Source organism: Nycticebus coucang, chromosome 5, assembly GCF_027406575.1.
Source record: "Nycticebus coucang isolate mNycCou1 chromosome 5, mNycCou1.pri, whole genome shotgun sequence".
NCBI classification, from domain to species: Eukaryota; Metazoa; Chordata; class Mammalia; order Primates; family Lorisidae; genus Nycticebus; species Nycticebus coucang.
This window is the reverse complement of record NC_069784.1, coordinates 40,651,467-40,723,555: the sequence shown is the minus strand read 5'-3', so window position 1 is coordinate 40,723,555 and position 72,089 is coordinate 40,651,467. Positions and strand designations below refer to the sequence as shown.

Sequence of the window (72,089 nt, the reverse complement as noted above, 5' to 3'; positions counted from 1 at the left end):
TGTTGGGGATTCATTGAGGGTACAATAAGCCAGTTACACTGATTGCAATTGTTAGGTAAAGTCCCTCTTGCAATCATGTCTTGCCCCCATAAAGTGTGACACACACCAAGGCCCCACCCTCCTCTGTTTTGTTTTGGTTTGTTTTTTGAGACAGGGTCTCATTATGTCGCCCTTGGTAGAGTACTGTGGCATCACATCTCACAACAACTTCATGCTTCAGCCTCCCAAGTAGCTGGAACTATAGGCACCTGCCACAATGCCCGGCTATTTTTTGGTTGTAGTTGTCATTGTTGTTTGGCAGGCCCAGGCTGGGTTTGAACCTTTCAGCTCCGGTGGATGTGGCTATCGCCCTAGCTGCTGAGCTACAGGCGTGGAGCCTTTTAAACAGTTTTTTAACTTCTTCTTTGCCTCCTACCTTAACAAACACTGATCTAATTTCTTTACCTATGGTTTTGTCTTTTCTAATATGTAAATGGATTATTTACATTTACGACTGTTATTGTAATTTGTAGCCTTTTGTGTCTCCTTTCTTTCACTTAGTATCATACTTTTGAGATTCATCCAAAAAGTTAGCTCCTTTTTATTGCTGAGATATATTCCATTATATGAATATGCCATAATTTATTTATCTATTCACAAGTTGATGGACATTTGGGTTGCTTCCAATTTGGGCTATTATGAAAAATAGTTGCTACAAATACTTGTGTATAGGTCTTTGTGTGGACTTAATATTTTTATTTCTCACAGGCAAATTCATAGGAGTGAGGTTGCTGGATAACATGGCAATTATATGTCTTAACTTAGTAATAAAATCCCTTAAAGGTATTTTAAGAAAAATATCTTTGAAATTTTTGATTACATGCCTGAGAATCATCGACTTAAAATATTTGAGATATTGGACCAGTTGCTTAAGATTTCTGAGCCTCAGGCCAGGCACGGTGGCTCATGCCTGTAATCCCGGGAGCATTCTGGGAGGCCACAGCAGGTGGATTGCCCGAGCTCACAGACTTGAGATCAGGCTGAGGAAGAGTGACACTCCTTCTCAAAAAAATAGCAGGGCATCTTGGTGGGTGCCTGTAGTTCCAGCTACTTGGGAGGCTGAAACAAGAGAATTACTTAAGCCCAAAAGTTTGAGGTGGCTGTGAGCTGTGATGACACAGCACTCTACCAAGGATGACAAGGTGAGACTCTGTCTTTAAAAAAAAAGAAAAAAAGATTTCTGAGCCTCGGTTTCCTCAAATGTAATGATAATATCTGCTGTATAGAGTGGGTAATGGACTGATAAGTAAAAAGTTAGTGAGCTAGTTGTCTTAACACAATAACTAAGAAAATGCCAGGAAGGTTATGTTGACCAGTTTGATGAGAATATTTCAAATTGTATATAAAACCAGTGCATGGTGCCCCATGATTGCATTAATGTACACAGCTGTGATTAAATAAAAAAAAAAAAGATTAAAAAGTTAACCATCTGGCAGCGCCTGTGGCTCAGTGAGTAGGGTGCCGGCCCCATATACCGAGGGTGGTGGGTTCAAACCCAACCCCAGCCAAACTGCAACAAAAAAATACCTGGGTGTGGTGGCGGGCACCTATAGTCCCAGCTACTTAGGAGGCTGAGGTAAGAGAATAGCCTAAACCCAGGAGGAGTTGGAGGTTGCTGTGAGCTGTGATGCTACAGCACTCTACCGAGGGTGACAAAGTGAGACTCTATCTCTAAAAAAAAAAAAAAAAGTTAACCATCTGTGCAATAAATAACACAATAGACACTCAAAAATGTTCACATACATATAATACAACTTTGATCCTCTATCTCCATCTTGTGGTAGCACATAAAAATTTTAGAAGCAGGTTCTACTAGAAGAGGTAAAATGCATTTGAGGAAGAAATCCTACAAACTACTTTCCAAGATTGTTGACTGACAATTTCTGCAAGTCCAGAGTGCTATATATAAAAAGCCTCTACCAATATTTGAGCCATCTTGTATCTGGAAAAAGAGAACATGTACCCCACATGCACACACTGATTCAGCCAACAGGAAAGAAATGACCCTTCTTGGGTCTTTTTGGAATATGGTTTTAAGAGATAAATTCTCTAGAAGTGAAAAAGAGAGAATAAAATAAAATATGACTTCCACTTCATAATGTATAGGTTTAGGGGCAGAACATCAAGAATTATCAGCAGCTAGGAGTGAGGGTGTGATATAGTTTAAGACCCATTCATTCATTCACTAAACAAATATTTTTTGAATACCACTTATTTAGGTTGGAAACTTGCTGGATGAATGGGCAACTGAGTACATAATGGGCCTGGAAGAAAACATCCAAAGTTTGGCTTCATAAGCATGATTCACATGTGAAGGTTAGGAAGAAATGACCTCAGAATCCCAGTCCCACGCTGACTGGGCAAATCACAGGGAGCCCATCTTCTGCTGCTGCTGCTTCTGCCAGACTTTCCTATTGCAATGCTCACAAATCAGGCTGTCCACTAGCCTGGTAGGATGTCAAACCCTATCTGATAATGATTTTAAGGAAGGCTGGTAGTTGAAGTCTAGAGGATGTCTTGGAGAAGTTTGGAGACTAGATATGTCTCAGACCATCAAGAACTGTGGACTGAGCCAGGCGCAGTAGCTCATGCCTGTGGTCCTAGCACTCTAGGAGGCCGAGGCTTGTGGATGGCTTGAGCTCAGGAGTTTGAGACCAGCTTGAACAAGACTGAGACCCTATCTCTACTAAAAATAGAAAAATTAGCCAGGCATCATGGCAAGTGCCTGTAATCCTAGCTACTTGGGAGGCTTGAGGTAAGAGGATCACTTGAGCCCAAAAATTTGAGGTTGCTGTGAGATATGATGATGCCATGGCACTATACCCAGGATGACAGAGTGAGACTCTTGTCTCAAAATAAAAAGAACACACACACACACACAAAAAAAGGACTAAGGACTGTGGACTGTGAGACACCTACTAGCCGTTGCCCAACTCTTATGATACTTCCCTTAAACCAACGGTCTCTGTCTTTTTGCAAAGGACAGAACTCATCACCACCACCACCACCACCACCACCACATACTTAGGTTCCATTTCTAGATGTTAAGGAAAACAAAAATCACAGGGGTAGCAATCATTTATAAATTATGCTGCCAAATTTTCTCCATGAAGCTCAAACAATCTATAAGAATGCCTATTTCTCTGGATCTTCACCAATATATATCAAGTTTTTTATCTATGTTTATATGAGAATCAAACTTAACATATCTTACTATATTTCAATTTTTTTTTTTTCCGAGAAAGAATCTCACTATGTTACCCCTGGTAGAGTGCCATGGCATCACAGCTCACAGCAACCTCAAATTCCTGGGCTTAAGTGATTCTATTGCCTCAGCCTCCCAAGTAGCTGGGAGTACAGGCACCCGCCACAACTCCCAGCTATTCTTTGTTGTTGTTGTTGCAGTTGTCATTGTTATTTAGCTGGCCCAGGACAGGTTCAAACCTGCCAGCCTCAGTGCATGTGGCCGGCGCTGTAACCACTGTGCTACAGATGCTGAGCCACTGTATTTTAGAATATTAATACTAAGAGAAAATATGGAATAGTGGTGGTGTTTGGGGTCAGGCTGCATGAGTTTGAATCCTCATTTTACCATCTACTAGCTAAATGTATTTGGGAAATAGTCTTAACTTCTCCATGGTTCAGTTTCCTCATTTATAAAAAGGAGATAACAAGGGGGCCTATTTCAATAAAGCTTTGTTGTGGGATTGTAAAGCACAGATCCTGGCACAAATAATGTATTTAATAAATGCTACTTATTATGAGTGGAATTCAGCATCTTTTAGATTTGTTCAACGACCATCTATTTCCTTTTCTGTTAACTTTTCAAAACTTACTTTACCCATTTTCTTCTGGTATCTTAATTTAGCTAGTCCCCAGGCTATGAATGAGATAGATTCTGTAAGCTTGTTCTGTTCTGTTTTGTTTTGTTTTGTGACAGAGTCTCACTGTCATCCTCAGTAGAATGCCATGGTGTCTCAGCTCAAGCAACCTCAAACTCTTTTCCTTTTTCTTTTTTTTTTTTGTTTTAATTGTCAATTAATTGAGGGTACACAGAACCAGGTTACATCAATTGCTTTTGCTAGATAAGGACCCTCTTATATTTGTGTCCCTCCCCCAAAAGGTGTACCACACCCCCTGACACTGCGTCCCTTCCTCCCTCCCTTTCACAGCTCTCCTACACTGTGTAGTAGGACCTTAAGTGCCCTCATATCAGAATTCAGTACAGAGGATTTTTTTATTTCTCCATTCTTGTGATGCTTTTTTTTTTTTTTTTTTTTTTTTTTGTAGAGACAGAGTCTTACTTTATGGCCCTCGGTAGAGTGCCATGGCCTCACACAGCTCACAGCAACCTCCAACTCCTGGGCTTAAGCAATTCTCTTTCCTCAGCCTCCCGAGTAGCAGGGACTACAGGCGCCCACCACAACACCCGCCTATCTTGCATTTTTTTTTTTTTAATCTCAAGGAGGGTTTTATAGTTTGGATTAAGCTCTCAAAGGTTCAGGTAAGGGAACAAAATTGTTTTTTTTTTTTTAATTGTTGGGGATTCATTGAGGGTACAATAAGCCAGGTTACACTGATTGCAATTGTTAGGTAAAGTCCCTCTTGCAATCATGTCTTGCCCCCATAAAGTGTGACACACACCAAGGCCCCACCCACCTCCCTCATTCCCTCTTTCTGTTTCCCCCCCCATAACCATAATTGTCATTAATTGTCCTCATATCAAAATTGAGTACATAGGATTCATGCTTCTCCATTCTTGTGATGCTTTACTAAGAATAATGTCTTCCACGTCCATCCAGGTTAATACGAAGGATGTAAAGTCTCCATTTTTTTTAATGGCTGAATAGTATTCCATGGTATACATATACCACAGCTTGTTAATCCATTCCTGGGTTGGTGGGCATTTAGGCTGTTTCCACATTTTGGCGATTGTCAATTGAGCTGCAATAAACAGTCTAGTACAAGTGTCCTTATGATAAAAAGATTTCTTTCCTTCTGGGTAGATGCCCAGTAATGGGATTGCAGGATCAAATGGGAGGTCTAGCTTGAGTGCTTTGAGGTTTCTCCATACTTCCTTCCAGAAAGGTTGTACTAGTTTGCAGTCCCACCAGCAGTGTAAAAGTGTTCCCTTCTCTCCACATCCAAGCCAGCATATGCAGTTTTGAGATTTTGTGATGTGGGCCATTCTCACTGGGTTTAGATGATATCTCAGGGTTGTTTTGATTTGCATTTCTCTAATATATAGAGATGATAAACATTTTTTCATGTGTTTGTTAGCCATTCGTCTGTCATCTTTAGAAAAAGTTCTGTTCATGTCCCTTGCCCATTGATATAAGGGATTGTTGGCTTTTTTCATGTGGATTAATTTGAGTTCTCTATAGATCTAGTTATCAAGCTTTTGTCTGATTGAAAATATGCAAATATCCTTTCCCATTGTGTAGGTTGTCTCTTGGCTTTGGTTATTGTCTCCTTAGCTGTACAGAAGCTTTTCAGTTTAATGAAGTCCCATTTGTTTATTTTTGTTGTTGTTGCAATTGCCATGGTAGTCTTCTTCATGAAGTCTTTCCCCAGGCCAATATCTTCCAGTGTTTTTCCTACGCTTTCTTGGAGGCTTTTTATTGTTTCATGCCTTAAATTTAAGTCCTTTATCCATCTGGAATCAATTTTTGTGAGTGGGGAAAGGTGAGGGTCCAGTTTTAGTCTTTTACATGTAGACATCCAGGTCTCCCAACACCATTTATTGAATAGGGAGTCTTTCCCCCAAGGTATGTTCTTGTTTGGTTTATCGAAGATTAGGTGATTGTAAAATGTTAGTTTCATTTCTTGGTTTTCAATTCGATTCCAAGTGTCTATGTCTCTGTTTTTGTGCCAGTACCATGCTGTCTTGAGCACTATGGCTTTGTAGTACAGACTAAAATCTGGTATGCTGATGCCCCCAGCTTTATTTTTGTTACAGAGAACTGCCTTAGCAATACGGGGTTTTTTCCGGTTCCATACAAAACGCAGAATCATTTTTTCCAAATCTTGAAAGTACGATGTTGGTATTTTGATAGGAATGGCATTGAATAGGTAGATTGCTTTGGGAAATATAGACATTTTAACAATGTTGATTCTTCCCATCCATGAGCATGGTATGTTCTTCCATTTGTTAATATCCTCAGCTATTTCCTTTCTGAGGATTTCATAGTTTTCTTTATAGAGGTCCTTCACCTCCTTCGTTAGGTATATTCCTAGGTATTTCATTTTCTTTGAGACTATGGTGAAGGGAGTTGTGTCCTTAATTAGCTTCTCATCTTGACTGTTATTGGTGTACACAAAGGCTACTGACTTGTGGACATTGATTTTATATCCTGAAACATTACTGTATTTTTTGATGACTTCTAGGAGTCTTGTGGTTGAGTCTTTGGGGTTCTCTAAGTATAAGATCATGTCGTCAGCAAAGAGGGAGAGTTTGACCTCCTCTGCTCCCATTTGGATTCCCTTGATCTCCTTGTCTTGCCTAATTGTATTGGCTAGAACTTCCAGCACTATGTTGAATAGTAAAGGTGACAGAGGACAACCTTGTCTGGTTCCAGTTCTAAGAGGAAAAGCTTTCAGTTTTACTCCATTCAGTAAAATATTGGCTGTGGGTTTGTCATTGTCTGTCTTCAATCAGTTTTAGAAATGTGCCACCTATGCCTATACTCTTCAGTGTTCTAATTAGAAAAGGATGCTGGATTTTATCAAATGCTTTTTCTGCATCTATTGAGAGGATCATGTGATCTTTATTTTTGCCTCTGTTAATATGGTGGATAACGTTTATAGACTTGTGTATGTTTTTTTTTTGTTTTTTTTTTTTTTTTTTTGTAGAGACAGAGTCTCACTGTACCGCCCTCGGGTAGAGTGCCGTGGCGTCACACGGCTCACAGCAACCTCTAACTCTAGGGCTTACGCGATTCTCTTGCCTCAGCCTCCCGAGCAGCTGGGACTACAGGCGCCCGCCACAACGCCCGGCTATTTTTTTGTTGTAGTTTGGCCGGGGCTGGGTTTGAACCCGCCACCCTCGGCATATGGGGCCGGCGCCCTGCTCACTGAGCCACAGGCGCCGCCCTAGACTTGTGTATGTTAAACCAGGCTTGCATCCCTGGGATGAAGCCTACTTGATCATGATGAATGACTTTTTTGATGATAAGCTGTAATCTATTGGCTAGGATTTTGTTGAGAATTTTTGCGTCTATGTTCATGAGTGAGATTGGTCTGAAATTCTCCTTTTTGTTTGGGTCTTTTCTTGGTTTTGGCATCAGGGTGATGTTTGCTTCATAGAATGTGTTGGGGAAGATTCCTTCTTCCTCAATTTTTTGGAATAATTTCTGCAGTACAGGAATAAGCTCTTCCTTGAAGGTTTGATAGAATTCTGGAGTGAAGCCATCTGGACCAGGGCATTTTTTGGTTGGAAGATTTTTTATTGTTTCTTTGATCTCAGTGCTTGAAATTGGTCTGTTCAGGAGCTCTATTTCTTCCTGGCTGAGTCTAGGGAGAGAGTGTGATTCCAAATATTGATCCATTTCTTTCACATTGTCAAATTTCTGGGCATAGAGTTTCTGGTAGTATTCAGAGATGATCTCTTGTATCTCTGTGGGATCAGTTGTTATTTCCCCTTTATCATTTCTGATTGAGGTTACTAGAGATTTTACTTTTCTATTCCTCGTTAGTCTGGCCAATGGTTTATCTATTTGATTTATTTTTTCAAAAAACCAACTCCTTGTTTCATTAATTTTCTGAATGATTCTTTTGTTTTCAATTTCATTGATCTCTGATTTGATTTTGGATATTTCTTTTCTTCTACTGAGTTTAGGCTTAGATTGTTCTTCTTTTTCCAATTCCATAAGATCTCTTGTGAGATTGTTGATGTGCTCTCTTTCTGTTTTTCAAATGTAGGCATCTAAAGCGATGAATTTTCCTCTCAAAACTGCTTTTGCAGTATCCCATAGGTTTTGGTAGCTTGTGTCTTCATTGTTGTTATGCTCAAGGAAGTTAATGATTTCCTGTTTTATTTCTTCCTGCACCCATCTGTTATTCAACAGAAGATTGTTTAATTTCCATGCCTTTGGGTGGGCTTGAGCATTTTTGTTAGAGTTGAGTTCCACCTTTAGTGCCTTATGGTCTGAGAAGATACAAGGTAAAATTTCAATTCTTTTGATTCTGTTGATATTTGTTTTGTGTCCCAGGATATGATCAATTTTGGAGAATGTTCCATGGGGTGATCAGAAGAATGTATATTCTTTATCTTTGGGATGGAGTGTTCTATATGCGTCTATTAAGCACAGTTGTTCTAGGGTCTCATTTAAGTCTCTTATATCCTTGTTTAATTTCTGTTTAGAGGATCTGTCCAGCTCTGTAAGAGGAGTGTTAAGGTCCCCTGTTATTATGGTATTATCAGATATCGTATTGCTCAGACTGAGTAAGGTCTGTTTCAAGAATCTGGGAGCATTTAAATTGGGTGCATAGATATTTAGAATTGAAATGTCTTCTTGTTGTATTTTTCCCTTGACCAATATAAAGTGACCATCTTTGTCTTTTTGACTTTAGTTGTTTTAAATCCACATGTATCTGAAAATAAGATTGCAACTCCTCTTTTCTTCTGAATTCCATTTGCCTGAAAAATTGTCTTCCAACCCTTGACTCGGAGCTTTAATTTGTCTTTTGAAGCCAGGTGTGTTTCTTGCAGACAGCAGATGGATGGCTTGTGTTTTTTAATCCAGTCAACCAATCTATGTCTCTTCAGTGGGGAATTCAAGCCATTAACATTTATTGAGATAATTGATAAGTGTGGTAGTATTCTATTCGTCTTATTTGGTGAGAGTCCATTGCTTAGTTTTATATTTTGCATCAGTGTGGAGGTTTGGTTCTGACCTTTAATTTCTGAGTTTTTACTTTGCTGCTGATCCATTGTGGTGGTCAGTGTGCAGAACAGGTTGAAGTATTTCCTGTAGAGCTGGTCTTGTTGTGGCGAATTTCCTCAATGTTTGTATATCTGTAAATGATTTGATTTCTCCGTCAATTTTGAAGCTTAGCTTAGCAGGGTACAGAATTCTGGGCTGGAAATTGTTCTGTTTAAGTAGATTAAAGGTAGATGACCATTGTCTTCTTGCTTGGAAAGTTTCATTAGAGAAGTCTGTGGTCAATCTGATGGATTTGCCCCTGTAGGTCAACTGGCGCTTACTCCTGGCAGCTTGCAGAATCTTTTCTTTTGTCTTGACTTTGGACAGGTTCATCACAATGTGTCTTGGAGAAGCTCGGTTAGAGTTGAGGCGACCTGGGGTCCGATAGCCCTCTGAAAGCAGTGTGTCAGAATCTTTGGTGATATTTGGGAAATTTTCTTTTATAATATTCTCTAGTATGGCTTCCATTCCTCTGGGGTATTCTTCTTCCCCTTCTGGAATTCCTATAACTCGTATGTTGGAACGCTTCATAAAGTCCCATAATTCTGACAGTGAACGTTCTGCTTTCTCTCTCTTCTTTTCTGCCTCTTTTACTATCTGAGTTATCTCAAAAACTTTGTCTTCTACCTCTGAAATTCTTTCTTCTGCATGGTCTAATCTGTTGCTGATACTTTCCATTGCATCTTTAAGTTCCCTGATTGACTGTTTCATTTCCTTCAGCTCTGCTATATCCTTTTTATATTCTTCATATCGTTCATCTCTTATTTGATTCTGGTTTTGGATTTCCTTTTTGGTTATTTTCCACTTTATTAGCAGTTTCCTTCATTGTTTCCATCATTTCTTTCATTGTTTTCAACATGTTTATTCTAAATTCCCTTTCTGTCATTCCTAACATTTTTGTATAGGTGGAATCCTCTGCAGTAGCTACCTCATGGTCCCTTGGCGGGGTTGTTCTGGACTGGTTCTTCATGTTGCCTGGAGTTTTCTGCTGATTCTTCCTCATGGGTGATTTCTTTTATCTGTTTCCTTGCCCTAATTTTCCTTTCACTTCCTCTTGCTCTTTAAGTTCTCGTGCCTGTGGACGAAGGGTTACAGGACCAGAAGGGTGAGAATGTTGAAGAGTAAAAAAGGGATGAAAGAAAAGAGGACCGAGTGATAAGAAAAAAAAAGAAAAGTAGAGAAAGGAGAGGGGGTGGGTAAAAGGAATATTGACAAAAAGAAGAGAGGCATAGAAAGAGGGAGACAGAGCAATATAGGTGTACAGTAGGGTACTTTGATACAACCTTAAGAAAAAAACCACCTTCTGGGGGTGCCCAGTTGGGTGGTTCCCTTGAGGTCAGCAGCTCTTTGCTAACCTGATCAGACACAGTACCCCACCTCCACCAAGTAGAGAGGAAAGACAAAAATGCTATAAATCAAACCAAAACAAGCAAACAGAAAACTTTACAGGATAAAATTGGCTGGAAAAACCAAATAATAGCGGTAGAAACACTAACAAAAATGAAGTTCTAATTATTGAAATAGGCAGCAATGGGAAATTATAATTAAACTAGAAAAATTGAGAAAGAAAAAGGATCTGTATGGAAAAGGTTGAACTTAAAAAACAAAAGAACAATCAACAGCATCAAAATAAACAAAAAAAAAACAACCAAACCAAAAAAAAAAAAACACAACCAAAAACAAAGCAGTATGTATATGTTATTGAATATTGTCTGGGCAACACGTGGTCTTCTGGGGTATGAGATGTTAATCACAGTTCTGATACGACTGGAGGCTGCTAGTTTCTCAAACCCCAGCAGGTAGACACCCTAAATCTCTCTTCAGCCCACTTAAAAGGCACTTTGAACTTGTTCACTTACTGAGCAGAAGCTTTCTCAGGGAAGTGCTTGTCGCTGGAATCACTGCTGAAGTGGCTATCCACTTGCCCTGTGTGTCAAAACTGGTCTCCCTCTGTCCCCGAGGGTTAGGGGTGCAAGGTGGCTCAGACCCCGCCCTTAGGCTACTTGGTCGCTGGGTTACCTGCTCCCACCCAATTCTAGCTCTGCGACCCTGAGGGCGGAGCTTGCCGGGGCAGATTGCTCACAGTGGCTGCCTGTGACCCAGAGCCAAACACTATTAGCTCCGTCTGGCTCAGCGGCTCAGACTGGGGCCCTAAACAAAGGCCAAAGTTCTCCGCACTCCCGCTCAGGCTCTCCCCAAGGCAGTTCAGCTGAGTGCCAAGTCCAAAGACACCAAAACAGTTCACAGGTAAGGCCTTTCTGGTTTGCAGTCTCGCTGCTACTGAACTTACAGTTGCAGGTGGGTTTAGATGGATTGAACACACGCAACCACTTGCCGTTTTTCCACTGTTTTAGTCCTCCTCTTGGGGTCCAGAGTCTCTCGCTGACTCCCTGTATCCTCTCAGGGGTGATGATAGGCAGATCCCACCAGCCAGAGATGCCTGGAGTCCTATATCCCCAGACTCTCGGTGCCCAGATGCAGGGAAGCTGTTACTCGGCTGCCATCTTGCTCCACCTCCCAACACCCGCCTATCTTGTGATGCTTTTTTAAGAATAATGTGTTCCACCTCCATCCAGGTTAATACAAAGGATGTGAAATCTCTGTCTTTTTTAGTGGCTGAGTAGTATTCCATGGAATACATATACCATAGCTTGTTAATCCATTCCTGGGTTGGTGGGCATTTAGGCTGTTTCCACATTTTGGTGATTGTAAATTGAACTGCAATAAACAGTCCAGTGCAAGTGTCCTTGTGGTAAAAGGATTTTTTTTCTTCTGGATAGATGCCCAGCAATGGGATGGCAGGATCAAATGGGAGGTCTAGCTTGAGTTCTTTAAGGGTTCTCCATACTGCCTTCCAAAAAGGTTGTATTAGTTTGCAGTCACAACAGCAGTGTAAGAGTGTTCCCTTCTTGGGCTTAAGCGATTCTCTTGCCTCAGCCTCTCAAGTAGCTGGAACTACAGGTGCCCACCACAATGCCTGGCTATTTTGTTGCTGTTGTTGTTTAGCAGGCCCAGGCCAGGTTTGAACGCACCAGCCCCAGTGTATGTGGCCAGCGCCTTAACCACTGAGCACAGGCACGGAGCCAAGTTTGTTCTTAAGTTGAATTTGTATGTAAATTGGAACAGGTATACCTATTATCTGAAATAGCCTCTGTTCATAAGTGCAAATTGTTTATCAGTGGGATGTTTGCAATCTCACTCTGTTGTCCCACGCTAGAGTGCTACAGCATCAGAGCTCATAACAACCTTAATAGCCTCCATTTGTATGAGTTGTAATGCAAATTGGATATTTGTAACTCAGGGACAGCTTGTATTAAAAATTAGCCCTTTGTATATGCTATGAATTCAAATATATTTTCCAAACTGGTAATTTATCTGACTTTGTTTTGGTGCATTTATTTTATGTCCTCTGGTTTTGAATTATAGTTTGAAAGTCCTAACATTCTGAGATTATAAAAAAAAAATCCTGTTTTTTTCATCAGATGTATGACAATACTTCTCATTCTATTTTCTTTGTCTCTTCTTTTTCTTTTCCATATTTTCATCTCTGCTTGCTGCATATGAGTCATTTCTTTAACAGTAGCTTCCAGTAATATTGTCTTCATTACTTCTATTAATTTGGGGTTTGGCTTGTTCTTGTTTTTCTAATTCCTTAAGATGTATTATTAAGTTATTTGAAATATTTTTACTGTTTTATTCTTTTTTCTGTTAGGGAAGGAACCTGGGACCAAATCTTTTTACTTTTTTTGTGTGTGTTTTTTTGTTTGTTTGTTTGTTTTGAGACAGAATCTCACTCTGTTGTCCCACGCTAGAGTGCTACAGCATCAGAGCTCATAACAACCCCAAACTCCAAGGCTCAATTGATCTGCTTGCCTCAGCCTCCCTGGTAGCTGAGTCTACAGGCACCCACCAACACCTGGGTGACTTTTTCTATTTTTAGTAGAGATGGGGTCTTGCTCTTGCTCAGGCAGGTCTCAAACTCCTAAGCCTAAACAATCCACCCACCTTGGCCTCCCAGAATGCTAGGATTATAGGCATGAGCCACTGCGCCCAGCCATAATAATGTGACTTCAGACAAGTTAACGTCTTGTTTCATTATCTAGGGATAATTCTAGCACTTACTTCATAGGGTTACTGTGAACTTTAAACGAGGCAAAGTTGTGATCACTATGCAAAAGTGGGATGGACCTCCACTCAAAATCTGGTTCAGATACTGAGACTAATGATGTCTTATCTAAACTGAGAGGGTATGAAAAGGTTCATTACTCACATAGTAAGGCTTTCTGGGGAGAGCACAGCGACTCCAAGCAGGTTAAAAAATGTCATGGTAGGCTCTGCGCCTGTGGCTCAAGCAGCTAAGGCGCCAGCCACATACACCTGAGCTGGTGGGTTCAAATCCAGCACAGGGCCACCAAACAACAATGATGGCTGCAACCAAAAAAATGTCACTGTAGTTTGGAGGTAAGGCTGGTGTGAGGGTCTATGACTCTTACTTAAAGACAACACACAGCATGGTGCATGCTTACAATATCATAGGCTCTCAATAAATGCTGATTGTCATAATAGTGTTGTTATCATAGTTTAGGAGTAATTTTATAACCTTGGTAAAGTCATTTCTTTCTATTACCCTTCTCATTTTGCACTCTAGCCATGATTCAATGTTTTCAGATTCTTTTTTTTTTTTTTTTTTTTTTTGCTTACTTCATGCCAATTAATGTGCTAGGCCAAAGATTCTCAATTTTTATTCAGGAGAGAGAGTGCCCAGATTTTACGGTACTTTTCAGAATACCGTGAAAAAATAGACTAGTTAATTACATGAATTGTGGTCATTCTTCATAACAGGAATTTTGAGCATACTTGTCTGGGAATTAAAGTTACCACACCAACTTCATCCAAGGGTTCTCTCTATGATATTTATTGCTTTTTATTTTTATTTTATTTTTTTTTACTTTTTTTTTTTATTAAATCATAACTGTATACAATGATATGATTATGGGGCATCATACACTGACTTCATAAACCATTTGACACATTTTTATCACAGTGGTTAGCATAGCCTTTCCGGCGTTATCTCAGTTACTGTGCCAAAACATATAACTTTGTCTCACACCTTGTTTCCTTTATCTGTAAGAATTTCCATCCTACCCCATTTATTGGGCTAATTCTCACTCTCCTTTCAGGCTTTAACCCAAGTGGCATTTCTTCCAAGAGGTCTTTCCTGAATCCTCAACAAGTTTACACTCCCACATCTGCTCCCCTATACACATATATTACGATTTCTTCATTAATATTTTTCTATTTATTTTGTAAGCTTTATAGTGATTTGATCTCTCATACCTAGCACAGTGCTTTACACATAACAGGTGTTCAATAAATATTTGTTGAATGATGAGGTTATCTCATTTAATCTTCCTAATATTGTAAGTCAGATATTATCTTTTGCAGACGGAAAAATGTAAGTTCAGAGAAGTTAGGTAATCACCCAGCACCCACACAGATATTAAATATGTCAGAAATTCAAACCCAGATTTTCTGACCCTTCTTTTTACTAAACAATGTATCTTTCATCTCTTATTGGCTCATTATAATCAAGATAGATGAATTAGAGATAAAATAGATTCCAACCTAAATAGTATCTGATAGATTCAGGAAGTCTTCTTTTCAACCTGCACCCTCATCTAGAACTAATACCAATATTTTAGCTTAGAAATATATTCATTAGTTCACATTATCCTGTATGAGCCCTTTGGTAAAGGGAATACAATGATTACTCCCAGTTAAAAGCATTTCCAAAATTTTTCATTCATCCTCAGCCTGACTCCCCAAACCTTGCACACTTTCTCTCCAACCTCCCTGTGCAGCTGTGTCTCCAGACAGTCTGCCACTTGCCTCCTTCATTGCTCACTGCCCTTTCCCACCTCTGTGTCTTTGAACTCACCCTTCTCTTTGCCTGCTTTTTTCTTCTACTATCTTTAATAAGTCATGATTTAAGAAAACAGGTCAAACAGTCTCTCATGTATGAAAAATTCTCTAATTCCCTGGGGAAAAGTTGACTTAATTTCTACTCTTCCAGGTATTTATTTGACTTCATAGACAACACTGTTTATAAAACAACAGAGCCATACCCACCACATTGAACTTATCAGTTCACAAATCATTTTCCCTTAGCAGAAGATGAGTCCCTCAAAGTCAAGGATTATAACTTGCTCACTTTTGTGCATGAAAGGTTCTGGACCCAAGGATAAAATCATTCCAAGATGCGAGACGAAAGGAAAACAGATATCCAATTCATGCAATTAAGTGGCTTTTATTCCACCTAGAGTGCAAGTGGGGTAAGATTCCTGACTAGGGAGAAATCCACACGTGGGCTATGGTGGACAGGGATTTAAAGGGTTAGGGCCGCCAGGATTGGTGGCATTCCTATTTCCTGGGAGGGAAAGGAACCTGACCCTGCCTGGGTGGGGCAAGTTTATTTGGGCAGGTACCTGATTCTATCAGTGTCCTAATAAAAAGACAGTAGGTAATAAATATTTATTGAAAGAGTAAGTGAATGAAGAAATATGTCCAAGTGAGTTTTCATAAAGGAAAAAGAATATGAGAATACTAGGGTCCAGAAGTTTAATGAGAATTGTTTATGAAAACAATTGTCTTGCTGCTATTGGATGTATTCCAGAAGAAGAATTCTTTTTTTGTTTGTTTGTTTGTTTTTTTTGCTTTTGGAAAGTGGTGGTGTGACATTAGAGACATTATGATTCCTGGACCTGTCATAGCCACCATGTGACCACTAGGGGACAGCACGGGAAAGTAGATGGAACAAGCCTGAATTCTTTTGGGTGGCATCAATCAGCTGCTGAATTAATCAACATCAGATTAATGTGAAATTATGAATCCTCTTTTTAAATCATTTTAAATTAGGTTTTCTCTTCCTTTCAACCCAAAGTATCCCAATATAGAAGGGAAAGAATGTTTGTCTTGAAAGGAGGAAGCCTGGATTTTACCCCATGTCTGCAGAACAATAATGGACAAGTGAAAACATCCTTCAGTTTTTATTCTTTGGTGTTTTTTGTATAGCTGTATTTCCTTCTCTTAGGATTGTGGCGGTGATAAAAGTTAGATAATACACATAAAAGTTTAGTGAGTCAAATCACTATACAAGAGTACAGGACTTCCCAACCTTGATAAACTAACCCTTACTAAAAATATTTATTTCATGCTCAGCTCCTGTCATCTACAAATGACTCACCTAAAAACCAATCCCACAATTCTAGGCTCATTAACAATCTCTATTAAATAGTCACAAAAATAGTGCACCACCATGAATCTGGGATCCCCATAAACCAGGGCAATGTATCCAGCCTCTTGGTTACTGCCTAGTTAGGGCCACTAATTTCAAAACCATGTATGGATTCCACTAATTACTTTGAAACCTGAATTTAACAAACAAAAACATCTCTCTGGCGGAGGCTGTGAATCTCTTACATGGCCGATTTCCTTTCTTCCTTATTGCCTCGGAGAATATCTATATTCTTATTGCCTAGGAGAATATCTATAACCTATTCACGCAGAAGACAGCAATTACTGGAAATGCCAAGACAATAATTAAAATGAGCTTATAAACAACACAGTTTTCTTCTTGGAGAATTATCCTTAACTGTATGTCCATCTGGATAACTTTTGATGGGGAAGAAGGTACCGCTCTTCTCTGGCCAGAGAAGGAAGATGTAAATCCTATTAGCCACTGGGATTCCATCTTTGTTTGTTTGTTTATTTTATTTTTGAGACAGAGTCTCACTTTGTTGCCTCTGGTAGAGTGCCATGGCATCATAGCTCACAGCAATCTCAGACTTTTGGGGGTCAAGCGATTCTCTTGCCTCAGCCTCCCAAGTAGCTGGGACTACAGACGCCAGCCACAAGGCCTGGCTATTTTTAAAGGTGGGGGAGTCTCACTCTTGTTCTGGCTGGTCTCAAACCTGTGAGGGTATCCACTTGCCTTGGCCTTCCACAGTGTTAAGATTATGGGCATTAGCCACCCCTTTTTGTGTCTTCATTACCAGCCTTTTGCTTTCAGGTAAAAGTTACCCTGTGCTAATCAGAGGAAAACAACTGAACTTCTCTGTATCACCACATGAGGGCCAAAGAGTCAAACCAGACAGAAGCAGCAGAGAGGAAAAGGAGGCCAAGAGAACAGTGAACACTGCTTGGGGCTGGAGGATCCACAAGCTCACACAGACTGCTCTGTTTGTCCTTGTCTGTCAAGGTTGGGCAATGAGTCCTCCACACTGATTCTCAGCTAAGATATACTTCTCTGGGTTGGGGTTTTCTTGTAAAAGGATGAGATATTGTCTAGTTGCTTATGGAAAAGCAGAAAAGGCCTAACTTCCTTCTAAGATTGTCTAGTCTAAAGTAACAGCTGTAGTTATCTGTGGGCTATCTTGTCTCTTTTTTAATGCTAAAGAGACTCAAGGCATTATAACGAAATGGTTAGGAGCCCAGAGTCAGAAGCCAGATTGCCTGGGTTCAAATTCCAGTTCTATCACTTACTGGTTTGGGTGACCCCGAACAAATTACTTAACCTCTCTATGCATTGGTTTCTTCTGCAAAATGGCAGTGATAGTGGTACCTTCCTCCTTGGGAAGCTCTGAGGTCTAAAAGCACTCAGTTCGACAGCTGTCAGGAACATAAAATTCATCTGCTATTATTATGTCATTCTCCCCCAAAATGTACTTGGAATTCCCTACTCCTATCCTGGTGGAGAGCTGTTGGTCCAGAATGGGCAGCCTGAGGAGTTTTTTTATTCCTCTTATCTTACGCCTTCTCTTTCTTTTGACCTGGAAAGACAGCACAGCATGGTGGTTAAGCGACTGGACACTGAAGACATCCCCTCTGTGACCTTGGGAAAGTTATTTAGTCTTTGGTGCCTCAACTTCCTTATGTGTGAAATGAGAATGGTAGTAACAATTATGCCTCACGGGGATATTGTGACTATTACATAAGATAATACGTGGAAAGTCCTTATAAGAGTGCCTGGCATGTGGTAATCGCTCATTAAATACTAGCTGTTATTTTTTCCCATTCTACATCCCACAAGCATTTACTGTGTACTGACCAAACACAAAGCACTTTTAGATACTAATCACCATTAAAACAAGCTTTATTCTCAAGAAGTTGAGGAGTTTCCAAGAAACTTTACAAGAATGGAAAAACAAGAAACCTATGTACTCAATACTAAGTTGAAACTGTATATTAACAACATGCACACATGAGGTAAAAACTCAATTAAATTTAAGAACGGGAGGTTCCGGAAAGTACCCAGGGACAATGTACAGGTAAATGGCACTTCCTGGGTGAAGGTCACAACTACAACTAGGACTTTATCTTACAAATGTAAACAGTGTAACCTAATCATATGTAACCCCACAGTAACCCAAATTTTTAGAAAAGTTTCAAAGTTAAGATTTGTCAACTCTTGATTGGGAGCCATTGTTTTTCTGACCTATTTGGAAAGACAGGTGCTCAGAGCTGGTTTTAGAATGTCCACTCGGGGGGGGAGGAGACAAGATGGCTGACTGAAGCCAGCTTTCCACAGAGGCTCCCATTCAGAAGGAGAGTTAAAGGACAAAAATTCAGCAAGTAACCTGGTGGATTTGAGCTGCACTAAGAGAGAAGGTTGTAGAACGCACGTCAACCCCGCTGAGGCGAGCTGCGACCACAAGGATACAAACAAAAGGTACAAAATCCATCACCAAGTGGACGGGAGTCCCCTCCCCCATGAGAACAGCTCAGAGTGCCCAACAAACAACCGGGCAGAGTTCAAAGGTCCTCCCACTACACTCCATGGGAGAGACCCTCTAAAAACTGGACCTACCTCCCCTGCTAGGGTGCCACGGCGTCCTCCTGCCAGGCATAAAACTGTAAAAACTGTATATAGTCTCTACCTGGAATTCTGAGCTCCCAGCTCTCCCCTTCGCTCACACTGGGGTCTGGAGGCCAGTCCTGGTTGGTCGGCGGAGCGGGGACTGCACCAGAGTGGCAGTTCCCTGAGGCACAGTGCGACAGCTGTCTTTTGGTGACAATACGGCCAGGCATAAAACTGTGTAAAGCTGTGTGTGTTCTCTGCCCGCAACCCCAGGCTTCCAGAGCTCCCCGCACTCCCCTCTGCTCTCACTCCAAGGTCTGGAGGCCTGTCCCCCAGGGGTCCAGACTCTTGGGCAATTGCTCGAGGGGTGTAGACAGTGCTGGGCTGCAGCCTGTCGGTGCATACTCTGGGATACAGGAGCGGAGAGAGGACGGTTGGCCGGAGGGGAGCTATACCGGAGCAACGGTTGCCTGAGCCATGAGGCAGCAGCCCTCTTTTGCTAGCAATACGGCTCACTACAGAATATTCTGAAGCCACATCTCCTGTCTCCCTGGGCAACTAGAGACTCTGAGTTTGCCTGAGGCAACTCCAATTTGCAAATCAGGGAAACTCCCAGGGTGGGGCTGACCCAGAGGTCCGCTTTACTAAACCTAAGATGCACCTGGCCCTCAGGGGATCGTCAAACTATAGACAATACAAGAGCAAAGACAAGCTGATTTGGAACTCAATTCAGCTTCTCTTCTGCAGGGGAAACACAGAGTTGTTCTGTTCTGTTCTGTCAGTAACATTAATCAGGGGCGAGACTGGACCTGAGTGAAAACCCCTCAACCTTCATCTAGCACCCGAGGTTGTCAGGCCTCACCTCCTCCTGCTGGAGAGAGGCAGAGCACAGCGGCCTGGCAGACTTCCTTGTGATTCAGGCAGGTACAAACTCCTGGAGTACCGATTCACTACAGGCAACTGGGTCAGCCAACTGCAGGGCTATCAGTGACTGGGTGTGAAGTGGAGCAAGGTGGGGAAGGAGGCAGCAACCTTCCCAGACTGATTTATAGGCTGGGTGGCTTCTCCTGACTCCACACAGCACTGGAGCAAGCCACACCAGAGTAGTCACCAGACCCCTGTGATCCAGTTCCCAGAGACCTCTTAAACTCTCTCAACCGAGACAGGTGCAGACTGAGACAATTGATTTGGACCTTTTTGAACTGAACCAATCACCTGAGGACAAATCAGGTGATGCCCTAGGTGCACGGTGGTAGGAAGGTTTGATTTTTCTTTTCCAATTGTTTGCCGGTGGGGGGCGGGGTGACTTAATTGCTGATATTTCTCCACAGCTGAGACTTCAATCCAAAGTATCTGTTTCACTAGGGTGGAACAGAAACCAGCTGAAAACAAGGCATAACCATTTAGCCCCACCACACCAGACAGGGCCCCAGTTTCTCAGACCACAACACTGTATGGGCCCTCGACAAAGCCCCAGGGGAAAAAATCAGAGGGAGTAAAACAACCATGGGGCAGAATCAGCGGAAAAACTCTGGTAACATGAATAACCAGAATAGATCAACCCCCCCCAAGGAAAGATATGGCAGATGCAATTGAAGATCCCATTCATAAACAACTGGCTGAGATGTCAGAAATCGAATACAGAATTTGGATTGCAGACAAGATTAACAAAGTGGAATTAGGAATTCAAGGAGAAATTCAAAAGTTGTCTCAAGAATTTAATGAATTTAAAGACAAAACCACCAAAGACTTAGACACACTGAAGCAAGAATTTGCAGCCCTCAAAGATATGAAAAATACAGTAGAATCCCTCAGTAACAGAATGGAGCAAGCAGAAGAAAGGATTTCTGACATCGAAGATAAAACCTTTGAACGCTCCCAAACTCTCAAAGAGGAAGAGAAATGGAGAGCAAAAATGGATCACTCTCTCAGAGAGCTCTGGGATAATTCAAAGAAGGCGAATATCTGAATCATAGGAGTTCCAGAAACAGATGAAGTGGCCTCGCTGGGCACAGAGGCCCTTCTGCATGAAATTATGAAAGAGAATTTTCCAGACATGCCTAGAGATTCTGAAATTCAGATAGCGGACAGCTTCAGAACCCCAGCACGACTCAACCCCAATAAGACATCCCCAAGGCATATCATAATTAACTTCACTAAAGTTAATATGAAGGAGAAAATCCTCAAAGCTGCCAGGAGAAAGAAAACCATTACCTTCAAAGGGAAGAATATTAGAATGACTGCAGATCTCTCTGCTGAAACTTTTCAAGCCAGAAGAGGGTGGTCACCGACTTTTAATCTCCTAAAGCAAAATAACTTTCAACCCCGGATCTTGCAGCTAAACTGAGTTTCATTTATGATGGAGAAATTAAATACTTTAATGACATTCATATGTTGAAGAAATTTGCCATAACCAAACCAGCTCTTCAGGATATTCTCAGACCTATCCTCCATAATGACCAACCCAATCCTATACCACAAAAGTAAACTCACTCAGAAACTTTAGATCAAACTCCAATTTCCACACTGGCGAAAGGATTAAAAATGGCCACTGGACTTTTGAAAAACTCAATACCCAAAACTTCACCAGACTTATCAATATTCTCCATTAATGTGAATGGCTTAAACTGTCCTCTAAAGAGGCATAGGTTAGCTGACTGGATACAAAAACTCAGGCCAGATATCTGTTGTATACAAGAGTCACATCTTAACCTAAAAGACAAATACAAACTCAGGGTGAAAGGATGGTCGTCCATATTTCAGGCAAATGGTAATCAGAAAAAAGCAGGTGTTGCAATTTTATTTGCAGATACAATAGGCTTTAAACCAACAAAAGTAAGGAAGGACAAGAATGGTCACTTCATATTTGTTAAGGGTAATACTCACTATGATGAGATCTCAATTATTAATATCTATGCACCCAATCAAAATGCACCTCAATTTATAAGAGAAACTCTAACAGACATGAGCAACTTGATTTCCTCCAGCTCCATAATCGTCAGAGATTTCAACACTCCTTTGGCAGTGTTCGATTGATCCTCCAACAAGAAGCTGAGCAAAGAAATCTTAGATTTAAACCTAACCATCCAACATTTGGATTTAGCAGACATCTACAGAACATTTCATCCCAACAAAACTGAATACACATACTTCTCATCAGCCCATGGAACTTACTCCAAAATCGATCACATCTTAGGTCACAAGTCTAACCTCAGTAAATTTAAAGGAATAGAAATTATTCCATGCATCTTCTTGGACCACCATGGAATAAAACTTGAGCTGAGTAACAACAGGAATCTGCATACTCATACAAAAACATGGAAGTTAAATAACCTTATGCTGAATGATAGCTGGGTCAGAGATGAGATCAAGAAGGAAATTGCCAAATTTCTGGAACAAAACGACAATGAAGACACGAACTATCAGAACCTCTGGGACACCACAAAGGCAGTTCTAAGAGGGAAATTTATAGCACTGCAAGCCTTCCTCAAGAGAACGGAAAGAGAGGAAGTTAACAACTTAATGGGACATCTCAAGCAACTGGAAAAGGAAGAATATTCCAACCCCAAACCCAGTAGAAAAAGAGAAATAACCAAAATTAGAGCAGAATTAAATGAAATTGAAAACAAAAGAATAATACAACAGATCAATAAATCAAAAAGCTGGTTTTTTGAAAAGGTCAATAAAATAGATAAACCTTTGGCCAACCTAATCAGGAAAAAAAGAGTAAAATCTCTAATCTCATCAATCAGAAACAACAAAGACGAAATAACAACAGACTCCTCAGAAATCAAAAAAATCCTTAATGAATATTACAAGAAACTTTATTCTCAGAAATATGAAAATCTGAAGGAAATTGACCAATACTTGGAAGCACGTCACCTTCCAAGACTTAGCCAGAATCAAATGGAAATGTTGAACAGGCCCATATCAAGTTTGGAAATAGCATCAACCATACAAAACCTCCCTAAAAAGAAAAGCCCGGGACCAGGCTGAATTCTACCAAACCTTTAAAGAGGAATTAGTACCTATATTAACCTGTTCCAAAAGTTAGAAAAAGAAGGAAGACTACCCAACACGTTCTATGAAGCAAACATCACCCTGATCCCCAAACCAGGGAAAGACCCAACAAGAAAAGAAACTTACAGACCGATATCACTAATGAATATAGATGCAAAAATATTCAACAAGATCCTAACAAACAGAATCCAGCAACACATCAAACAAATTATACATCATGACCAAGTTGGTTTTATCCCAGGATCTCAAGGCTGGTTTAATATACGTAAATCTATAAATGTAATCCAGCACATAAACAAATTAAAAAACAAAGACCATATGATTCTCTCAATCGATGCAGAAAAAGCTTTTGATAATATCCAGCATCCCTTTATGATCAGAACACTTAAGAAAATCGGTATAGAAGGGACGTTTCTTAAACTGATAGAGACCATCTACAGCAAACCCACAGCCAATATCATATTGAATGGAGTTAAATTGGAATCATTTCCACTTAGATCAGGAACCAGACAAGGCTGCCCATTGTCTCCATTGCTTTTTAACATTGTAATGGAAGTTTTAGCCACTGCAATTAGGGAAGAAAAGGTGATCAAGGGTATCCATATAGGGTCAGAAGAGATCAAACTTTCACTCTTCGCAGATGATATGATAGTATATCTGGAAAACACTAGGGAGTCTACTACAAAACTCTTAGAAGTGATCAAGGAATACAGCAGTGTCTCATGTTACAAAATCAACATTCACAAATCAGTAGCCTTTATATATACCAACAACAGTCAAGTTGAAAAAACAGTTAAGGACTCTATCCCATTCACAGTAGTGCCAAAGAAGATGAAATATTTGGGAATTTATCTAACAAAGGACGTGAAAGATCTCTATAAAGAGAACTATGAAACTCTAAGAAAAGAAATAGCCGAAAATATTAACAAATGGAAAAACATACCATGCTCATGGCTGGGAAGAATCAACATAGTTAAAATGTCTATACTACCCAAAGCAATATATAATTTCAATGCAATCCCTATTAAAGCTCCACTTTCATACTTTAAAGATCTGGAAAAAACAATACTTCGTTTTATATGGAATCAGAAAAAACCTCGAATAGCCAAGACATTACTCAGAAATAAAAACAAAGCAGGAGGAATTACGCTAGCAGACCTCAGACTATACTACAAATCGATAGTGATCAAAACAGCATGGTATTGGCACAAAAACAGAGAGGTAGATGTCTGGAATAGAATAGAGAATCAAGAGATGAATCCAGCTACTTACCGTTATTTAATCTTTGCAAGCCAATTAAAAACATTCAGTGGGGAAAAGATTCCCTATTTAACAAATGGTGCTGGGTGAACTGGCTGGCAACCTGTAAAAGACTGAAAGTGGACCCACATCTTTCACCATTAACTAAGATAGACTCTCACTGGATCAAAGATTTAAACTTAAGACATGAAACTATAAAAATACTAGAGGAGAGTGCAGGGAAAACCCTTGAAGAGATAGGGATGGGCGAGTATTTTATGAGGAGGACCCCCCAGGCAATTGAAGCAGCTTCAAAAATACACTACTGGGACTTGATCAAACTAAAAAGTTTCTGCAAAGCCAAGAACACAGTAAGTAAAGCAAGCAAACAGCCCTCAGAATGGGAGAAGATATTTGCAGGGTATGTCTCCGACAAAGGTTTAATAACCAGAATCCACAGAGAACTCAAACGCATTAGCAAGAATAGAACAAGGGATCCCATCGCAGGCTGGGCAAGGGATTTGAAGAGAAACTTCTCTGAAGAAGACAGGCATGCGGCCTTCAGACATATGAAAAAATGCTCATCATCTTTAATCATCAGAGAAATGCAAATCAAAACTACTTTGAGATACCATCTAACTCCAGTGAGACTAGCCTATATCACAAAATCCCAAGACCAGAGATGTTGGCGCGGATGTGGAGAAAAGGGAACACTTTTGCACTGCTGGTGGGAATGCAAATTAATACATTCCTTTTGGAAAGAGATATGGAGAACACATAGAGATCTAAAAATAGATCTGCCATTCAATCCTGTAATTCCTCTACTGGGTATATACCCAGAAGACCAAAAATCACATCATAACAAAGATATTTGTACCAGAATGTTTATTGCAGCCCAATTCATAATTGCTAAGTCATGGAAGAAGCCCAGGTGCCCATTGATCCACGAATGGATTAATAAATTGTGGTATATGTACACCATGGAATATTATGCAGCCTTAAAGAAAGATGGAGACTTTACCTCTTTCATGTTTACATGGATGGAGCTGGAACATATTCTTCTTAGTAAAGTATCTCAAGAATGGAAGAGAAAGTACCCAATGTACTCAGCCCTACTATGAGACTAATTTAGGGTTTTCACATGAAAGCTATAACCCAGTTACAACCTAAGAATAGGGGGAAGGGGGAAAGGGAGGGGAGGGAGGAGGGAGGTAGGTAGAGGGAAGGGGATTGGTGGGATTACACCAGCGGTGCATCTTACAAGGGTATATGTGAAACTTGGTAAACGGTCTGTGAAGCTAGTGAATGATGCCCCATGATCATATCAATGTACACAGCTATGATTTAATTAAAAAAAAATAGAATGTCCACTCGGTCCTGGACTTCTTACTCTGTGGAATCCAGGAATCCTATCATTTTTCCAGTTAGCCAGCCTCTAACTCTAATCACCTGTCTGCATCTGGGCTCTCCACCCCCACTGATCTACCATTATAAGTCAGGAGAAGGAGTACAAGCAGGATAGTTGAGTAGTAAAGAGATGTTCCGGGTTCAACTGTACCAGATCTGCTGTGTCTACACGTCAAGCTATTTCACCTCTCTGAACCTGTTTTCTCATCAGAAAAATGGAGTAAAACAGAACCTGCCTCTTTAAGACTGTTAAAGTCTTAAAGCATGTGAGCATGAAATGAGTAAACACAGAGTGAGCACTACAGAATAATTTGCTGTTATGAATATATATTTTTAATCAATAAGTAAAAATTGTGTACTTTTCTGGTATACAATGTGCTGTATTGACATACATTGTGGAATGGCTAAATCAAGCCATTTGCCATTACTTCACACAGCATTTCTGTGGTGAGAACACTTTAAATCTTCTCTCTTAGCAATTTTCAAGTATGCAAAATCTTGTTATTAACTTTAGTCACAATGCTATGCAGTAGAACTCTTGAACTTGTCCCTCCTATCTAACTGAAATTTTGTGTTCACTGACCAACATCTCCCATAATCATAATTATGGTTATTATTAATTTTAAATACGGTATATCATAGCATGGAATCTACCTGACCAACCTAGAGTACTCCCCTACCAAGTGTGGCTAGTCATCATAGTCTTCCAGTCCACTAACAGTCTTCTCTGACACAGTCTTGACAAGTTCTAGTCTTAGGAGAGAACAGAACAGAAATTTAAAAGACCAAAGGCTGGAGTAAAGTAGAAAAACAGGGGTGACATAAACACCATTACCCAGCCCTTCATAGCACCGCAAGTTAGATGAGACCATTTCTTTCGCGAAAGATGGAAGTTGTTTATACAATTGCAAAGCTGGGCATCCAGGTGCCTCGTCCAGCAGGGTCTCACTCTGTTGCCCAAGCTGGAGTGCAATGGCCTGGGGCTCACTGCATGCTCAAACTCCTGGCTCCGGAAATCCCCCTACCTCGGCATCCCCAGTACCTGGTACAACAGGCACATACCCACTGATAATTTTTCTTATTATTATTTTACTTTTGGAGATGGAGTCTTGCTATGTTGCCCAGGCTGATCTCAAACTCCTGGCCTCAAGTGATGCTCCTACCTTCGTCTCTTAAGAGAGCCACCGTGTCCAGCTCCAGGGTTCTTTTCTCACCATCTCCCTGTAAACTCCTTCTCTTCTCCCTGTTCTCAGTAAATTAGTGGGAATGGTACCCTTTTCTGAAGGATTTCAAGGTAACACAGTTCAAGGTTTGGGGCTGAAGTCCCAGATGCTCTTGGAAAACATGATCATTTCTACCATCCACCACCAGAGAGCAGAGCATCACCACGGGAAATCTTGAGGCAGCAAACCAGCTCTCACCAAGCGTTCTGGGAAAATCCTTCAGAAAGCCTAGTTGCAGCTTGTTGTTTCAGTTTCCCTGTGGTCTGACCCAGGAGCGTAGATAGCACTTTATATAATTAAAGACATTCTGCCTGCTCTGGCCGCTCCTCCAGGGCTGTGCCCATACAGGTGCACCCATCTTGACATTGCTTTCCCTGATGTTCAGACACTTCTGTTGCCTGACAAGGAAAAAAGCAGAACAGGCACAAGGGAGGAGAGAGACAGAGTGTTCAGCTAGGCATCCTCCCAGGCAGGAGAGTCTCACTCCCTGCTGTGCTGGATATTGAGCACCTCCATTTGATTTGAAGGAAGGAAAAGAAGAACAAATGAAGGTGAGAAGCTAATTTGCTCCTCTTTGTCACTGCTAGAGCCTCACAGTTTGGACACCCTTAAAACACTGACCCAAGTTGAAGGCCCTCTTCCAGGAGGGTTTAGTTAGAAAGCATTTGGACATACTTCATTAGCTGGCATACGGTGGCATAATTTCTAAAATTGCATCCCAATAGCCCCAATCTTCCTCTCTTAATTTATCTCTTAAGTCATGTTGATCATAGGAACAAAGATCAGAGGGGGACAGGGTAGGAGGTGACAGAAGTCTTTCCAGTGCCTCTGTAGGGAATTAATAGGCGAGTTATCCATATCCATGCAGAGAAGGCCCTAAGTGGTCCCCACACACCTGACGTAATTTTCTGGCTTCACCATCACTTTTATTTAGCACAACACCTTTACCCTATACAGGTATAGTAAAGAGTCGCAGAGAACTAGGGTGTCAGCCTCAGTTCTGCCCTTGTTTTGCAGCTCTATTCTGGGGACACTCTAGCTTCTCAAATTTGAAAATAAAGATTCCTCTTGAAAGGCAGTCCCTGCTAGGAAGCTAGGAAAGAGAGTTTCTCTCTCTCTCTCTTTCTTAAATCTGGGATTTGTCTATATCATTTCTTTTTTTTCTTTTCTTTCTTTCTTTTTTTTTTTTGTAGAGACAGCAGAGTCTCACTCTATCACCCTTGGTAAAGTGCCATGGTGTCACACAGCTCACAGCAACCTCCAACTCCTGGGCTTAGGCGATTCTCTTGCCTCAGCCTCCAGAGTAGCTGGGACTACAGGGCCCTCCACAACACCCAGCTATTTTTTTGTTGCAGTTTGGCCAGGGCCGGGTTTGAACCCACCACCTTGGTATATGGGGATGGTGCCCTACCCAATGAGCCACAGGCACCGCCCGTCTATATCATTTCTAAATAGTGCCTGCTCAAGCCTTGGGAATGAATGAAGAATGAGAAATCAAGATTGGCTGAATAGAGGTCATCTGCCAAGGTCATGGGAAGAGTGTAAAATGTCAGATTACTCTAATTCTGCCCTCTGCTCGCAGACACACACACACACACACACACACACACACGCACACACACACACACATACACACTTCCCATCCCGGGAGTTAATTAGTTTTCTTCTGGCACAGGAAACATAGTACATCTGGAGTATTGTTGACTGCTCTGTGAATACTGCACATTTAGTATATATATATATATATTTTTTTTTTTTTGTAGAGACAGAGTCTCACTTTATGGCCCTCGGTAGAGTGCCGTGGCCTCACACAGCTCACAGCAACCTCCAACTCCTGGGCTTAAGCGATTCTCTTGCCTCAGCCTCCCGAGTAGCTGGGACTACAGGCGCCCGCCACAACGCCCGGCTAACATTTAGTATATTATTAACCTGCTGTGCAGCTCCTCATGTTGTGAAATCACCTTCAGAAAGGTCTCACCAAGGAATCTCTGGCAGTCAGTCTCAAGGCAATGTTCTCACTAAATTCATGGCAACTGTACCCCCAAAAAACACTTTGGGGTCATTTTTTTCCCCATATGACCTTGGGCAAATCGCTCATGCTCTGTGGTCATTACGTCATTTGCAAAATTTTTAAATTGCAACTCAGAACAAAGTGATATTCTTCCCCTTGCTTCCCCTCTCGATACCCTCTCCCTTCTTTCTCCTCCCCTCCACGTTCCCCCAAACACATTCTGAAACACTTGTCTTCCTCAATGCAGCCATTCTTTCTTGCCCATAACACATACAATATCAGCTACTTTTATTTTTATTTTTGAGACAGAATCTCGCTTTCTTGCCCCGGTAGAGTGCCATGGTGTCGTAGGTCCCAGCAACCTCAAACTTTTGGGCTCAAGCAATTCTCTTGCCTCAGCCTCCCAAGTAGCTGGGATGACAGGTGCCCGACACAACATCTGACTATTTTTTAGGGACAAGGTTTCGCTCTTGCTCAGGCTGATCTTGAACTAGTAAGCTCAGGCAATCTACATGCCTCGGTCTCCCAATTGCTGGAATTACAGGCGTGAGCCACTGCACCCACCCTCAATATCCTCTACTTGTAATTATTTCCCAACTAATTCTACTAACCTGCATGACTCAGCTTCTCCATCATCTTCTCCAGGAAGGCTTCCCTGCCAATTCCTACCACCTCTTTGTGTATTCCTGATCGACGCTCCCATCACACCTGTACTTCCTCCACCAGAGACTCCAGTTGTCTGACCTTTGTCTTTCTCTCTGGACCCTCAGCCTCCAATTCATGTTTACACAACCAGCACCAAGCACAGCACTCTGGTCTTCATCACACTGTCTTTCTTCCTGAGTGTAATATTTTTTAAAATCAGTTTTTATTTTATTTCATTTTATTTATTTATTCCTCTTTTTGAGACAGACTTTCACTATGTCACCCTCGGTAGAGTGCTGTGATGTCACAGCTCACAGCAACCTCAAACTCTTGGGCTTAAGCGATTCTCTTGCCTCAGCCTCCCAGGTAGCTTGCAGGTGCCCACCACAATGCCCAGCTATTTCTTGTTGTAGTTGTCATTGTTGGCAGGCCGATGCTGCTGTATGTAGGCAGCATCCTAGCTGCTGAGCTGTGGGCACCAAGCCATGGGTGTGATTTTTGGTGTACACTTATACGCTCCTCACCCAATCTCTGCTCTTGATATCAAGTACAAAATGATGGCTGTGCTCTCAGATACCCCTGCCCTAGGGTAGGACTATGCTCTTGAGAAGCAAAGATTTTAGTCTCCTTCCCAAAGGCTGGAGGTATTTGTAAATGGTTTCTGTTGAGCACCAGACATTTCCCAAGAAGAGGAAGACCATAGCCATCTCATAGGACTTGACAGTGTGCCATTTAATATTCCAAACTAGCCTCAGGTAAAATTATCTTCATTGATAAATTAGGAAATGGAGGCCCCAAGAAGGACTGACTCAGTGCTCCAGAGACAAGGAGAAGGGAAGCTCTGATTGGAAGTCTGGAGGCTTCTCTTCCTGGACTTCAAACCTGAGAGAAAATTATTCCCCACTCTTCCCCCTCCTCCTACCTACTTCAGACAACAGTGTCCATACTTTGCTTGCAGAAGTCCCAGGAAGAGTCACAAAGGCAGACGATTGGAGCAGATAGCTCTGCAAGGACCTGCCTTTTGTGGACTTGGGGAAGAACGCTGTGTACTCTTCCCCTCTGCATCTCAGCAGTACATCGATCCCGCACTTGGAAAAATCAATGTTGGCAAGGACAGGAGAAAGATTAGTTCAGATACATTTGTCATTTGAGGTGCCTTTAGACATATTCACACAGCACATAGCCCATCAATCCTGCTCCCCATCGCAGCCACTTACCCAAACAAGAGCAACAGCAACGGTCAGGGCTGAGTGTGGAATCAGAACATGGAGTGTCAGGGTCGCAGGGATCTTAGAGCCCCCTGGTCCAACTCCCCACTGCAAAGTTGCTTCCTATGAAGCCAAAAGGTAAGTGACCTGCCTTTTGTTACACATCTGGGTGGTGACAGGGCCAGGACATGAATTCAGTATCTGGCTGCCATTCCCATGCCCTCAACCCTGGATCTCATTATGCAGGTGTGATTCAGTTCTAACAGGCCTCCTTTCCCTCCACCAGATGCTGGTGCCCTGCACACTTCTACTGGAGTTCAGTGCTCTCAGTGGTTAAGAACACAGGCTGAGAGTCAGATGGACCTGCCTTTATAAACAGTTCCTACAGAAAATTGTTTAACTTATCTGTCTTTGTAGTTTCTTTATCTGTTACAAGGGCTGTTTTAATTACATGTATTAGCACCTAAAGTCATAAAAACCCATGAGGCTGGCACTATTACCTATGCTTACATCAGGCACAGACAGATTCTGAAGCTTGCCCAAGGTCATATAGCCAGGAAAGGGCACAGTGGGTACTGAACCCTGGCAGCACAGCTCTGGAGTCCGTGCTTTAACTATTGTGCTGCCATACTGCACACGAAGTGCCCTGCACTCCTGCCCACCCAACCTCGCAAGCGTAAGCACCTGCCTGCAGATGACAAGACACTTAGATTCTGTCTACCTAGCTGTGTGCCAGGCAGTTCATCAGTTTCTCCCATTGTTGAGTTATCCTGTCACCTTAAATAATCCTGTAACAATTTCTGGTGATGCTGACACTTGAGCAGAGAAAGAAGGAAGACAGTGAGTCAACTTGGTTTCTTCAAGGGGCCCAGACTGTGTTGCTGTGTTTCTCCATAAATGTAAATTTCCAAGACATTCTTTGATCACAGTCTGATTGAGTTGGGGCTGGCTTATTTCTGAAAGTGAAGGACACAGTGGCATTTGGGCATATCCAGTAAAGGCCTGGCAAACAGAAGGCTGCTTTTGACCCCAAAGAATTCCACAGTAATTCAGTTTCACAGCAAGGATGGCCCAGACTAGGCACTTTCAAACATCTCTCCACCCAGCGTATTAATTATTCATAATGTCCTTAAATACTCTTCTATGATGAAATGTTAAGTGACACATTAAATATTCATCACGATGCACCTACAGCAGAGCCAATGGTAGAATTAAGCAGAACAAATGTGATTTCTGATTACATCTCTTTAATTCTAGGCACTGAACACCCCCAGACAACTAGGATTCCCATCTTTTTCTGAGAGAAAGCCAGGAAAGTATATTCCACAACATCCCTTCATATGCTGCCAAACTGTCTTTAGACTCTTGGCAAGAAGTTCTTTCCTTTTTCTTTCTTTTTTTTTTTTTAACTTTCAAAATTAAAATGTAAGTTATATGCATATAGCCATGCACCCACATAACCAACACTTAGACCAAGATATAGAACATTTCTAGAGGCCCAGAAGTTTCTGCCATGCTTCTTCCCAGTCAATACACACACACACACACACATTTACACAAGAAATCCCTATTTCGCCAAAAAAGGGGTTTTACATTTAATATAGATCCTTCCTTCTGTGATGGTTGTTTGCTTACTATCATTTCAAATTTGAAGGCAAAGGCCAGGGAGCCCATTGATTTGCACTCTGTAAAGTGGAGGGCTAGAGAACAAGAGGCTCTTAGGGCAGTTCAGGGAGATGTGGTGACAGTGGCCTGGTCTGGAGCATCTGGGGGAAAGATGGAAGACAGACTTGAGAGATGTATTTTAGAGGTAGAGGTGACAGGATTGGATATGTGACAGTGAATGAAAGAATGGAGTCAGACATGACTGACATTGGTTTTGACATGAGTTTCTTGGTGGAAGGGTTCTCATTTGTTGGAACAGGGAGGACAGCGGAGGAGCAGGTTGGGGTAGGATGATGTCAAGAGCTCTCTTTGAACTTGTTAACTTGAGATACCTATTAGGCATCCACATGTAGAGCCAACTCATTCGGTGCTCAGAGGGATGGCAGGCCTGGAGAAAGATGTGTACTGGGGAGTTATCTGCCTGCAGACATGTTTTAAAGCCTGAAGATGGCACAGAATCACCAAGAATAGACAGAGCATAGAACAGGACCCAAGACAGAGCCCTAGTATCATTTCTAGGGATGCTGACACTTGGCCTTCAACAAGCTCTAATATTGTCTAGTAGACAATTCATTTTCAAGATTTGACAAGTTTACCTTCAGCTTAAGACAAAAAGTCATTTTAAAATGTTCTGCAGCCTCTCATGATGATGCAAGGGAATTCTGCTTCTCACTTTTGGCCAGTGCAGCCCTCCCTTTTGGATTCCAACGGTCCCCAGCCCAGGGAACACTGACCTCCAGATGATCTCACGAGCCCTTTTCATTATTTCAAAAAGCTAGACTGCAATTGCATTTTCATCTGCCATAAAGATGTATAAACTCATCACAACATCAAGTATTTCTGCTTTGACTAGAATTATAGCACTTGGCAACACTGGATATCTTACAACAATCAGAAGCTTTGTTTAATAGTAACACCCCTTCAATTCAATTGTAGAATAAGAAAATGTACAAGCACCTAATCAATGCATGTATTAAGGAACAGTTCTTCCAAAGATTCAGTTTTCAGTTTATTCATCTGTCAAAATGGAAATAATAAGACTGCCTGTCTCTTTGAGTTATCCTGCCACGTTAAATGAGGTAATGTACATGAAGGGCACATTGTAAATACTCAGTACTTATAATGGTGATTGTTTTGAGACTATTCCTTTTTTCTTTTTTTTTTTTTTTTGAGACAGAGTCTCACTGCGTTGCCCTCAGTAGAATGCTGTGGTGTCAAATATCCCAGCAACCTCAAACTCTTAGGCTTAAGGGATTATCTTGCCTCAGCCTCCCAAGTAGCTGGGACTACAGGCACCTGCCACAATGCCCTGCTACTTTTTGTTGTAGTTGTCATTGTTGTGTAGCTGGCCCGGACTGGGTTCAAAGACACCACCCTTGGTGCATGTGGCCAGTGCCTTAACCACTATGCTATGGGCACTGAGCCAAGAATATTCTTGATATACTGTAGAGTTCAAAAGGAACAAGTAGTAAAAGGTATCCTTTGTGTGAAAGGTGTGGAGATCATGTTGACATTCTATTCTAAGACATATCACTGGTGCCAGTCATCACAACCCATTGCACAGACCTGGTTAATGGTTCATATATTCCTTTTCATGTTCAATGACATGGCCCCATCCGTACTCAAGAATCTTTCTTCAAGAACACTGGACAAAAAAAAAAAAAGAACACTGGACAGTTGGTCTGACTCCCTCTCAACTGGACTCCCACACTGTAGAAGCAGCTGTAATACTTAAAAAGATAATTTCAGTCTTTCCTGAACTGGCTCACATGATAAGCCAGAAAGAGAAATAGGCTCCAGAAATCTGGCCTATTAAAGTCCAGTTCAAATTCCTAGCACAAATGGAAATCTTCCTTATGAAGTCTGATAAATGAAGTGGTGGCGTTTAGTTATGAAACAGCTAGATGGGAGGCAAGTGTGTCTAGCCCCAAGGTAAAAGGAACAGCATTTTAACAAGAATATCCAATTAACGCTTTAAACTTTTTAAACAATTTCTCCTTTGATCTTTCAAATGGCCTTGGAAGACCAATAGGATCATACTCTTTCAGAGATGGGGCTTATGATGGTTAGAGAAATTAAGAAACTTGTCCAAAAGCTGAAGGCAGGACTTAAATCCTGCCTCTGTTCCCATCAACTATTCTTTATGGAAAATCTCTTCAATGATCCAGCAGACTAAGGATCTACCTGGCTCCATCAGTCATGGGTTTGCGGGGTCTGGATCTATCCTAGCCACAGGAGTGGTTCCACAATCAAAATAGGGGTGGGGGCCCTGGATAATTATTGAAGCCACACTTTCAACATTTTTTTTTTAAAGACAGAGTCTCACTTTGTCGCCCTCTATAGAGTGCTGTGGAGGTTACAGTTCACAGCAACCTCCAGCTCTTAGGCTTAGGTGATTCTCTTGCCTCACCCTCCCAAGTAGCTGGGACCACAGGGGCCTGCCACAACACCCGGCTATTTTGTTGCAGTTTGGCCAGGGCTGGGTTTGAATCCGCCACCCTCAGTATATGGGGCTGACGCACTATCGCTGAGCCACAGGCGGTGCCCCACTTTCAACATTTTTAAAGATTTATTTTGTTAATGAAAACATTCAGGCTCAGCACCCTGAACAGTGGTTATGGCACTGGCCACATACACCAGGGCTGGTGGGTTCAAACCCAGCCCAGGCCAGCTAAGCAACAATGACAACTGCAACAGAAAAATAGCTGGGCATTGTGGCAGGTGCCTGTTGTCCCAGCTACTTGGAAGACTGAGAATCACTTAAGCCCAAGAGTTTGAAGTTGCTGTGAGCTGAGATGCCAGAGCACTCTACCCAGGGCGACATAATGAAACTCTGTCTCAAGAAAAAAAAAAAAATTCAGACATTTAGATATTTTATTGTAGCTGGACTCAATTACCTGGGTAAAATTTTTATTATTTTATTTATTTATTTTTTTATTTTTATTTTATTTCGTTGCTTATTTTTTATTTCTTTACTTTTTTTTGTTGTTGTTGTTGTTGAGACAGGGTCCCACCCTATGCCCCTGAGCAGAGTGCAGTGGCGTGGTAGCTCACCACAACCTCAGACTTGGGCTGCGGGCACCCCGCTGCCTCAGCCTCCGGAAGCCGCTGGGATTACAGGCGATCGCCGCGGCGCCCAGCTGGGTTTTTCTATTTTTTTCACGAGTCGGAGTCTCACTGTCGCTCAGGCGAGTCTCGAACTCCTGAGCTCAAGTGATTCTCCCTCCTCAGCCTCCCACAGTGCTGGGATTATAGGCGTGAGCCACCGCGCCCGGCTATTATTTTATTTTTATTACAATAAAATATATCTATATATGCATCTCCATTTTTCTTCTTTTTTCTTTTTCTTTTCTTTTTTTTTTTTTTAAGAGACAGAGACTCACTTTATCACCCTTGGTAGAGTGCTGTGCCATCACAGCTCACAGCAACCTCCAATTCCTGGGCTTAGGTGATTCTCTTGCCTCAGCCTCCTGGGTAGCTGGGACTACAGGTGCCAGCCACAATGCCTGGCTATTTTTAGTTTGGCCAGGGCCGGGCTTGAATCTGCCACCCTCGGTATAAGGTGCCGGTGCCCTACCCACTGAGCCACAGGCGCTACCCTTTTCTTCTTTTTTCTTTTAAATATTTTTTCTGGATAAAACTGGAATAATTCATAGAATCAACGTTTTTTTCTTAGAAACATAAAATATAGAAAAATTGTGACTATTCATAGACTTTGATTTGAATTTCTGTGTGATGCAGGGCACTTCACTTAACTCTCAGCCTTTGTGGTCCAATAGAACCTTCTGGAAATGTTCTGGAACTGCACTGCCCAATACAAAAGCCCATAGTCATGAGTCTATTGATAATTTAAAAGGGAAGGAGGGAGGGGGGTGGGGCCTTGGTGTGTGCCACACCTTCTGGGGGCAAGACATGATTGCAAGAGGGACTTTACCTAACAAATGCAATCAGTGTAACCTGGCTTATTGTACCCTCAATGAATCCCCAACAATAAAAAAAATAATAATAAATAAAAATAAAAATAAAATAAAATAAAATATGATTAATATGACTCAGAAACTAACTTTTAAATCTTAATTAATTCAAATTTAAATAGCCACATGTAACTATAGGCCTATATCCTCATCTATAAAATTAAGTGTTTATGCTAGAATCAATCTCTAAGCTTCCTGCCATAGTTCCTAGCATAGTAGGTCTTATTAAGTACTAAATAATTATTTGCTGAATAGATATTTGCAGAAATGTCTATTTCTGCAAATAAAGAAAGAATAGCCAAATGGCTCAGCGCCTGTAGTTCAGCGGCTAGGGTGCCAGCCACATACACCAGAGCTGGCGGGTTTGAATCCACCCCATGTCTGCCAAACAACAATGACATCTACCACCAAAAAATAGCCTGGCATTGTGGTAGGCACCTGTAGCCCCAGCTACTTGGGAGGGTGAGGCAAGAGAATCGCTTAAGCCCAAGAGTTTGAGGTTGCTGTGAGCTATGATGTCATGGCACTCTACCCAGGGTGACAGTTTGCGACCCTGTCTCAAAAAAAAAAAGAAGGAAAGAAAGAATAGCCAAATGAATAAAGATATGAACAAATAAATGAATGTATCTCCAGGGAATATCATAAATAGAATTACTTTAGGATGACTTCCTGGAAAACCTAGAATTTTGAAGGATGAAGAGAAACACTGGCCTTGGCTACAGTAGGGCAGGAACTCTTGGCAGCTGTTCACATGAGAACAGAACCAGGTACAATCCAGATCACACTTGTCTTTCCACTCTTTCCATACTTGGAAAAGCAACTTCCTCTCTGGGAGTATTTTCATAACCTAGGTCTCCCAGTGAGAAGGGCTCTTGGTGCTGGACAGGTGGGAAGAGCATCAGGAAAGAGGGTACAATTTTTAGGAAGCTACAGTGACAGCTGCTAAAGACTTGCATTCCAACGCACAGGAAAGACTTCCTTCAGAAACACCTCAAAATAACCACTGCCCCTAAATTTGCTGGTTAAAATAAATGGGTGAATCACAATCACCCTTCTTTGCTCTGACTCCGCCCCCTCTCCACCTCTCTCTGGAGGAGTGCCTCCCTCCCAGCATGAGGCCTATGCCTGGGCCCACTTCCTCATCTCAACGTGACTTTTGGCACGTTCCTGAGCATTTCCCAGAGGAGATGTCCAACTCAGAGGGCACGTTCCCTCTTTGCTAAAAGACCAGCTGAAAATCTTGCCTTTGCCAGGGACATGAACTTGACAGGCCAGTGAGAGCAGGGTCATCACGTTCATTACTCTCCATCTCTGTGAAGGAGCACTATGTCGCACCACGAGCACTTCCGTTCAGAGCCAGAGCTTGCCAGGCTTACCCAAGGTTTCTCTCTCTCTCTCTCAATTGACTGTATGTTCCTCTAATCTATGAGCTCTTTTATTTTTAGGTTTTGGGGGTATGTTTTATTCTGGTAAGATATACATAGCAAAATTTACCATTTTCGTGATTTTTAAGTGTGTAATTCCAAAGCATTAAGTACATTTCCAGTGTTGTGCAACCATCACCACCATCTATCTTCAGAACTTTATCATATTCCAAAGTGAAACTGTATACCCATGACATAGTAACTCTCCATTTCTTCCTCACTCCCACCCTGTTAACCACCATTCTATTTTTGGTAACTATGACTTTCACTCTTCTAGGTACTCATATAAGTAGAGGGACCTATAAAGGATTTGTCTTTCTGTGACTATTTTGTCTCACTTAGCATAATGTTTCCAAGGTTCATGTGTGTTAAGCACATGTCAGAATTTTCGTCATTTTTAAGGCAGAATAGTGTACTCCATTTTTTGTATGTACCACTTTTTGTTTATCTTCATTTTGGGTTCCAGGGACAGGTTAGATATACTCTAGTTTAGAGTGAAGGTATGGAGCCAGACAGATATGATTTCTCACTGGGAGAGAGGGATAAATTATATTATGATAAAATCAGCAATAATAGTAGGTAGCAATTATTAAACATTTAACCTGTGGCAAACCTGCTTCCAACCTTGTTGTATGAATGACCACATGTAATCCTCAAAAGCACATATATTAATTTTATTGCCATTTTACAGATTGGGGAATAGAAGAAGAGAGAGTTTATGTAACATGCCCAGAGTCTCACAGCTGGGAAGCAAGGCAGCCAAGCTGCAAATCCAGGCTCTGGCTCCAGAGCATTTGCCCTTCCTGCTTTGCTTCTTTGCCAGAAGGCCAAGGAAATGTGTCCTCTCTTGAAACATGGTCAACTGAGATTCTACTGAAGGGATTCTTGTATATTAGATTTTCTGAGGGTTTTAAGGTCTGTTGCTAAAGGGTCTTAAATGCCCAAGTCAAGAAACTAAAATCTCTCCAGGGGTATTGAAAAGGCAGAAGCAGTACTTTTAGTGTGCAGATCCCTCCAACTGGATCTAGAATACAGTCTAACACATGCTTTAAAAGGTCAGCCCTTTGTCCCCCTCAACATGTCTACAGGAACCTTTCAGTTTAAAATTTTCTTTTTTAAATTTTAGGGGTTTAGGCCATTTATTTCTGAGGCTTTCACGAAGAAAAAGAAATTCTCATATCAGCTGTGGTGGATGAGCCGCCCTTATCTCAGTCGACCTCTGCTCTATAGCATGGGGGACAGAAGGTCTTTCTCTTGGCCTTGACTGATTTTTCAGACAGGATGAAGGAGGTCTGTCTGCCTTAACATTCACACTGCCCTGGCAGCTCAGACATTCGGTTTGATGATTATCTGTATTTATTCTCCAGGCTCAAATAACACCTCTAAAGACCTGAACACCAGGACTGGCAGTGATTCCAATGAGCCCTCATTTCAAGCTTTTAGAGAATGAGTGGATTCCCTTGGACAATTCCTTCAGAGATAGATTTATTAATCTAAATGGGAAAAAACGTTTGCCAAATTAACTTTCCTTAGGATACATTTGTACTAAATAGTAGTACATGGAATAAACCCCAGGAGAACTTTGCTTGTATTTTTATCTAAATTTCTATTATATATTCTGAATGGCCATTTTTGCTGTGGTCTGAGCAAAAAGTATCCTTACTTATCTTTGCTTACATTCTCTGGAAGATATCTGGATTCATGATGATGCTGGTGGAGGTTAGGGGCCTGAAAATAAAATGATAAAATAAAATGATTGGGTTTTTTAGCCTTATTAGAGCAGTTCCTATCAAAGAATCTTTTAGGCCTTGTGTGCCTGAAAGGAGAGGTTTGTCCTCTTATCTCTTTTAAACGGAATTCCATTACTTTAAAATGATTTTATTCACACTCTATTCTAGCAAATATAGGGTTTACCCTCCTGGTGCCTTACTTGACAAAGAAGAAATATGTAAAGCAGAAATCAGAAGAGGCCATCCAGGAATTTTTCAAGTGTATTTGTCATAGATTTTTTATTGCAAAAAAACCCCCCACAAATCTCGAGGCCACAGAAGAGGATCTAAGTATGTATGGTATAGCCTCTGTGGACAGGAATTGGTTTTGACAAAGAAATGTATGATCTTGATATTGGCCACTGGGTTTGTTTTTTTTTAATTTTTATTTCAGACTGATACAAGGGTACAAATGATTAAGTTACATTGTTTGCATTTGTTAGACAAAATCCAAGTTGTAGTTGAGCCCTTCACAACACAAGGGAACGTGCCATAAACCCTACATTGTGCCCATTAGGTGAGAGCTTGCTTACCAAACCCCCTTCCTCCTCCCTCACACCCCTCCCCGTTTGATGCATCCATCTGAATGCAGTTGTGTTTTTTTCTCACGTGGGCACATAGTTATTCATCTACTGATTTCTCATTAGTATTGAGTACATTGTATGCTTGCTTTTCCATTCTTCTGATACTTAGAGAATGTTTTCCAAATCCTTCTAGGCAAATACTAAAGATGTAAAGTCTCCATCTTTTCATGGCTGAATAGTATTCCATAGTATACATATACCATAATTTATTTATCTATTCGTGAGTTGAAGGGCACTTGGGTTATTTCCATGTCTTGGCAATGGTGAATTGAGCTGTGATAAATATTCTAGTGTAAATGTTCTTATGATAAAATGATTTCTTTTCTTCTGGGTAGAAGCCTAGTAATGGATTATAGGATCAAATGGAAGGTCTACTTTTAGCTCCTACTTCTTTCCCAAAAGGTTGTATTAGTTTACAATCCCACCAACAATGTACAAGTATTCCCTTCTCTCCACACCCACATCCACATGTGCAGCTTTGGGATTTTGTGATATGTGACCCCTGGTTGTTGATGCTTGTCCAGAGCATACCTTCCACTGACCAAAGAGTTGAGGAATTGAAATGTGATGTACATATATTAGCACCATTCAAGTGCAGTGAGACAAACAGGGATATGTCTAGAACTTTTTTAAAAATGTAAACAAATGACAGCACAGGTGATAATCACAGGTGGCAAAAAGATGTCACCTCACTAATAATCAAAAGCCCAATGTGATACCGCTTCACAACCACTAGGATGATTGCTATCAAATCAAAACAAAACAAAACAAGGCAAGTGGTGGCAAGCATATAAAGAAATTCAAACCCTTTTTCTCTGTTGATGGGAATGCAAAATGGTGCTATGGAAAACAGTATGATCATTCCTCAAAAATTTAAAAATATAACTACCCATGAAATAGTAATTCCACTTCTGAGTGTTTATCTAGAAGAACAGAAATTAGAAGGCTCAAACAGAAACTTGTACATCTGTGTTCATAACAGCAATGTTTACAATCGCCAACAGGTAGAATAAATGTAGGTGTCCCTCAATGAATGAGTGAATAAACAAAATGTGGTGTATAGATATATAGTGGAATATTATTCAGCCTTAAAAAGGAAGAAAATTCTGACATATGCTGGATGAGCTTTGAAGACCTTATGCTAAGTGCAATAAGCCAGTCACAAAAAGACAACAGGAACTTCATGGTTACACTTACGTGAGGAACATAGAGTTGTCCATTTACAGAGACAAAAAGTAGAAAGGTGATTTCCAAGGGCTGAGCACAGGGGGATCTGGGAGTTATTGATTAATGGGTACAGGTTTTTCAAGATGAGAAGAGTTCTGGAGATGGACAGTTGATGACAGTTGCATGACGATGTGAACATACTGAATACTGCTGGACTGTACACTTAAACACGGCTAAGATGTTAAGTTTTATGTTACATTATTTTGCTATGATAAAAAATGTTAATACAGTATTAATGCCCTGAATTAGAAATAGCTTAATAAATCATTGTTCCTATTATGTAATTATAGATTTAAGGAAGAGATATAGATCACCTATTCTGTAACTAAAGTCACTGGTTTTGACAGGAATCCTCTAGCTTGTAACTGCATCTAGTTAACAGCCATATGTGGCCAGTTAATTTTTCAGTTACTGAGACATATGTGTTGTAATGAGTTTACTTGGAAGGGTACACCAAGAAGGGTACACTGCTCACAATTAAATGTTCTGTAAGTGCCCTACTGAGAATTGTTATGGCTGAGCTTAGAGTTTCACCTGCTTTAGTTTTTTCTTGCTAAATTTGTTGTGGCTGTGCTCAGAGACTTTGAATCGTCAATCACCCAGCCGGTGGTGGACCCCAAATTTCTCGTTAGGAATGTGGGAGTGTTGTAGCCATCCCCACAGCATTTCCCTTGGTTTATCTACAGCCTGCTATTCCCACACCCATCTGGGAAAACTGTTCACTTTCATGACAGGATGCCAATCTTGCTTCCAGCATAGTTCACTGTCTAACCGGTCCAGAAGATGCTTCTCAGAGAAGATGACATTTAAGCTGAAACTTGAAGAAAGGGGAAAGATTGCCAAGAAGACAAGAGGAAAAGGACATGTTAGGCGAAAAGAAGAAAGTGACACAGGCATTGAATTTTTAAAGTACTTAGAGGCTTTAAAATAGCAAGTGACCCACTGTGGTCAGCTGGGTCAGTTCAGATTCAGCCTGTTCAGAAGTTCTTAAGTATACGTCATCCCTAAGAGCATTAATCTTCACTGTCCCCTACATACCACTGTTAGTCCCTCTGAGAAAGAGAGCAATAACAAGTAAGAAAGAGAAAGGGAACCAGAGAGTCAGAGATAGAGCCACAAAGAAAGAGAACAGAGAGAAACAGAGACAGAGACAATGTGTACGGATTTCTGAGGGCTGGAATGCTCTTAGAGAGAAACGTCATGGTCTTCAGGTTATATATACAAAATAGGATCTTACCCCATCCAGGATTGTCCATAGACACAAAGTGAGTGTAGAGAGGCTCCTGCTCTATTCAAGTTCCAGATGGGACCCCAAAAGTCACTGACTCCTCATTCAAGCCACCCAGGAACTGGAGGAAATAGAACTTGTTCAGGCAAGTGAGTAGGTGCAGGCCTGGCATAACTTGCTCAATTCTGAAATTCTTTCTCTCCCCGAAATATCTCTCCTCAAGCCTACCAGAAAATGTTATCATGTTTTCATGTCATTTTTTTCTTACCACTATTAAGTACAATAGGTATAATTCTCTCCATTTAACTGCTGAGGCTTAAAATCAGGAAGGTAAGAAATATTCCCAGTGTTATCTGTAGAGGACACCAAGAGCCAGACAACCTCTGAGCAAGATGATTTGCAGCTGGGGAGCAGACTCTCAGGCAATTCATCCCCAGGTACTCGTTGCAGAGAAAGAGCCAGAAGCCATGGCGAAACTTAGGCACATAGTCCTTGTCTAATACTCCCCTCACCTGTCTTGTACTGTCTCCATAAAAGGCTACTACAGACATTGCTCAGGGCTACCCTGCAATCTAGGTTAGCCTGCCTTCTGCAAGCTTGTACTTCTAATCCGTGTCATGACTGGTTCCTTCCTGTGGCAATTGAGACCAGGGTCATACGGGCTGTGACAGTTATCAGTTATCAGTAGTATATTAGTTAAGGTTAAGATTAACCATGAATAACAAACACTTGAAAAATAGAGACTTAAATGAGACCAGTCCAAAGGCAGGGAATTTAGGGCTGACTTGACCATTGCGCAATCACCAGAGACCTAAGATTTCTCAGGTTCTCTATCATTTCTGGTATGTGGCTATTATCCTCATGGTGTAAAATAGCTGCTAGAACTCCAGATATCACACCCACACTCTAACAAGTTGTATGGTGGAAGAAGAAAAAGGGATAATTATTTCAATAAACCCCATATAACCTTTCCACCTATATATCATTGACTAAAAGAATCACATGTATCAAAAAGTATTTTAGATAATCAGTGGTGTATCTAAAAGTCAAGGTTCTATTACTCTACATACAAGGGAGAGTGAATATCCAGAATACAACTAGCCATCTCTGCTGCCATACCTGGAAAAAGACTAGAGAGATATAGATTAGTTTAACTCCAAACCCTACTTACTTTCTATCACTTCACTACTCTCAGTCCAAGATGAAGGAATGGTATTAGTGAAAGCCCATAGGTCTGAGATTTCAGGGTAGTTCAGAAGCTCAGTGTACCAGGCACACCTGGAATGTGGTAAGATCAGGTAATGTTAGGTGTTGTCATAAAGACAACCTTTGGTAAGAAGCCAAGGTAAGAAGTCCAGTTACTCTATCCAAAAGTCAGTCAGGTTTTTGAGGAGAAGAGGAATTTTACTTCTCAAATGAATGCTGAGGATCCTGAAGATGTGGTAGAGTCCAGTGTTCATGGGCCTGCCTCTAATAGTTGACTGGTGTATAATATTGGCCAGTGGTTTAACTCTTTGTGCTTCATTTTCCCCTTCTGTTCAAAAGTTAATGTAAGTACTGAGAAAAGTCCCTGGTATATAATATACTTTATAAAGTTGTTGATATTATTAAATTACATGACACCAAATAAAAAGTGAAATGAGAGGTATTCTCTTGGGGCTGGAAGATACTAGAACAGAGGCATTAGGGGCTTCCTCGACAGCTCACATGGTTTCACAGAGACTTGTCACCGTAGGGAGACATCCTTCCTGTAGCTGGAAGAGAATAGGGATTTGGGTGAAACTGGAACAGCACTCCAGCCCAGATTTTTCCACCTCCCAAATATTCCCCCGTTCCTTCTTGGGCTCGGGCTCAAGGCTAGATGCTTCCAGGCTTGAGATCCAATTTGTCTTCTCCCAAGTCAAGCCTGAACTGAGTTGAGACAGCATCACTTTAAAGTCCCTGTTGTGTATCTACTCCCTGGGGAAAGGAGCTATTCTTGCATCTTGAGTGCTGCAGCAGGAAAGAGGTTGTTTGGTGGTTTTACCTATCCAGCAAGAGGCTGCTCTATAGCTATTCCTCAAGACCAGAGCCTCCAAAATCCCAGTTGTAACTATCCCATTTAAAGAAGTGGAACTTAATCCTAGTCAAATTAAAAAAAATTATCTTTCTCAGGATCTTGACAATAATTTATATAATTTTGAAAATAAAGTAAATTTTGAATAGCATAACCCTTTCTCCAGGGCAGCGCCTGTGGCTCAAGGAGTAGGGCTCCGGCCCCATATACCAGAGGTGGTGGGTTCAAACCTGGCCCTGGTCAAAAACTGCAAAAAAATAAAATAAAATAACCCTTTCTCCAGATAATACTCAAATTAGTTTAAGGAGGGTATGGTCAATAGGTAAAATTGAGTGCTGAAAATTATGTCTTAGTCCAGTAAGTTTGTCAGGCTGTATTCATGACAGCAGCAACAAAAGGGTGTTGTGAGGTCAGTATCAAGACCACAATTTTTAGATGAGCAAACAGCAGTTCAGAGTGATGGAGGGAGACCAGATGCCTGTTGATTTCCCGCCTACCAGCATGTGGCACTGTTAGCCATTGGCTCCAGGAAGCTCTCTTCTTTTTATTTTAATGGTACTAACTTCCTTTGTTCTTGTTTCCTTTCAGTTTAACCTCTCTCTTCACTGTCTTCTTTTCATTTGCCTATCCCTCAGAGACTGCCACATATCAATGAGTCTAGTATGTCAAAAATTCATCTTCTCCCTCTTTTGGTTGACCTAATCCATTCTGTCTTTTTATTTACTTGTTATTGTGTATATATACATATATATTTCAAAATATTAATAAGGTAAAAATGTTTTTGTTACATGGATAGCATTTATAATGCTTAAATCAGAGAGAAGTAAAAATCATTGGAAATCAAGAAGGGAGGAGGAGCGGGGAAGGGATAAAAACCTAACAATCAGGTACATGAAAGACACACTTATAGCCTTGACTTGATTTTAGATAGTTAAAAAAAGTAAAACACATAATTTTAAAAGAAAAATAGTATAAAAATGTTTGCAACTAAATAGAGCAGCCCTTGTCTCACATCAAATTGCCTCACACTGGTTCTACTCCCAAGAGGCAGAGCTGCTGTGTAAGGCCGTGTGCAAAACCACTTTAGGGGGGCACCATTCAAATCCTCTGTGATGTGAATGGTGTCTCTAGAGTTGTGCAATGGACAGCCCTCACCACCCTACTGTATATAGTATCCCAGCCAAATTGTAATCACTAGTAATTATCTTCAGGGTTCTAAATAATAAGATTGTACAGCCTTTTCCTGATTCTCCAATTTCAGATATGTGTTGACCTCCTGAGAGAAGATTACTTAGCTCTTGCAAACTTTCCAGCCCTTCCTCATGACTTCTCCACTTTCATCCTCCCTAGTTATATCACAATTTTGTTTTAATCAATATTCAGTAATTGCCTTATTAGGACAATGAAAGCACTGTTTTTGCTGACTCAGGTAGAGTGCCATGGTTATGGTTATGTCCTTGTTCAACTTCAGGATTTTTATATGGTTGATAATAGCTTCTTTTCTTTTCTTTTCTTTTTCTTTCTCTTTTTTTTTTTCTTAGTAGTCTATGTACAAATGACTGGGTCAATCTTCTCATTTCCTCTAACAACTTCTCAAATGCAGTTTCCTATCATACTGTATGCATTTTTCCTAGTGAATTCTCTCCTAAGCCTTTAATCATCCTGCTCTATGACACTAGTTACCCTCTAGGCTCAGCTATACAGCTGTTGTCCTGGGGGTTCCTTTCACCACCATCCTGAAAATTCCCCTCCACCTCACTCCTGGGCTGTGTCCCATTCTTCCTGGACCTCATGCTTTCTCTTTCCTTGTGTGATGGAGCATATTGTCTAGTAGTCTCTTGAGACATGATAAATTGAAGGTAAGTTTGCTGAGAATTTTGTATTTCTAAAATATATTTATTATATTATCACACATCTTGACAGTTTGGCTAATTGTATATTCCCAGATTGGAAACAATATTTCTTCATAATTCTGAATGTAGTTCTCTGCTATCTTCTAGCTTCCAAGGGAACTGCTAATTACTAAGCCTTTGTATGTGACCTGATTTTCTCTCTGGAACCTCTTTCTATTAATTCTTTATCCTTGGTATACTAAAATTTCTTAAGGTTGTATCTTTTGCAGCCATTTAAAAAGTTTATTTTGGGCCTGGTGCAATGGCACACACCTGTAAACCTAGCACTTTGTGGAGAGGCTGTGGTAGGAGGATCACTTGAATCTGGGAGTTGGAGGCAGTGGTGAACTGTGATCATGCCACTGAACTCCAGCATAGGCAAAAGAGCAAGACTGGGCATCCCCCTACACACACAAAAAAATTATTTTGGTTGGAATACTTTTTGGACTTTTAAACTAAGTATATAGTTAAATGTTATCAAATTATTACTTTGATAACTCTGTCTTATTCATTTTCTCTCATTTTCTATCAGCCTGTTACTTTGATATTGGGATCCTTTAATTTCCTTATCTTTTTTCTTTTTAATGTATGTCTTGTGCTCTATTTTCAATGAGATTTCTTCAACTTAATCTTCAGTTTTTCTTTTGGATTTTTAATTTTGGTTATACTGTAAATTTGTATGAGCTTTTTCTTATTCTCTTATAATTACTTTTTCATAACATCCTTGTCTCTGGGGATATTAATTGTTGTTTTCTTTAAAGTAAGTTTTCTTCTGTTCTTTTTTTTTTCTTGGAATTATTTTCTCTTTGTTTTTTATATGATAGGCCTTCCTCAAAAATCTAGACTACTTGCTTTGAATTTATTTTTAAGAATTAGACACTGAAAAACTGATTGAAAGCCCTACATGTCTGGGTGAGGCTTGATTACTGCTGGGATCTAACCTATAGATGCTTTTTCTTGAAAAAATATGTGTGTATGAGTGTGTGTGTGTGTGTGTGTGTGTGTGTGTGTGTGTGTGTGTGTTCCCCTGCCTCGGCCATTGAGATTCCCAAAGAAGGATGCACCATCTCTTCCACTGAGGTTTAAGTATAGCATCTGGTGTTCTAAGGGTTAGGGAAAGGAAGCTGAGTGCATCATTCATAATGCAGGCTTTCACATAATCCCTCTCTTTTCAGCTGGCCAGCTTACCCAAGCTCTCTGCCATGCCTGGTATTTCTGAATTCAGAGGTTCTCTTGTTCAATTGCTTCAGAGGATAAAGGTCCCCTCTCCTGCAAACATGAGATAGGGACAGTTACCTGGGAGTGCAGGGTGGAGTCTTAGAGGTCTAACTGATTCTTTCAACTAGTTCTCCTGTTTTCAACTATACCACCTTCATTATAGACTGAGCATTTATATATGTCTCCCAAAAATTCATATGTTGACATTTTAACCCTGAATATAGTGGTTTTAGGAGATGAGAACTTTGAGAGGTGACTAGGTCTCTCCGCTAGGGTGGAGCTCTCATGAGTGGGATTAGTGCCCTTATAAAAGGGACCTCAGCTCTCTGACTCTCTTCCCACCATGTAAGAACATAAGAAAAGTGGGTGGTCTGCAACCGAAAGAGGGTCCTCATCAAACCAAGCCATACTGGCACCCTGATCTCAGATTTTTACCCTTCAGGGTTATGAGCAATAACTTTCTGTTGTTTATTGGCCATGCATCTGTAGTACTTCATTATGGCTGCCAAACTGACTAAGACAACTTTCCACAGCACCTAATACATCTCTTGATCTCTCCAGAGATCAAACACACATACACTCACATACATATATTTACTCAAGAAAAAGCATCTATAGGTTAGATCCAGTAGTAATCAAGCCTCAGCCAGACACACAGGGCTTTCAATCAGTTTTTCAGTGTCTAATTCTTAAAAAGAAATTCAAAGCAAGTACTCTAGATTTTTGAGAAAGGCATATCATATAAAAAACAGAGAGTAAAGGAAATAACTTCAATAATTCTTCAGAATGAATAGGATTGCTTCTCACTGATATACTTATCCATAGACACTGAAATTTCATCCTTTTAAGTTTTTCCTGCTCTTCTAAATCAATTCCCAACATCCCATATAGTTTTCATGCTTGTATGTTGTAGTTCGGGGTTACGTATGGTTTCCTAGTTGCCTCAGTGATACATACTATATTTTACTCTAAAGTTCTTCTTATTGCTTTAGGGTAATTTTTAAAGAGTAGCAAACAGAAATGTCACGTTGAACCAGAAGATGGTTCTCCACTGTCTTCTAGCTTCCAAGGTAATTGGATAAGGATGAGTCCTTTCCTATTGCCTTCCACTTCTACTGCTGAATTCACATCCTTACTGACTCCAACCTGTACCTTTCACGTATGATCTAGTTACTCTCACAGTGTCCAGATGCTTGTATAGTCTCTCCTTCACATGTAACCAGATCTGATTGCATCTCCCTCAGTTCAACAACCTTCGATGGCCACCCAGAGCAAATAGAACTATATCCCTTACAATTTGATTCCAACCAACTTTTTCAGTATTTTTTACCTCTATACTCATAAGCTTTATTTTTCAGCAAGCATCTATTGAACAGTTACTGTATGCCAAGGCTATACTAGGTATTGGTGGATAACAAGATAAAACTACAATCCATACACTGGAAACGTCAGAGTCCTTTATTAATGTCTGCAGAATGAACAAATGGATAGATGGATGAGTTAAAAAAAACAAGCAAAGGAAGACAACTCTTCTCTCTACTAGTCATCTGCATCCCTTCCCACATCCATTAAAATTCAACTCATTTGTAGCCGGGTGTTGTAGCGGGCGCCTGTAGTCCCAGCTACTCGGGAGGCTGAGGCAAGAGAATCACTTAAGCCCAGGAGTTGGAGGTTGCTGTGAGCTGTGTGAGGCCACGGCAGTCTACCGAGGGCCATAAAGTGAAACTCTGTCTCTACAAAAAAAATAAATAAATAAAATAAAATTCGACTCAAAGTGAACTGCCAGACACAAGCGTCCTTTAGCTCCATGTTGGAGCTAATCTCTTCCATCTCCCACATTCCCCTGAGCACCTTCTCTGTACTGCTATTAAACCATTGAATCCAGATTACTGTGAGTATGTTTATAGCCATGTCTGCCTCCATCATCTGAAAGAGAACTCCTGAGTGGTAGGGACTGCAAAGATCTCATCATAGCAGAAAAGTATTTGTATTAAGCAAGAACTCAATAAAAGTGTATTGAACATATCATGTTTTTCTGTTACTGAATTCAAGAAAGAAGTGTTCAGTTGGTGCTTATATAAGGAATACTTAGTTGATTTATTCATTCTATTGACATTCAAACATTTACAAATCTGTGGACCAGCCCCTGCACCATACACAGCAGTTACAAGGATGAAAAGGGGACACTTATGCCTTGAAGTGACACAGGTCCAGCACAGAGAGAAAAGTGGAAACAAGTACAAAAGATGTAATAGGTATAGTATCATAGTTGGGAGGAGGATGGGAAGAGTTTAGCACCTTGCTTGGGGAAGACAGTAAAGTGGGGTGGGAGTTGAAGGGGTGGACAGAAAGGTGATATCCAGCCAAGATGTGAAGGATAAAGAGCAGTTCCCTAGAAAGAGAAGAAATAAAAAAGAAATTCAAATAGATGCCATTTTTGCTCATAGCTATATTGGGGAGGGGAGACCACCACAAATCTATTCAAACAGATTACTCCTTCAATATTCAAATATTTACTAAGAACCTACTGTGAGTCAGGTCCCACACTAGGCAGATATTTTTAATACACATTATCTAAAAAGTGAATAACAGAGCAACAGATTTTAATTCAACAAAGGATTTTATACAGAATTTAAATAATATAGTCTAAGTAAGTTTTCTAATGATTTCTTAATTCAAAGAAAAAGCTTAGAAGAAAAATGTACCAAGATAACATATTCATTAGACAGTTTCTCTCAAATATCAACCATCCCAGCAAGCATTTGGCAAGAGCTGCACTGCAATCAATTCTTGGTTGAATTCTCTGATGAGGGTCGGAAATGCCATTATTCTGAGTTGTTGATTAAAGAGGGATTCACATGCTTTACATACCAGATGTGCAGGAGGTGGGGCCCACTGCCTGTGCTGACTGATTAGAATCCTGATTTATATTCTCTCTCAGAAGCCAGGCCAGTGTACTTCTCATAGCAGCTGAGCAAGAAGAAAAAGAAGACATGTGTGTTTAATACTAACCTCATGCCATCACCATACTAGGCCTCTTGTATTACCTCTTAATTTTCACTGTGATTTTTTTTTTGAGATAGATGTGCTATGGATACATGTGGGGAAACACAGTACGTATTTTATTTTATACTTTATTATTATTTATTTTAACAGGGATGGTGACAGTTAATTCTAGTGTAGACACAGAAAGTCACCTTGGGACATATTTTTCTATTCAGGAAATAGTTACTTGAGTAGCCACTCTTCTGTACATAATTATAAGACAAGGAGGTTCCTCATGCCCTAGAAAGGTTGTAACAGCACTTATTTTGTGTTAGACCAGATTTTTCCCTTCTAATTTCCTTGAATGTATAAGGCTCATAGCTGGAAATGGACTATTCACATTTCAAAAGGACAAAGAAGCTCCAGGAAGCTAAAAAATAGAGACAAAACCCTTTCCCTTTGAGAGTCATTATTAGCACCCCTTTTCATGGATGTTCTCCTGACTTAAACGTCCTCTCCACGAGACCAGGGCTCTGTGTATCTACAGGACCCAGATAGTGGCCAGCATAATCAATACTGGTTGAGTGACCCTTATCCCTCAATTCTTTACCCCATACTCCTGCTTCCAAGTTTTCCAGATTAGATTTTGACTCTTCCTTTCTTGAATTCTCCCTTTACTACTTTCCCTGAAATAATTAACCCAAACTTTCAACAGCTTTTTTTTTTTTTTTTTTTTTTTCCCGTAGAGACAGAGTCTCACTGTACTGCCCTCCGGTAGAGTACCATGACATCACACGGCTCACAGCAACCTCCAGCTCTTGGGCTTATGCGATTCTCTTGCCTCAGCCTCCCAAGCAGCTGGGACTACAGGCGCCTGCCACAACGCCCCGGCTATTTTTTTTGTTGTTGTTGTTGCAGTTTGGCCGGGGCTGAGCTTGAACCCGCCATCCTCGGCATATGGGGCCGGTGCCCTACTCACTGAGCCACAGGCGCCGCCCCTTTCAACAGCTTTTAAAGTCTCTTTATATATTCACACCCAACAGGAAGTTATATAAAAGATGTCCTCAAATAGGAGAGAGTGTCTGTCTTGCTTTTATAACCAGAGAATGTACAACCAGATTCTAATATGCCAAGTTGTTTAAATAAATAAGCTTAAAAAGGTGGTATAAGTAATATGAGAGAATTTTAAATGATTTAATATTGAAATTGTATACATTATTTGGTAGGCATTACCTCTGATTTTAGTAATATTTCTTCACTGGAACCTATGATAAAGTTATTGTTTTGAGATGACATTTTTTGAAAATATTTAAACATAAGGTTTTCATGTGTGTCACACTTTATGGGGGCAAGACATGATTGCAAGAGGGACTTTACCTAACAATTGCAATCAGTGTAACCTGGCTTATTGTACCCTCAATGAATCCCCAACAATAAAAGAAATAAATAAATAAAAAATAAGGTTTTCAATGGCTTTAGCTCAATTTCATTCAAGGTATTGGTTTTCTTGTTTGTTTTTTGTGACGGAGTCTCACTTTATCACCCTCATTTAGAGTGCTGTGCCATCATAGCTCCCAGCAACCTCAAAATCCTGGGCTCCAGCAATTCTCCTGCCTCAGCCTCCCAAGTGTCTGGGACTACAGGTACCCACCACAAAGCCTGGCTATTTTTAGAGATGGGGGTCTCACTCTTGCTCAGGCTGGTCTTGAATCCATGACCTTAGGTAATCCACCCACCTCAGCCTCCCAGAGTGCTAGGATTACACGTGTGAGCCACTGCGCCCAGCCCCATTCAAAGTGTTTTTTAAATGAACTTTCCATCATTATTTTGATGTTTTTAGAAATCTTTATAAATAAATTCCCAAATATTTCATCTTCTTTGGCACTACTGTGAATGGGATAGAGTCCTTAACTGTTTTTTCAACTTGACTGTTGTTGGTATATATAAAGGCTACCGATTTAAGAATGTTGATTTTGTAATCTGGATGCTGCTGTATTACTTGATCACTTCTAACAGTTTTATAGTAGAGTCCCTAGTGTTTTCCAGAAATACAATCATATCATCTGTGAAGAGTGGAAGTTTGATCTAACAAAGGACATAAAGATCTCTATAAAGAGAACTACGAAACTCTAAGAAAAGAAATAGCTGAAAATGTTAACAAATGGAAAAACATACCATGCTCATGGCTGGGAAGAATCAATGTCCATACTACCCAAAGCAATATATAATTTCAATGCAATCCCTATTAAAGCTCCACTGTCATACTTTAAAGATCTTGAAAAAATAATTCTTTGTTTTATATGGAATCAGAAAAAAACCTCGAATAGCCAAGACATTACTCAGAAATAAAAACAAAGCAGGAGGAATTATGCTACCAGACCTCAGACTATACTACAAATCGATAGTGATCAAAACAGCATGGTATTGGCACAAAAACAGAGAAGTAGATGTCTGGAACAGAATAGAGAACCAAGAGATGAATCCAGATACTTACCATTATTTAATCTTTGACAAGCCAATTAAAAACATTCAGTGGGGAAAAGATTCCCTATTTAACAAATGGTGCTGGGTGAACTGGCTGGCAACCTGCAGAAGACTGAAACTGGACCCACACCTTTCACCATTAACTAAGATAGACTCTCACTGGATTAAAGATTTAAACTTAAGACATGAAACTATAAAAATACTAGAGAAGAGTGCAGGGAAAACCCTTGAAGAAACAGTCCGGGCGAGTATTTTATGAGGAGGACCCCCCGTGCAATTGAAGCAGCTTCAAAAATACACTACTGGGACTTGATCAAACTAAAAAGCTTCTGCACAGCCAAGAACACAGTAAGTAAAGCAAGCAAACAGCCCTCAGAATGGGAGAAGATATTTGCAGGTTATGTCTCCAACAAAGGTTTAATAACCAGAATCCACAGAGAACTCAAACGCATTAGCAAGAAAAGAACAAGGGATCCCATCGCAGGCTGGGCAAGGGATTTGAAGAGAAACTTCTCTGAAGAAGACAGGCACGCGGCCTTCAGACATATGTAAAAATGCTCATCATCTTTAATCATCAGAGAAATGCAAATCAAAACTACTTTGAGATATCATCTAAGTCCAGTGAGACTAGCCTATATCACAAAATCCCAAGACCAGAGATGTTGGCACAGATGTGGAGAAAAGGGAACACTTTTGCACTGCTGGTGGGAATGCAAATTAATACATTCCTTTTGGAAAGATGTTTGGAGAACACTTAGAGATCTAAAAATAGATCTGCCATTCAATCCTGTAATCCCTCTACTGGGCATATACCCAGAAGACCAAAAATCACATCATAACAAAGATATTTGTACCAGAATGTTTATTGCAGCCCAATTCATAATTGCTAAGTCATGGAAAAAGCTCAAGTGCCCATCGATCCACAAATGGATTAAAAATTTGTGGAATATGTACACCTTGGAATATTATGCAGCCTTAAAGAAAGATGGAGACTTTACCTCTTTCATGTTTACATGGATGGAGCTGGAACATATTCCTCTTAGTAAAGTATCTCAAGAATGGAAGAAAAAGTACCCAATGTACTCAGCCCTACTATGAAACTAATTTATGGGTTTCACATGAAAGCTATAACCCAGTTATAACCTAAGAATAGGGGGAAGGGGGAAAGGGATGGGAGGGAGGGGGGAGGTGGGTAGAGGGAAGGGGATTGGTGGGATTACACCAGCGGTGCATCTTACAAGGGTATATGTGAAACTTGGTAAATGTGGAATGTAAGTGTCTTGGCCTGGTAACTGAGAGAATGCCAGGAAGGCTATCTTAACCAGTGTGATGAAAGTGTGTCAAATGGTCTGTGAAGCTAGTGAATGATGCCCCATGATCATATCAATGTACACAGCTATGATTTAATAAATAATAATAATAAAAAGAAATCTTTATAAAACCAAGAGATAATAGAGTTAGGCAGATTTTACTTTAGCTTGTCAATATCTATTAATCCATGATTTAAGAGGAAATCAATGTCATTTCAAGTCAATTCAATAAGCACATATTGAAAAGCAACTATCTGCCAGGCATCATGATATGAAAAAAAGATGTAAAGATATAAAACATGGTCCCTACCCCTAAGAAGCTTTTAGTCCTGGAGGGAGAAACAAATGACTATGGAAATGGCTATAATACAGAGAAAAGAAATGGAGTCTGATGTAAGGGGCTGATCTTTTATAGAACAAAGGCAATATCTATACACTGTAAAAGCAGAGAAGGCAGTGTATGAATTTATAGATATAGGTAGTTTCTGTTTTGAATTGTAGAGAGGTTCATTTCACATTAATCTTCTTTATCCACTAATCCCTCTATTACTCTTATGGGTACAGTCAGATTTAGGGCAATAATATTTAGGTTCAGAATAAGCTTAAAGGGGGAATGCTGACCTTCAATCCTGTCTAGAATATCCTTCTGAAGAACTGAGATAAACAATGAAAGGTAGACAATTAAATGACCGATAACACTGGCTCCTTGGTTAAAATGCAAATGAAATTTTCCCTCAATTTATTCTACAGACTATCATAAATATTTTTAAATTGCTCTGGTAAATAATCTTAGCCATGTCCTCTGGTCAAGCTTCTATCTTTGAAAAAGAGATCAAGGAAGAACCATCCTCAGACTGGATAGTCTAGAACAGAATTAGTATTCTTGCACGCACCTCTCCCACTCTATTGTATCAGTCAAGAGATGTCTGAAAAATATCAGATATAGTCAAGGGTTTATGTTTTCCTTGTTAAATGTTTCAGGGGCACTATGCTAAGGACTTTATCTAAATCATCCCAATAAAGCTCACCACTATCCTACAAAGACGTATTAAAGCCAGCAGGATGTAAGGCACATGTGGTCAGAGACTGCTGTGCCTTGTGTTACCTGCTGTCTCCACAGAACCTAAAACAGAGCATGGAGTAATACGAAGCTCTTAAATATTTGGGAGATTAATGATGGGATGTCTGGCTAAATGTTAAAGAACGTGCTCAAGGTCACATGGATAATAAAGACTCAGGACTCAGGACTCAGATCTGATTGCAAAGCCCCTACTTCTATCCTCTATGCCAGTGGTTCTCAACTTGTGGGTTGCGGGGATTGAATGACCCTTTCACAGGGGTTATGAAGTAGCAACAAAAATAATTTTATGATTGGGGAATCACCACAACATGAGGAACTGTATTAAAGGGTCGCGGCATTAGGAAGGTTGAGAACCACTGCTCTATGCTCTGTTACCCGCCTTATCTTGAGACGACCTTGTCCATCCGTTCAAGATAGCTGAAAGATCAAGATATCCAATATTTTCACAGGCACCACTTAGTCTTGACAAAAAGCTAGAGTGGGGATTGAGAGAGCAATCCTTATTTTAAGGAGACTCAGAGGCAAGGACCATGATGGCTAATTTACTTTTAGATTCCACCAAAGTTAGAATCTCTGAAGACAAGTTGTGGGGTCTAAATACTATCCTACATGGTTCTGGAGACTTAGTAAGCCATTCAGTACACAGTTGAAGGAACAAAAGTGGTAAATGAGTTTTATAGAACATACTAGGCGCTATGATTGTAACCAAATGATGGCAGAGACTTAGAGTGACATTGGATGGTAAGACCAATGTTTCCACAGTTGCTTGACTCATGCAATAAATAATCATTTGATTGACCGAATGAGGCTCCTATTTTCCTACTTTAATATAGCAAGAATACTGATAAATATATTTTTTAATTCTATTCTGAGCACTTTAAAAATCCTAACTCATTTATCCCTCATAAAAGCCTTAAGACATATATCATCATTACCATCCCCACTTCACACGTGATTTCACTTAGATATTATTTCAGCCTGTCAATAATGTGTTTACTTATTATTTCAGAGGAAATGGAGTCACAGAGAGACTAAGTAACTTGCCAAGATTACACAGCTGATAAGTGCCAAGGTATGATTAAACCCAGACAGTCTGGCTTCAGGTCTATGCTCCTAACCAGAACACTCTAGAAAAGGGAACAGTGCAACTAGTCCTACCTCTCACGCCAGCTAAGCCCCTGAAACTGGCTCTCTGGCTGGCAGATAACAAAGTACAAATTCACAATATTTCAGAAATTTTGTAGTTTTAACTACGTTAGAAAAAGAAGTAAGACATAACATCAATGATCTAAGCTTACTTCCACCTTAAAAGCTGGAAAAAGAACAGCAAATTAAATCCAAAGTAAGTAGAAGAAAATAAATGATAAAAATACGAACAGAAATTAATTAAATTAAAAAGAGGCAAACAACAGATTAAAATCAATGCAAATATTATTAGAATAATTAATAGAATTAGTAAGCCTCACCTAGACTATGAAGATAAAATGTGATTGAATTTTTGATTCAATCAAATAATTATCAATAACATTTTTTTTTAATTGTTGGGGATTCATTGAGGGTACAATAAGCCAGTTACACTGATTGCAATTGTTAGGTAAAGTCCCTCTTGCAATCATGTCTTGCCCCCATAAAGTGTGACACACACTAAGGCCTCACCCAACTCCCTCCATCCCTCTTTCTGCTTCCCCCCCCATAACCTTAATTGTCATTAATTGTCCTCATATCAAAATTGAGTACATAGGATTCATGCTTCTCCATTCTTGTGATGCTTTACTAAGAATAATGTCTTCCACGTCCATCCAGGTTAATACGAAGGATGTAAAGTCTCCATTTTTTTTAATGGCTGAATAGTATTCCATGGTATACATATACCACAGCTTGTTAATCCATTCCTGGGTTGGTGGGCATTTAGGCTGTTTCCACATTTTGGCAATTGTAAATTGAGCTGCAATAAACAGTCTAGTACAAGTGTCCTTATGATAAAAGGATTTTTTTCCTTCTGGGTAGATGCCCAGCAATGGGATTGCAGGATCGAATAGGAGGTCTAGGTTGAGTGCTTTGAGGTTTCTCCATACTTCCTTCCAGAAAGGTTGTACTAGTTTGCAGTCCCACCAGCAGTGTAAAAGTGTTCCCTTCTCTCCACATCCACGCCAGCATCTGCAGTTTTGAGATTTTGTGATGTGGGCCATTCTCACTGGGGTTAGATGATATCTCAGGGATGTTTTGATTTGCATTTCTCTAATACATAGAGATGATGAACATTTTTTCATGTGTTTGTTAGCCATTCGTCTGTCGTCTTTAGAGAAAGTTCTGTTCATGTCTCTTGCCCATTGATAGATGGGATTGTTGGCTTTTTTCATGTGGATTAATTTGAGTTCTCTATAGATCCTGGTTATCAAGCTTTTGTCTGATTGAAAATATGCAAATATCCTTTCCCATTGTGTGGGTTGTCTCTTTGCTTTGGTTATTGTCTCCTTAGCTGTACAGAAGCTTTTCAGTTTAATGAAGTCCCATTTGTTTATTTTTGTTGTTGTTGCAATTGCCATGGCAGTCTTCTTCATGAAGTCTTTGCCCAGGCCAATATCTTCCAGTGTTTTTCCTATGCTTTCTTTGAGGATTTTTATTGTTTCATGCCTTAAATTTAAGTCCTTTATCCATCTTGAATCAATTTTTGTGAGTGGGGAAAGGTGTGGGTCCAGTTTCAGTCTTTTACATGTAGACATCCAATTCTCCCAACACCATTTATTGAATAGGGAGTCTTTCCCCCAAGGTAAGTTCTTGTTTGGTTTATCAAAGATTAGGTGGTTGTAAGATCTTAGTTTCATTTCTTGGTTTTCAATTCGATTCCAAGTGTCTATGTCTCTGTTTTTGTGCCAATACCATGCTGTCTCGACAACTATGGCTTTGTAGTACAGACTAAAATCTGGTATGCTGATGCCCCCAGCTTTATTTTTGTTACAGAGAACTGCCTTAGCTATACAGGGTTTTTTCCGGTTCCATACAAAACGCAGAATCATTTTTTCCAAATCTTGAAAGTACGATGTAGGTACTTTGATAGGAATGGCATTGAATAGGTAGATTGCTTTGGGAAGTATAGACATTTTAACAATGTTGATTCTTCCCATCCATGAGCATGGTATGTTCTTCCATTTGTTAATATCCTCTGCTATTTCCTTTCTGAGGATTTCATAGTTTTCTTTATAGAGGTCCTTCACCTCCTTCGTTAGGTATATTCCTAGGTATTTCGTTTTCTTTGAAACTATGGTGAAGGGAGTTGTGTCCTTAATTAGCTTCTCATCTTGACTGTTACTGGTGTATACAAAGGCTACTGACTTGTGGACATTGATTTTATATCCTGAAACATTACTGTATTTTTTGATGACTTCTAGGAGTCTTGTGGTTGAGTCTTTGAGGTTCTCTAAGTATAAGATCATGTCGTCAGCAAAGAGGGAGAGTTTGACCTCCTCTGCTCCCATTTGGATTCCCTTTATTTCCTTGTCTTGCCTAATTGTATTGGCTAGAACTTCCAGCACTATGTTGAATAGTAAAGGTGACAGAGGACAACCTTGTCTGGTTCCAGTTCTAAGAGGAAAAGCTTTCGGTTTTACTCCATTCAGTAAAATATTGGCTGTGGGTTTGTCATAGATAGCTTCAATCAGTTTTAGAAATGTGCCACCTATGCCTATACTCTTCAGTGTTCTAATTAGAAAAGGATGCTGGATTTTATCAAATGCTTTTTCTGCATCTATTGAGAGGATCATGTGATCTTTATTTTTGCCTCTGTTAATATGGTGGATAACGTTTATGGACTTGCGTATGTTAAACCAGCCTTGCATCCCTTATCAATAACATTTTAAAATGTTCCTTACCTTTCCATCAAGAAGTAGAGTCTAGGGCAGTGCCTGTGGCTCAATGGGTAAGGCACCGGCCCCATATACCGAGGGTGGTGGGTTCAAATGGGTTTGGCTCCGGCCAAACTGCAACAACAACAACAACAACAAAAAAATAGCTGAACATTGTGGCGGGCACCTGTAGTCCCAGCTACTTGGGAGACTGAGGCAAAAGAATCGCCTAAACTGAGGAACTGGAATTTGCTGTGAGCTGTGAGGTCATAGCACTCTACCAAGGATGATAAAGTGAGACTCTGTCTCTACAAAAGAAGAAGAAAGAGGAGGAAGAGGAGGAGGAGGAGGAGGAAGGGGAGAAGGAGAAGAAGAAGAAGAGTTTATGAAGACCAAGAGTGGTGGCTCATGTCTATAATCCTAGCACTCTGGGATGTCAAGGCAGGTGGATTGCTTGAGTGCAGGAGTTCAAGACCAGCCTGAGCAAAAGCAAGACCCCTGTCTATACTAAAAATAGAAAACTTAGCCAGGTGTTGTGGCAGGTGCCTATAGTCCCAGATACTTGGGAGGCTGAGGCAAGATTGCTTAAACCCAGGAGTTTGAGGTTGCTGTGAGCGAGGTTGATACCACAGTACTCTAATCTGGGAAACAGAGTAAGACTGTTTCAAAAATAATAATAATAAGGAAAGAAAGAAAGAAGAAGAAGAAGAGGTAGGGTCTATGTTTCTTCTCCTTAATTTGGGCTGGCCATGGTGACTTGCTTGTAACCAATAGAATTTGATAGATATGGTGTTGGTTTACTTCTAAGCTATGTCAGAAAAAGCCAAAGAGCTTCTTCCTGGTTCTCTAGAGATGGTTGCTATAGAGGAAGACGGCTGCTATGCTAGAGAAGCCACTTGTAAGCACTCCATCAACAGCCTCAGCTGAGGTCCCAGCCAACAGCAGGCACCAAGGGCCAGCCATGCATGGAAACCATCTTGGGCATTCAGCCTTGTTGAGTCTCATGTAGCTGGAGCCCAAATGACTGAATTCAACTACATAAAAGACTCCAAGCAAGAACTGTTAAGATGAGCTTTTCTCAAATTTCAGACCCACAAAAATCATGAATAAGTTAAATTGGTGACCTTAAGCTGCTAATATTAGGGATAATTTGTTATACAGCAATAGCCATATGGTTTTAATCATAGCCCAAAGTTGATTTTATGAGAAAGAAAATTATTTTCAACAAATGGTACTATAACAATGACATCTATGTGGAATAAAACAAAATTCAATCTTTGTTTCATACCTTACACAAAAACTAACTTGGGGGGCGGCGCCTGTGGCTCAGTCGGTGAGGCACCAGCCCCATATACCGAGGGTGGCGGGTTCAAACCCGGCCCTGGCCAACTGCAACCAAAAAATAGCCGGGCATTGTGGTGGGCACCTGTAGTCCCAGCTACTCAGGAGGCTGAGGCGGGAGAATCGCTTAAGACCAGGAGTTGGAGGTTGCTGTGAGCTGTGTGAGGCCATGGCACTCTACTGAGGCCATAAAGTGAGACTCTGTCTCTACAAAAAAAAAAACTAAATTGGGATGGATCATAGACCAAATGTTAAAGCTAGACCCATAAAACTTCAAGAAAAAAGTTTAAAAATCTCTTTGTGACCTTGAGGATGGCAAGATTTCTACGGACACAAAAAGCACTAGCTAATAAGAAAGAAAATGATACATTGTACTTCATAAATATTAAAAAATCATTGTACTTCATAAATATTAAATTTTTCTCTTCATCAAAAATCACTATTAAGAAAATGAATAGGGAATCCACAGACTGGAAAAAAATATTTGCAATACTTGTATCTGACAAGAACTTATTATATATATATATAAAGAATTCCAACAAATTGACAATAAAAGATAAAAAAATTTTTAAAGGCATCAAATTTGAACAGACATTTCACAAAAGGAAGTACATAAATGGACGATAACCACATGAAAAGGGCTCAACATTATGAGTCACGATAAAAATATAAATTAAAATCACAATGAGGCCATGTTGTACCTCCTAGACCAGCTAAAATTCAAGAAGATTGATATCAACTGTTGAGGTGAAGGCATGGACCAATTAGAACTCCTGTACCTTGTTGATGAGAGAAGCTAAAATGTTACCACCACTTTCCACTTTCGGTAAAGTTTTGTAGTCCTTATTTAAACATATACCTATCCTATGACCCAGAAAGTACACTCTTAGGTATTTATCCCCAAGAAGTAGAGGGCGAAAATAGCCCACAAGTGACTTTGATAAACATGTTCAGAGGAGCTTTATTCATAAGATCCACAAACTGAGAGCAACCCTAATATCTATTGACAGAAGATAAATTATGGTATTATCTTCATACAATAGACTATGACTTAGCAATAAAAAGTAGTGTACTATTGATACATGCAACAATGTGGACAGATCTCAATAACATTATGTTGAATGAAAAAAAGAGTCCGTATTTCATGATTATACTGTATAGTTCCATATATGAAGTTCAAGAACAGGCGTGAGTAACCTATGGAGAAAAAATCAGAAGCTGTTTGTCTCTGAGTAGGAAGGGAGACGGGATTTGACTGGAAAGGGGCACATGAAAACTCTCTGGAATAATGAAAATATCTATTCTGTTTGGCATATACATAGGTGAATATATACAATTACTCAAACTTATGAAGCTGAGCACTTAAGATCTGTGCATTTTATTATGAGTAAGTTATATCTCAGCTAAAGACACGTATGCACACTCTCTCACACACACACCCCACACACACAAGTGTGCTGTGTATCCCACAGACAGACTTCAATATCAAGTCTCTATCCTTGGTGGGAGGGATTGATTTGAAGACTCCAATTAAGTATAAACAAGAGAATTAATTGTGAAATAGAACTAGAGTGCACTGTCACCCCACCCCTGGGGAAAGGTTGTGGATGTCCTGCTGGGCTGGTGAATGGGAAGCCCTGGGCAGATCTGAGTGGGCAGGGCTAACCTGTGGCCTCCACACTCTAAGGCCCCTCTCTTGCTGTGCTGAGTGGGTGCTCTGCGCAGCTCTGTGGTCAGAGCTCACACTGGGATGTTTTCCTCTTCTCTGTCAACCCCTGGGTGAGTTTGCTTCTAAATAAAAGCTCTTCCTTTTCTCCCACCACCAAACCACAGCAGTTTTCTAGTTAATCTAATGAGAAAATGCATTCTGTTTCTCTGTATCTTGATGGGCAGAACATATTTTTAACATTGTCTGCATCTATTCTTTCACTTCTTTTTTCACTTTTACCATTTTTTTATTATTTTTTATTTTTTTAGTTTTTTAGTTTTTGGCAGGGGCTGGGTTTAGACCCACCATCTCCAGCATATGGGGCCAGCGCCCTACTCCTTTGAGCCACAGGCGCCACCCCCCTTTTACCAATGTTTTTAAGCTACTCTATGCCTGTGTTTCTCCAGCTGTAATGTGCATATGAATCACTTGTAGATCTTATTAAAAGTCAGATTCTGATTTAGTAAATCTGGGACAGGGCCTGAAGTGTTGCATTTTAAAGAGGTTCCCAGGTAGTTGAAGGATCCCACTTTAAATAGGCCCTGTAATATGCTGGCAGCACAGTGAATACCGTTCTCCTTTCTTATTTACAGATAAAGTTAGTGTGGAGTCAGAGTAAGATGAGAAATTTAAAGAAGCAATTCTGCTTTCCTCTTTCACACTTGTTCTCCTCCCAAGCCCTGCCCTTAGTGCTTCTAGCTACATGTGACAAATGGCTGTTTTTCTCACACACACCCACTCCCAGGGACGTCTATCTTCTTCTAAAGATGTATCAGAGAAGGAAAGAAGGCAGGATTACTCATGACAGTCACGATTTGCCCCATCTCATATTGCAGATGTAAAAACTGAGACCTAAAGAGGCCATTTGGTAAATCCTCTGGACTATCAACGAGTACAACATAAAGCATCACCATCTGCAACCAAGGCTGTACATCAGAATCCAGGTCTGCTCATCAGGATTTTCTTAGTGGCTTATGCATTGAGATTTGACCTAGTCCTTCCACACTGTTCTTATCATGCATTAATCTGGCATTCCAGGAGGGCTCTGGAGGTCATCTCTTTCCACCTCACATCTTCCAGGTCACCTTCTCTGATTAATACTTACTGTTTTCATCAAACATTTATTGAGCACCAGTAAGTCAGGCTTTGTGTGGTCCTTAAGAATACCAAGAAGAAAAAGCTCATTACTTCTGCTGAAGGGGAAACATACCTGCAAATAGAGAAATGGTGAGAATAAAGGAAGAGAATATTCATCAACAAGCTACTACGTGCCAGAAACCAGGCAGCCTTTCTCAAGTGGCCATAATGCTGGTGGGCACAGTGTGCTTATTTCTGCCAGGGAGGATGGGATGACTCTAGAGCAATTTCATTTGGGCTCAGCCTTGAGGCATGAGCAGGAGTTCCTAGGCAGAGAAAGCACAGAGGGCATCCTAGGCAGTTGCATGACAGCATGAGCAATGGCTTGAGACGACAAGGTACTCCCAGGCCTCTGAGTGGTCCTGGGCCACAGGAGGATGCACCATGTGGGGGTAGGAGCTAGTTCTTCCACTTGTGGTCTTTACAGCTTTTGCAGTCTTCACATGCATTATCTCACTTGATCTGAGCAGCCTACACCTCTCCCTCCCCCTACCCCCAGCCAGAGTACTAATCACCTGTTAGGTAGAGCGAGGGAGTCTTAGGACACACCTAGGAAGGAGCTAGAGACAACGTAAATCAAAGCCATTCTGAGAAAGTGATTAAAATTCCCAATGTGTTTTACAGGTCTTCCACTTCTCCAGAATTTTCATTGCAATTATTATCTCATGCTTTGGAAGCAGGCAGCTCTCCAGAGAGGTTTCCTGAGCAACCCTGACATTTCAGAATCAAAGCCTGCACTCCCAGCTGTCTGAGATGGCCTGACAGCTCCCTGGGCATCTCCAGCAGTGGCCTGGCTGCCTCGCCCAAGGTGGCCTTTGTTTCACATGATAGGCTCCAACTCTCCTCTGCTGGAGTTCTCAAACACGGTGCCACACACCCACTCTCAATCAGAGATGGAGCCCCTCTTATGGCTCAGGAATGCAGGATTCTCAAAAACAAATGCAATAGCTCAAATACAATGGTTCTAACTTTCTGTGTCCATTTTATGCCTCAAAAGACTTGTTAAAAATGTAGACGATTTGTTCCCAACCTGAGGAATCAGATTCAGAGACTCTAAAACCAACTCTGAAAAATCTACTTAAAAAAATATTCCAGATGATTAGGATAAAAACTAAAGTTTGAGAATCTCTACAATGAAAGCAGCTGGACTCACTCTACCCATGTTATGGGTTTCTCCTCACACAGGCTCAGCAGCTGATGGTTTCTTTTCTTTCTTTTCTTTTGTTTTTTTTGAAACAGAGCCTCAAACTGTCGCCCTGGGTAGAGTGTTGTGGCATCACAGCTCACAGCAACCTCCAACTCCTGAGCTTAAGCGATTCTCTTACCTCAGCCTCCCAAGTAGCTGGGACCACAGGCACCCGCCACAATGCCTGGCTGTTTTTTTGGTTGCAGCCATCATTGTTGTTTGGCGGGCCCGGGCTTGATTTGAACCGCCAGCTCAGGTGTATGTGGCTGGTGCCTTAACCGCTTGAGCCACAGGCACCGAGTCTGGCTGATAGTTTCTGATGTGAGACAAAAGATGAAGTTGGGGGCCACAGATTAAACTTCATGATGTGTCCCAGTCATGCCACAAATGTGGAAGAGAGAAATAATCTTTGCTATTATACCTCCAATCCCCTTTGCTGTGACATGTCTTTCTTACCTCCTTGTTCTAGGGACACACTACTAAGTGATTCAGAAGACACCGAGAGTCTCTATCCCACCCCTTGCCCATTTTAGAAGCAATTGGGCCACAAAGAGGATTGTTCTGAGCCTTCCCACAGGATGCCAAGCCTGCTGGCACTGGCCTGTGACCCCCTACAGCAGCATCTCTGACCCTGCACTGCCTGCTTAAGCAAAGGAATCTAAGAATCATTTCCAGCCCGGCTAATGATGCAGCACTTTGAAAAGTGCCACCAGGATGAAAAATAGCTCACAAATGGGGAGTCCTCCTTATTTTACCAGCACAGCCGGCAAGAAGCTCCTGCCAAGCAAGATCAAACTTCTTGGGAATGTTTTGAAAAGCTGATAGAAACAAGGGCCTCTATCACACTTCTGTCACACCTCACCCTGGCACATGGGGAAAGCTCTCTTGGAACGGATGTTAGTCGGTTTCAGAGACACACAAAATTGATATCTTCAGCAGCACTGCCATTTCTACTGCAGACTTATAGCTACATCCTGGTTCCTAACGTAAAAAAAGGAACAGTTAGAGAAATAGTCTAGCTTTTTCTAAAGTAATTAGAGCAGGTTGAAGGTGTAATCTAAAAAGATGCCTCCTACAGCTTCTTCCCTCCTGCCCTTCCCTACCCAGAGTCTGAGCGGGGCACAGCTTAATTACCTGCATAATGCTGCTGGCTCCTGGGTTGTGGTCCAGGCACACTCTCTGTCCACTGGAAGCTGAGCCATCTGTCAGACATCTCTCTCTGGCCTCCCTCGGCTCTCCTCTTACCTGCACATCTTGATTACCAGATGACACTTCTTCTATGATGTTTGTTTTACCTCTGACAGATTTTCAGGGAAGCAGGTAAAAATGAGGAGGGGTTCTCTGCCCTCAGCCAGTTCTGGCCTCCCTTCAGCTCCATCTACTAGGAAAAGGAAACTGGATGGAGACACTTAGAAAAGGAGGAGATAATTATTTTCAGCTGTTAAATAATGAAAGTCAGGTTCCCCTTGCCAGCCACAAAGCGGAGAATTATTTATTTCTGCAGGTAACACAGTTTTGTCTCTGGGAGCAGCAGGCAAACTGGAAAAGAGAATTCATCCTGTTGATCAGACCAAAGGCAGGGAACAAGTGGAGTGTCCTTTGGAAACAAAAAACACATTGAATGAAATGACCATCTTAAATCTTCTAGTCTTTCTTCCTCTCCTCCACCTCCTTTCACCCTCAATCTGAGTTTTCCTGGGACTTAGGTAAGGTCTCAGGAAAGAAATGAGATATGGCATACAGAGATGAGAGCTGAACTGGGGATGGGGTAGAAAGGCATGCATTTCTCTATAGACCACTCAGCCAGATAAACCACTTAGAGTCTATGCCCAGATTAGTACATTTGATGAATCAGTAAAGGCAGATTTTAGTTAGAATACAGTAAGAGCCAGAAACCTGGAAGCATCCTCCACTCTTCCACCTCCCTTATCCTTCACATCCAACCCATCATCAGTCCAACTTACAGAGTCCAACTTCTAAATATCTGTCAAATCCAGCTTCTTCTCCCCATTCCCATGGCTGCTGGCTTAATTCAGCATCATCACTTCTTGCCTGGATGACTGTCACAGCCTCCTAATTATGTTACCTGCCCCTTCCAATCTACTCCCACACAGCACCCAGAAAGACCTTTCCTAAGTGCAAAGCTCATGCAATTTTTCCAATAAAACTCTTCAAGAATATATTCACTCTTCCCTTCTTGTCGCTTCTCATCTCTTCTCATCTCCAGGCCCTGCTTCCATGCTCAAAGCCAAGGCCTTGCATAATTTGGCCCATGCTTACTTCTCTGGCCTCAACTCATGACCTCTTGCTTCAAACCCTAGGCTCTAAACTTCTAACTAAACTCCTCACCAAGTGCTCTTTCACTTTTGACCCATCACACGTGCTGTTTTCACTGCTTGGAATGATCTTTCCAACACTTCCAATCTCCCTCAATTAGCTACTTCCTGCCTAAATATTAGTTGTCAACTAAAATGTCACTTGTTATAGAAAGCCTTTACTAACCCTCAAGGCAATCAAGCTAGTTGTCTCTCCTGTGCTTCCTCAGAATCTTCTGCAGCCTCACGGTCAGTCAGTCTGTAAGAGTGATAGCCAAGGCTATCAGGGTCACTATTGTATTCCTGGCCCTGGAAAAGGGAACAAAATAGGCTCAATAAAAATTGTTGAAATAAATAAATGTCTGTGCCTCTGAATTTTTCCTACCTAATGTTCCAGATACTACAACTCTAGTTTACTTCGGTCTCACAACCATGTAATTTTTTCCTCTTACTTCCTGGGGTTTAGGATAAACTAACATCTTTCTCTCTCCCCCTTTTTTTCCCTCAAAGTCTGCTTGTCAAGAGGATTGCCCTCATTGAATTTTGGTGAAAAAAATTTTTTAGTGCCTTCCTTATACCCCATGAGCTTCCAAGTCCAATTCAATCTCCTGAAATTGATATATGATATCTCCAAACTATGGCATCTTGGTCTGTACCACTGTTTTGGCGATAAATCAAATGATGCCTTGTGATAGCTCTTTTACTCTTATCTTAAATTGTTCTTGTTATGACTCAACATTTCATAGCTTTATAGCATGTCTCCCCATAATACTGCAAGTTTCATTAGGACTTTATCACTTTTGGATCCCCTCAAAGCTTTTCTACAAGAAATCAAACACTCCTAATCAGGAAAAAAGGTCATTAAATATTGAATGCACAGATAAATGTTAAGTACTTGATACAGATTAGATCTGTTTATGTTTTGGCCAGTTTTCAAAGAGTAGTCCACAGCATTCAGTCTAAATTTAAGGACCAAGGTGAAGAACTAAAACTTTCAAAAGAAATTGTAAAATAAATGGCCTAGCTTTAAGGTAAGAGACAAGACTTCTCTAGAATAAGCCTGTCAAATAGAATAAAGATAATTCTACAGTTTTGATTAGCATCCATGATAATTCTATGGTTTTTGTTATTATCCATGAAAGTAAGAGCAACTCTATAACTTAGAGAAAAAGATTCTTGTCAGGAAATCTCCCCCAAAAGGTTTCCAGATGCCAACAGATCTCACAAGTTCTGCTGAGTGAAGCAGCTAACTTTCCAAAGTCTTTTTCTCAATTTTACCTTGGCCTTTATTGAGCAACAGATGAAACTCTGTGTCAGAGATCAAAAAACCTTGATTTTTTTTGATACTACCTATAACTTACATTGTTTTGTTGCCCAAGACTTCTAATGTCCGTTAATCTCAGTTTTATCATATATTTGATGTTCTACTGTTTGGTGTGTTGACTTCATAGCATGTTGTAATAATCAAACAGAGTTATAAGTTGTGTATGATGATACTTCAGAAGAATATTTTTAAAAAGGGGGAATGTGAAACATTAACATTATTTTCTCCAGACCCATTGTCCAACTTTCTTGGGCTTTGCTTTTTACCCTACTCACCACCCTGAGTCTGACAATAGGACAGTGAGATGCTGAGTAGTTGGTAAAGCTTTCATATTACTTGCCATGGTAAAAACATGCCATTTCATACTAAACAGAGACAATTAATAGGAAAATAAAATCCTCCCAAGTCAATGGTCTATTCTCCAGACGTTTACTATAGATAATCAAGTATTAACTATTTATTTTTTTAATTTTCAAAGAATTTCTTGAATATCCAGAATGTTCCAGTATTGTACTAGGTATTATGCCAAGATGAATAAATCCTAATATGATTTATTATGTATTAGGAAAGACCCATAAAAGTGTCGACCTGAATCCTTTACATGCAAATCACAGTTGAAACAGCATAACAGCTGCAAGGTACAAAGAAGAAAGGAGAAAGTATTGTTTTGAAGTCAGGCCTGGTATTTATAGTTCTCATATCATTTGATAAGCACCATTCTTGAGAAACACACATGATGCCTTATGGGCATTGAGAAAGCCAAGGCTGCCTTCCCAAGCAGATTTCAAACACCCACATCAACCAGGAACACATCTGGGACATTTTAGTATTGATAACCACTGTCCCTTCCCCCATGAAAGTGGGGTGAAGAGCTAAGTCTCACCACTGTCCCTACCTACCACAATGTCTTTGGGACATCAGGCATCTCAAGAGCAAGTGCCCGACTGGCATGGTCTTTGATTCAGCACCAAGGACAGAGACACACAGCAAACTGCCTCTCTGGGTTTAGAAGCTGACCAAGATTCCAAGACTGAATTTAATATTGCATTAGTCAGTTCGACCTGAAATTTATTTTACTGGTGTTTGTTCCTCAGTAAGCTGAATAGTCATACACCTTAAGAAATAAGACTCACATTGCCTTACTGACCTGGACCCTGAGAATGAGAAACCATGTGTTTAGTGGCAATTGGCAACATTAGGACTGACATTCGTGTTCATATAGCCCAGATGCCTGGCCCTCTGCCTACTATTTAAAACCCATCTGCCTACATCAACAAATAGCTTCTCTATATTATGGTTTATTATTTTCTGTTCTTCTAGCAAATCACATTTCCAGGGACTAATCCAGATGAATCCTATCAACACTGTAGAACTCAATTTATCTGTGGGGCCAGGGGAGAGATTAGATACTTGGATTATGGCTTGAAAAGGACTGACCAGGTGAGGATTAATCAAGTCAACAGAACAAGAGAACACAGGCTCAGTGAGCACTCTTTCATGAGAGATTTTGCAGCAGAATGTGAATTCCTTGAGGACAGGGAGTAAATCTTTTGTTGTTGTTGTTGAGACAAAGTCTCACTATGTCACACTTGGTAGAGTGCCATGGCATCACAGCTCACAACAACCTCAAACTCTTGGGTTTAAGTGATTATCTTGCCTCAGCCTCCCAAGTAGCTGGAACCAAAGGTGCCCGCCACAATGCTTGGCTACTTTTTGTTGCATTTGTCATTGTTGCTTTAGCAGTCCCAGGCTGGGTTCAAACCTGCCACCCTTGGTATATGTGGCTGGCGCCGTAACCACTGTGCTATGGGCGCTGAGCCAACAGGAGTGTCTGGTGCATAGGAGTCATTTTTAAAGTGCCTATTAAATAAATGTATAGTTATAAAATGTATCTGAGTCCCATGTAATTTAGATTTTATTTAAATCAGATATGACCCTATCTTCATTTTCAAGTATCTGGTGCATAGCAGTCATTTTTAAAGTGCCTATTAAATAAGTGTATAGTTACGAAATGTATCTCTGAGTCCCATATAATTTACATTTTATTTAAATCAGATATGACCCTACCTTCAAGGAACTTGCAGTCTAATAAGATAAAAAGTCATAACTATGCAAGTATAAAACAAGAGGTTGTAAAATACAGAGCTTGGCACAAGCTGTATGGGAAAGTACAAAACACACCCCAAATAGGGATATAAGGATAGGTGGAGTTCAAATAGGTAAAGCACTGACTTCGAAATCAGGCAAAACTCCTACCTACGTGACCCCCAAAAGCTAACTAACTTCTGGTGTCCATTTTATTTAAGATGGTGGTTTACTACCATCATAATGAGCAAACCATTCCCTGTTCACTGTATTCTCAAAGGAATCAGAGTTTCATTCTCCCCAAGCCAATAGAACTAGTAAGTATTTTCTGTCTCTCAGCCTATACCTATCTGGATTTGACCAGATGGAGAAGAGTCTCTGACTTGGCTTCCTCATGTTGCCCCAGAACTGCTGTTCTGATCCTTGGCCCTGCTTCCTGATGTGACCCAGGAGTCAGGAGACTTGCATTCTGCTTCTGGCTCTGCCAGTGCTTGCTGTGTGTCCTTGGACAATGCCATCTCCACTCCACATTTCCCACTTGTTTCCCTGTATTCCCTAGAGGTTCTGGGAATCACACAAGCCAGCCCTGCCATTCCCTGGTAATGCCACATTTTTTCCCATCTCCATGTTCTGCTCGTGTGGTTCTTCCCACCTGTGGAAGGCTGCCTCATCCCAAGCTCCATGTTGGGGAGCCCAAATAACTCTTTAAAGCCTATTGGAAAAAAAAAAAAACCTTAAACTTTCCTGGCTCCTTCCTCCCTTCATGAGCCTTGACTCTCTGGTCCTCTCTGCTCCCCTACCACAATAATTCTCAACCCTGCCTGTCTATTAGAATTATATGAAGAGGTCATAGAAACACCAATGTCTGAGTCTCATCCCAGACCAATTAAATCTGCACCTATGGTGGTGGAATCAGTAGGTCGCTGAAGTTTCCAGGTGATTCTAATGTATTTTAAAAAGAGTCGAGGACTTTGCTGCCTGTGTTACTGTAGATACATTTCTCCTATAGCATTTGACGCCAAATCACAAGCTCATTGATGGTAGAGACTGTCCACTCATTTCCTGATTCTAGAGCAGTGCCTTACCCAGGATAGGTGCTCAATAAGTAATTGCTGAATTGAATTACAGTATTTTGAATTAATCACCGTTGGAACAAAAACACTTGGGCACTGGTCCCAGATCTATAACAGGACAGATATGGGCAACTTAGTTTCCTTCTTTTATCCTCATGGTGAAGAGAACTCTTGGCTCTCTCTTCCTACAACCACTTCTCTGCCCTTCTTGCTGCTCACATATGCTTCTTGCTTCCCTTCAAAAACAGAGAAAGCAATTGTGACTGGTGATGAGAACATAATCTGTGAAGTGGAGCACAACTTCCTATGGGCAGAGAACTAGCACCTTTAGAGTTGGCTAGAGGGTGGGAATATCCTAATGTTTAGATTCATACTCTAAGAGGTTTTTGGAGGCTCATTTGAAGCAAAAGCCACATTCTCCAGTTCATATTTACAGGAAAGACCCATGCTGACTCTAACCATCTTGTGACGCTTCATGTCCCATATGGCTGCTATTATAGCTTGAGTGTTTCTCCCTACATACTAGCAGGAGAAAAGGTGATTGGAAAAACTATCCTAGTCCTGAATCTTCCCATAGTGCCCCAGTGAAACCCCATTCTCACTTTCAAT

At 40.7% G+C, this 72,089-nt stretch overlaps 1 long non-coding RNA gene across 1 annotated transcript; it reads right to left on the bottom strand.

Moving 5' to 3' along the window:
• Positions 1–49,718: 49,718 nt before the first annotated feature.
• Positions 49,719–59,446, bottom strand: LOC128585927 (uncharacterized). The gene is made up of 3 exons (XR_008380148.1): positions 59,339–59,446; positions 50,481–50,579; positions 49,719–50,001 (listed from the first exon to the last, which is right to left on the bottom strand). It is a non-coding gene; the product is annotated as an uncharacterized LOC128585927 (long non-coding RNA).
• Positions 59,447–72,089: the final 12,643 nt, after the last annotated feature.